This window comes from Oncorhynchus masou, chromosome 22 (assembly GCF_036934945.1).
Source record: "Oncorhynchus masou masou isolate Uvic2021 chromosome 22, UVic_Omas_1.1, whole genome shotgun sequence".
NCBI lineage: Eukaryota > Metazoa > Chordata > Actinopteri > Salmoniformes > Salmonidae > Oncorhynchus > Oncorhynchus masou.
Window position 1 is genome coordinate 43,517,657 of NC_088233.1, and position 60,948 is coordinate 43,578,604.

Here is a 60,948-nt window from a genome sequence, read left to right on the forward strand (position 1 = left end):
TTGTAAGTAACAGCCAACTTTCCAGGACATGTTTTATATGTGCAGAAAGTGAAAATTCTTGTTAATCTGCTGTAACTGCACTGTCCAATTTACAGTTGCTATTACAGTGAAAAAATGCCATGGTATTGTTTGAGTGCACAACAACAAAAAACTTTTATCACGGCAACTGGTTTGATACATTCACCTCTAAAGGTAAATCATTTACTTACATTCAGTAATCTTGCTCTGATTTGTCATCATGAGGGTCCCAGAGATAAAATGTAGCATGGTTTTGTTTGATAAAATCCATCTTCATATTCAAATGTAGGAACTGGGTTCTACAGTTTGAACCCCTGATGTTTCTGGCCCCACACCCATGCTGCCCGGACATCTAGATGTGTGAAGGTCCGTGTCTTTTCTGTCCGAAAGCTAATTATCCATCTTGTATGACCTTCCTGGGAGTGTGTAAATATTTTTTTTTATTACCATATTATTTGGTATGTTCTCTACAGTTATGTACTTAAATGTATCAATTGACAAATTTGGCACATTTGTGCAGACTTAATTCAAAATGTGTAGTAATGAAATGCTTCACTGGGTCAGTCTGAAACTTTGCATACACTGTTGCCATCTGGTGGCCAAAATCGAAATTACACCTATGTCATTTTATGGCCTTTCTCTCCATTTCAAAGATAATGGAAAAAATAAATACATGTTTTTGTTTGTATTATCTTTTACCAGATGTAATGTGTTATATTTTCCAACATTAATTTCACATTTCCACAAACTTCAAAGTGTTTCCTTTCAAATGGTATCAAGAATATGCATATCCTTGCTTCAGGTCCTGAGTTACAGACAGTTAGATTTGGGTATGTCATTTTAGGTGAAAATTGAAAAAAATATCAGATCCTCTAATTCCCTGCAATTCTAGACATTTTTCCATGACTTACATACAAACAGTTAACTTATTAATCATAACCTCGTATCATATCATCACTCTGAACAGTCGTAACTTCCTTGCATCTGCAAACACCCGAGCCTTACTTGTGATTCAAGACTACACAAATTGATGTAATTATTTATTTACTAGCTAATTAAATGGGAACACAGGATAAACATACACACTGAACCGGTTATTGACTGGAGACTTAATACGCTGAAAACAGGTCCCTCGCGGAATGACAACAACATGGATGCTTGTTAAAGAAGAGAGGGAGAGAGGGGGATGGAGGCATTTAACATTTCCACATTCAGAAACTACTCTCACCTACAGTAACTATATACTTTGCACACGAACCGCTGCCTGCTTTGAGAAAGAAATCATGAATGTATTTACGTGAAATGCCGGGGCATCGTCGGACGCATCGATGGTTTCCCAGTGGTGTGATGAGAGTAGCGTAATATGATGGTTTGAGCAGAGTAACAGGATGGTCTTACTTAAATTTGCTTTCGAAGATACTTTACAGCTAATCAGCCGTACCAGTGATTGACCGGGATTTATCGCCTCCACCTCGTGTTAAGATTCAAAGTTCAAACCATTTTCAACGTGCAGCTTCACGTTTTCTGGTCTAATGTGTTAACTTCTTCACCAATCCTTCATACCTTTGGCTCGAAAGGGGCGGTTCTGGCAGGCTGGCATGCTCCCTGACCTCACTCCGGAGTGGTGACTACTCACTGTGAAAAGTTCTGGAAAAAAATTATCTCTTATAACTTCTCAAATCACACCCGTCTCTTAACAAAAACACTTTTATAATTTTTCATATATGTAATATATATTACATATAGTATGGACAACGCATAGTATGGAAACTTCATACAGTATATGTAGTGGGTATACTTTCCAAGTTACTGTATTTCCTTTATAACATTTTGAATGACATCACAAAATAACAAATAAAATGACATTAGTGTCCTATAGATCACCTCTGTGTCAAGCCCTGACCTTAGAGAGCCTTTTAATGTCTCTATTTGGTTTGGTCAGGGTGTGATTTGGGGTGGGCATTCTATGTTTTGTTATCTGTGATTTTGTATTTCTATGTTTTGGCCGGGTATGGTTCTCAATTAGGGACAGCTGTCTATCGTTGTCTCTGATTGAGAACCATACTTAGGTAGCCCTTTCCCACCTGTCTTTGTGTGAAGTTGAGTTTGTTTAGGGCACATAGCCTTTAGCTTCACGGTTTGTTTTTTGTAGTGTTTATTGTTTTGTTCGGCGTCATTTTTATTAATAAAAGAAAATGTACGCTCACCACGCTGTACCATGGTCCTCTTCCTTTAATGGCCATGATACTCTGACCATTCCCCACATTCTACGTTGGAAATATTGCTCCAGTATTTGCGTTTGAATGTATTAGAGTTTCAGTGGGAAAAAGTCTGTTGAGACTAAGCACATTCCTTTGGTGAATCTTGAGAGCACAGGCCTGGATCTTCTCCCTTCATTTACAACAGGATGTGAGTTGTTAAACCCCACTAGTTCTTTCCTTCACCCTCTACGGGTTTGAGGGTCTGATAGAAATTATTCATAGTAAACCTGATCTGACTTATTTGGATTCTCGTGGACAGTCATGACAGTCCCCCTCTGGTGCGTTAAATTTTGGAAGGATTCTGCAAGTTTCAACCCCCAACAAGAATGACCACGGGATGTCTTGGTTGTGGATTGTCGTGACAGTTCCCCTCTGGTGGTTTAACCTGGTAGGATTTCTGCAAGCTGCAGACCACCACAAGAATGGCCATGGGATGTCCTGGTTGTGGATCTTCGTTCCGGACCCGTCGCCTGGTTGATCTAGGCAGTAACTTAGGCAGATGTTAATAACGCACCACACTCACGCAATACATCCTTACATTTCTTCCCCAAATGAGCGGAGTTGTGGCATTAACTGGTGGTTGAACGGGGAACTTGTTAAGGGCCGTATTACTTTCTAAATTACCCAATTTAAATAAAATAAACAATATACATGATATAGTTACAACACCTTAATAATCTAATTGGACTCTATTCTACATACGTCCACGGTCTTGGTAAATTACTCTATCATGACATTTTGTCTAATGTCATACTACTTAGTGGTGTGTTGCTCTGGTGAGAAACTGGGGATTCATGTAGCTGTAGAGTCAAAGGGGCTTCAGGGTCTATTTACAACTTTACCAAGACTGGTATTTTGCTTAGACCCTAAAGTGATCCTAGTATAAATTGCCATTAAATGTCCAGTTGTGCATGTCAATATCCGCTTGAGTCTGATTCTGCACCAAGAGGTATCGAAGCGTCTTTTTCCTCTGACCTTTGTTTCAAGAGACTTTTCCCGCTGAAACTCTAATAAGTTCAAAGCAAATACTGGAACAATATTTCTAACATAGAACATGGGGAATGGTCAGAGACGATCTATAGAACACAAATGTAATCTTGTTTGTTATCTTGTGATGTCATTAAAAATGTTATGAAGAAAATACTGTAACTTGGAAAGTCACCAAGCGTTGGATTGTTCACCCACTAATAGGGAATAGTAATTACTATTGCAACAACACATCATCAGTAGGGTAAAACTAACCTGTCTCACGACGGTCTAAACCCAGCTCACGTTCCCTATTAGTGGGTGAACAATCCAACGCTTGGTGAATTCTGCTTCACAATGATAGGAAGAGCCGACATCGAAGGATCAAAAAGCGACGTCGCTATACACACTACATGTACAAAGTTTCTCCTGTGTATATCTGACAAAAGGTCAGAGTGTGTATGGTGAATTATTCATTTCCAGAGCTAGGACATAAGGGTCAGCTGATTTAAGGAAATTTGAGAAGTTATATTAGTTTGGCCGAAGCAAAGTATTATCTCTCTGTCTCTCTTTGTTTCTTTATGTTACCGTGTATTCCGGTAACATTGCTAGCAAGAAACGCTGATTGTGTTGAATGTGAGACGTTGTTTGTAAACCCCGGTCCCAAATTGAAGGGGACCTTTTTGTGCTTGAAGTGAACATGCTTGTACAAGAATGGCTAGCTTTGCATTAGAAGCTAAGCTAACAAACAGAGAGAAGACATTGTTCTTTGTTTATAGCAGAAATCCCGCGCTTTGGGCGATGAAAGTCCCGCCTTTGCTGGAATCCCGTGTGATTTTAGCTTTCAGGGTTAACTGACCCCCTGTGGTGAAGAATTGCCAACAATGTTTTTGTGAAGACAAAAGAAAATCTAATGTGAGAGCAAAACATCTTCTCACATCTCTAACAACTGGTTCCACTTTATAATATCCAACCAATATCAACTGATTGGATATCGTTGTCTCATTTGTTTTAACAAGGAAGTGAAATTGCCTTTTTACCAGGTTGATCATTCGGCTAAGGACCAAATTAATTTGTTCCAACCAATTAGACATTTTAAACGTATCAATCTTAACCTAGATACAGCGACACTTTCAGGTTAATTCAAGTTTAATTCCCAGATAGCCTATACATTTAAGGTTAATCATTAACATTGCTAAATCAATTAAATTTGCTTTTGCAAGTTCATAGATGTCCAACTCCCACATTATGTTTCCAGTATTGATGATTCATGAATGTCTATAAATTGATTAAAATCGTTTTTGCAGCTTCCAACGAGTCAAAACCCAAACTTATTTTATTTGTATAGTAATGACCAAGCTATCAGAGGGGGTGGCCCCCATTCCCCTGCTAATTAATGAACCCTTACCCAAAGAAAGATTGATCGATGACCTCAGCAGCGATATAAACCCAAACTATGCCATAAGCGAAAGAACAGCAGAAATAACAACAAACACCCTCAAAAATAAACCATCAAGCGCAGGCCTTGTAAAGGTTCTCTCCAGTCTAGCCGTGAAGTATGGCTGCCAGCAGATTGACATCAGGTCCAGTACCGCAGTGCACAGCAAAATCTCGAGCAGGAAACAGTTGACATGAAAGGACAGGTGGAGAGAACCAGGAAACTAATAACAAAAGCAGAAAAGGAAAAGATACTGCTAGCCGAGGAACTGTTTTTGAAAACGGAACAATTAAAAGAAATGGCAAAAGTTATGATGACGAACGAGCACAAACTCTTGAACAAAAATCGTCTTCTACAGGAACAAAATCATCTTCTACAGGAACAACTTGATGTAGCCAAAAATAAACAAGACAAAGTCCAATCCAAACTAGATAAATCTGACGAGTTAGCTACAAACACACGACTTAATAACATGCACGCAGTTTTGATGTAATGATGTATTTGGTATTTTATTAGGATCCCCATTTGCTGTTGCAAAAGCAGCAGCTACTCTTCCTGGGGTCCACACAAAACATGAAACATAATACAGAATGACTTAATACAGAACATCATTGGACAAGAACAGCTCAAGGATAGAACTACATACATTCTTTTTAAAGGCACACGTAGCCTACATGTCAATGCATACACACAAACTATCTTGGTCAAATAGGGGAGAGGCGTTGTGCCGTGAGGTGTTGCTTTATCTGTTTTTTGAAACCAAGTTTGCTGTTTATTTGAGCAATATGAGATGGAAGTTCCATGCATTAAGGGCTCTATATAATACTGTACGTTTTCTTGAAAGAATAAAAAATAAAACGGATAGGATGCATGTTTTGGAATATTTTTTTATTCTTCCTTCTTTTCACTCTGTCATTTAGGTTAGTATTGTTGAGTAACTACAATGCTATTGATCATTCCTCAGTTTTCTCCTTTCACAGCGATTAAACTCTAACTGTTTTTTTTTCTGGCTGGATTGGGGACGGTGTCAGCTGGGATGCTACCTGACGGCGTTCAGGTGAGGTACTGATAAATTGCATGGTGTGTTTATTTGTTGATCTGTTATTGCATTGTGTATCGGTGTGTACTGTATTGTGTTTTAGTGTAGTGCATGGTATGTTTATGTATTGTATTGTGTGTCTGAATATTGATCTATTGCATTGTCTACTGGTCTATCTAGTAGTGTATTGTGTGTTGGTGTGTACACTGCATTGTGTGTCAGTTTATTACAGGGCTCTCCAACCCTGCTCCTTGAGAGCTACCATCCTGTAGGTTTTCATTCCAACCCTAATCCCTAACCCTAATCTAGTGCACCTATTTATAATAATTAGTTGGTTTAAAATATGAATCAGGTTCGTTACATCTGGAGTTGGAGTGACAGGAGGGTAGCTCTCCAGGAACAGGTTTGAAGAACCCTGGCCTAATGCATGTTATGTTGGTGTGTTCAACTGTGGATAGACGTTGGTGTGTTCAACCGAGGATAGACGTTTTTTATGCACTACGCGCTTCACGCGCGGTCGCGTTCTATGAACTTGTGTGGCCTACCACTTAAATGGCTGACCTGTTGTTGCTCCTAGAGGTTTCCACTTTACAGTGACAGCACTTACAGTTGACCGGGGCAACTCTAGCAGGGCAGAACTTTTACGAACTGACTTGTTGGAATCCTATAACGGTGCGACATCCTATGACGGTGCGACATTGAAGCTCTTCAGTAAGGTCATTCTAATGCCAATGTTCGTCTATGGAGATTGCATGGAGATTGCATGGCTCTGTGCTCGGTTTTATACACCTGTCAGCAATGGGTGTGGCTGAAATAGCCAAATCCACTAATTTGAAGGGGTGTCCATATACTTTTGTGCATATGTAGTGTACCATTCTGACCTTGGGAGGCCCAGGTTGTAAATTACAGCTCTAACAGCTAGCTAGATATTTACAGCAACAGACGAACACCAACACTAGTTTAAAAACACCATTTATCCCTATCCTCACATCACCTCATTGTCCGACATAGGTTCATGCATGCCAATTCCTCCCTGTAATAAGGCCCTCTTCACTAGCATCTTAGTGTGAGACTGCAGTTGCTATAGGGAAGGTGCGTCTTTCTACATACCATGTCCTCTCTATCACGGGGGCACGTGTGTATCCATGAATCATTATTACTAATGACTATTTACCATAGTCAAAAGCTTGCATGCTCTTTCTGTCTATGGGACACAGAATATTCAGCAAAGAGACCACAGGATACAACTAAAACTGTAGGTTTCTTCCATATTAGAGACCTTTTGGTTGCTAAATAATTTGATGACTCAAATAAAACCAATGCTTAAAATCTGAGAGACCAACCACTCTGTAGAGCTTGTGATCAAGGACAGTCAAATCAATTATTCATGTGGTTTTACATTTTGAATGCTGGTTAGGGAAAGTTGTATAACTGATTGCCTTCAACCGAGATGTGTTTTCCACATTTAACCCAACCCATCTGAATCAGAGGGGTGGGTTAACTGCCTTGCTCAGCAGCAGAACAACAGATTTTTACCTTGTCAGCTCAGGGATTCGATCCAGCAACCTTTCAGTTACTGGCCAAATTCTCTAACCACTAGGCTACCTGTCACCCCTAGGTTACTTCTTGATTGGTCCAGATACCAGACACATATAAACTCTATTTCAACAATTTCAATGTCACCATCTGTGTTTACGGGTTCTTAATTTTAATTTACCACTGGATATAAGGGGAAGTGAATAATGCCACTGAAGGCTATTTCGTCCCCTGTGCCTTGCCCCAGTCTGCTGCTTCTCCCAGCTGTAACCACATTGCTTTCATTTGTGCACCTCTTTGCTCCTCAATTAATGCACCTTGGTTGGAGAGCCATGCAACTCTGAATAGTTGACTGAACCACACTCGACTGTGTCCTCCCAGGGATGATCATCGGCTCCAAGAGGATAGGTATCAACCCAGACAATGTGGCCATTCCCACCGCTGCCAGCTTCGGTGACCTCATCACCCTGGCCTGCCTCAGCCAGGGGCTCTATGAATGCATAGGTGAGGGGAGAGAGCAGCAGGCATTGAGAAGAGGAAGGAAGGGGGGGGGGGGGGGTTGAGAGGGGCAGTGAGAAAGAGAGAGAGTTTTAGGTCACTAGGGGGCAGTCTGGCCCATTTACTGGAGAGTCATAGCTACATTTATGGCTCTGACACTAGTCTGTCTGGCTATCAACTGTGTTTGTTTAGCAAGTATGTCTGTTCCTCTCTGTCTCCACAGAGTATTATCCCTATATGGCGTACCTGGTGTGTCTGATCTGCTTCTGCCTTACCCATCTGTGGGTGGTCGTCTCCTTCAGAAACCCAGACAGTTGCATCCTACTCTACACAGGCTGGGAACCAATCATCACTGCCAAGGTCATCAGCAGGTCTGCTACCCTGTTCCGTGCCCCTGAAGTCCAGTCACAGCAGTCGAATCTTGTGAACTTCATGGAAATACCATGCTTCAATTTTTTTTCTTCTCTAGTATCAGAGGATACTAGATCGGAACATCGGAGCATCCTGAACACAACTGTATAAGACCCGAACATGGCGGGAATGATAGTCTACAGGCCAGTTATGAATAGTAAGACAGGGAGCTGGGTTTTTAGGAGCACACATTCAGGATCCTTCAAGAAAATGGTAAGTCATAATGCATATGATCAGTGTCTCTCCTCCTCATCTCAATCTAGGTTGTTGGGGGGAACTTGGTTGCCAACTAGTCCAGTCGTTTCACCACTGATCTGCAGGCAGGTGCCTGAGGATCGAAGAATCGGCTACAACCCCTGCAGGACCTTTTGTGGCTCAGGTGGCTCATGACACACACATGACCAATCCCTTTAACATACATGTGAACACAAAATTAATTAAATCTTCTGTTGTCAGTGTATTTTACCTGTCAGTTTAACTATCTATACCTCTCTGACAAGAGCCAATCTTCGCTCTGCCCAGGTGCTGCTCCTGTCTATCACCTTCTTAGCTGCAGCTTTTCTACAGGTAAACCATGAAGCAAGAGAGATCAGTTAGGCCAATTCATATGTCTCAGTAGTCATAAGTGGGTTATTTCTCCTCTGCTCCTTTATTAACACTGATACGGAGTATACCAAACATTAAGAACACCTGCTCTTTCCATGACATAGACTGACCAGGTGAAAGCTACTGTATGAGCCCTTATGGATGTCACTTGTTAAATCCACTCCAAATTAGTGTAGTTGAAGGGGCAAATTATTTTTAAGCCTTTTGAGACATGGAATGTGTATGTGTGCCGTTCAGAGGGTGAATGGGGAAGACAAAAGATTGAAGTGCCTTTGAACAGGGTATGGTAGTAGGTGCCAGGTACACCGGTTTGAGTGTGTCAAGAACTGCAATGATGCTGGGTTTTTCACAGTCAACGGTTTCCCGTGTGTGTCAAGAATGGTCCACCAGCCAATGGACATCTAGCCAACTTGACACAACTGTGGGAAGCATTGGAGTTAACATGGACCAGCATCCCTGTGAAACGCTTTTGACACCTTGTAGAGTCCATACCCCGACGAATTGACGCTGTTCTGAGGGCAAAAGGGGGGTGATCTTAATGTTTGGTATAATCAGTGTATACAATAATAAAGGGCTGACTCACTCTTTTTCCCCCTTCCGTATATCTTCCTCTGTGTTCTCTTCTCTCAGGTCTTCACTCTGCTGTGTCTTGCTGACCGGATGGTCCATTGCCTGTGGTGGACGGACAAGGACCCAGACAGTTACTCCATCCCCTACCTCACCGCTCTGGGGATCTATTGGACACGGCCCTCCTCGCTCTAGCCTTCTTCATGCTCTGACTCATAGGGGAGCAGGTTCCCACTGGAGACTGACACCCTGGGTGCTTCATCTTATACTATTCTCCTTTGATTCTGCCTGGGTAAAAGTAGGCATGAAACGTAGCAATGCCTTCAAATTATGTAGGCAACTCCACACACAGTTGAGAAATTTTAAACATTCAAGTCAAATGTTTAATACATTTATTTGCATTTATTCAGATGATTGCTTTGTGGTGTTGGTCCTTCAGTTGGTTGAAATTTGAGAAAATATCCACAGGATTGTTATTAATCCGACTTCATAATGCGGTTCTCTGCCATTAACAATCAAGATTTGTTTGCTCGTGCACATGACAAAAGTAACCGAAGTCTGCAGGTGTTTACATGGTTTTTCGCATGTGCCAGGTTATATAAATTTAAACGGCAGTACAGGCTCTCTAAAAAGTCAGATAAACAATACTTTTTTTGTGGAGATTTTGTCTCTTTGTTTCGACTGGCTGAAGGACCAACTGCACAGACAACTGGTAAAGTTCAAATACTGAACAAAAATATAAACGCAACATACAATGCAAATTTAAAAGATTTTACTGAGTTAGTTCATATAAGGAAATAAGACAATTTAAATAAAATCATTAGGTCCTAATCTATGGATTTCACAACTGGGAATACAGATGTGCTTCTGGTCACAAGTATCTGTATCTGGAGTGATCACCATTTGCCTCATGCAGTGTGACATCTCCTTTGTATAGAGTTGATCAGGCTGTTGATTGGCTCCTGGGTGGCTTCTTGCCATCCAGGACCTCTATACCAGGCGGTGTCAGAGGAAGGCCCTAAAAATGGTCTAAGACTCCAGCTACCCTAGTCATAGACTGCTCTCTCTGCTACCGCACGGCAAGCAGTACTGGGGCACCAAGTCTAGATCCAAGAGGCTTTTAAACAGCTTCTACCCCCAAGCCATAAGACTCCTGAGCATCTAATCAAATGGCTACCCAGACTATTTGCATTGCCCCCCGTTCTACGCTGCTGCTACTCTCTGTTATTATCTATACATAGTCACTTTAATAACTCTACCTACATGTACATATTACATCAAATACATCAACTAACCAGTAACCCCTGTATATAGCCTCGCTATTGTTATCTTAAGGAATCATTGCTTTCACCTGGTCAGTCTACGTCATGGAAAAAACAGGCATTCCTAATGTTTTGTACACATGTATATTTGTATTATTTTATAAAATGGCATCTAGTGGTATTTTTGGGTACTGCAGATTATCACAGGTCTGTAATTATTTCTGGCCCTGTGGCCTTCTCACATGTAAAATATATAAAATAATGAAAGAAAATGATTTTAAAATAAAACATTTACTGACCAAGCTGTAAAACATTATCCTAAATAAAAACCATCAATTTAGCCTAGTGGTTCGAGCGTTGGACTAGTAACCGAAAGGTTGCAAATTCATATCCCCGAGCAGACAAGGTACAAATCTGTTGTTCTGCCCCTGAACAGGCAGTTAACTCACTGTTCCTAGGCCGTCATTAAAAATAAGAATTTGTTCTTAACTGACTTGCCTAGTTAAATAAATAAAAAATAACATTGGTGTTTAATATGAGGCCTCAAGTTTCAGCATGAAATATCCATCTTTTTTCACACACTTATTTATTTTACTATGTCAAATGTCTTTGTTGTAAATGTTTTGGCACCAAACTGGTGGCAGTTGTGAAAAAAGTGAATAGTCGGAAGAGTTGCAGTTAACTGAAAAGAATGCCATTAGATGCTATTTTCTCTTGAACCATATGTTCTATCCCCTATAAACTCATTGACACAGATATATATATATATATAAAAATACCATATATGTATACATTTTTTACAAGTGAAAAGTCTAAATTACCTAAATTAACATACCCTAGTTCTGACAATGTGAGACAATAATATTGCTGTTACTTCCTTCCCTTATGAAAAGATTGCAGAGTACAACATACAATGCGGCATAACTGTGGTTATAGTGAAGTATAACTGCTGTCATTCTACATGTACTGTGTCCAAAATATTAGTCAATCTTTTTTTGTTAAGGGTTATATGTGTGACTTGTTTTGCATTGTTTTGTGAGTTGAGAATGAGTCCAACAAACCGTCTCGTGAATAAAAATCAATAAATTAAAAAACTTGTTCTGCCTCTGCATCTATATGACGAGTAGCCTAATTACCAGGTACCAGTAGTAGAAGACAGGTCTATTGGACAGTGAAAACATTGCTCCCCTAGCGGCAGAGTGAGATAGAGATTTTGGGACGCAGAGCTTCGCGCTGGGACTGGTTCTCTCGCAGCCATTTTCTGTCCAACCACACGGCCGTTTAGAGAAGCTAACCAACCAGGGCTGTATTGGAGGTTTGTGGCTGGCTCCGGCCAATGATTGCTATCCGATTTCGCTTTACCTCGAATCGAAATCTCCGCATTTGACTGTTTCTTTTTATTTGATGGTAGTGTGAATGGGAATTAGCAGCGGGAAAGTAGAAATTAAGACTGAGAGTTGTTAAATTACAGGACTCGCTAGTAAATGGTTTCTCACGCACAGGCCCTCCAACAAAGACAAGCTCAGACAATTCCTAAAATCATCTGTCAAATGTAGCTATGGTAATTGGCTATGTTAGGCATGGTGGTCGAACAGGTGAAGTCGAAGGGACATCTTGAATATTGTTTAAACATGAAGAATTTTTCCAAATCGTGAGTTGCTAATCGTTTTAACAATGGCCATTAAATGGTGCGCTTTTTGATTTCGTATGAATGTGAGTTGGCTAGTACGAGCTAACATTAACGTTAGCTCTCCTTCCCATCTAGCTAGCGCATCTTGTTATCATAGCTAGCTAACGTTATCTTAAGTAGAAATGCTAACGGTTCTGTCTCCGCGTATTTACCTCGACCTCAATGCCGTCTCTGGGTTTTTGGCAAGTTCGCTTCGTCGACATAAGCCAGTTAACGTTATACTCGCTACTACTAGCCAACCAGTTAGCCATTGTATGTCCCCTCTGGCTAGTTGTCAGTCAACGCGGGAACAAAGATAATGTTGCAGGGCTCTGGAAAAACTAGTGTTAGCTAGACTCTCGAGGTGGGTAGTAAAAGCGGCTTATAGATTCATGACAATCCATGCCTGAACTAGTAACAAATCGTCGTTTTATGCAACTGTATGTTAGATTCTCCATTCCATGCTAATGTGAATGTACTCTGTTTTAGCCGCGACTAGACAGCGGTGCTTACAGATAGAATGAGACATATGTCACCGGATGTATAAATGTGAAGCATCCGCTTGGCGTTTCCACTCCAGTAGCGGGGGGATGGCCGGTGTTGTGCCGAAAATCACCACCCTACCAGAACCCCCCCCCCTTTCTAATTTTCTTAATTTTGTGGTTAGAGTCAAATACTTTATATATAGAACTAACTTCACGTCAGGAAAGGCAACCGAAATGAATAATGAATGTACGTGTGTTATATTAAACAGAGGAGGGAGTGAAATGTTGGCAAGCAATAAATGGCTGAATTAATTATCCTTACACTTTCAAAAATACTAGTCGAGTAAGACATGGGAGAAATGACACATGTTGGCAAAGAGATTTAATTATAGACTAATACAAATCAGTAGCAGATTTAGGTTGGAGCGACATGGGCAGCTGCCCAGGGTGGCAATTTACCTTGCCCCACCCGCACATGGGTGTGGGTGCGCGCTGAAGGGAAGGGAAGGGGGGGGGGGTTCGCCCAGGGCGCCATACAAGCTAGAACCACCACATAAACTTGAAACAAATAGCCAAACTAAAAACTGCAGGCAAAAAATTCTTTCTGCTACTAAGATCAGTGAAATGTGGGATAAACTGACAACTGAGTGAAGAGCAGAAATCTCAACTTGCAATCAAGTCGCAGCATTGAAGAACGTGAAGGGGGGGGATTCTGGAAGGGGGGAGGTTTTCGGCACAACACTGGCAATGGGAGATTCTGCTAATGTTCTAATCGATTAAACATTCGATCTCAATACAGTTTTCTTAACGCAGAACTAAAATATGTTACTTACAGAGTGAACTACGTTTTTTAGAGTTCATCCCTTTTCAAATATTTAAAAAGTTGCGTTGTTTGGAATGCAAATTGAGTTATTTCACATGCATTCCCTAAGGGAAATATGCAAATGTTTGCTAGAATGCGCCAATAGGATCTTGCTAGCTCGTGCTTGACTCTGCCCACCTTGCTTGTTCTGTCCACTGACTGTCCATTTCAAACGACAGGCTGTGGTCTATCTTGGTATAATTATACCAATCTTTGGCTTCAACAACCTATGCTTTCTTCTTTGGTATCATTGCGTTCGCACATCTTGTTTGTGCATGCAGCCACCTACTGTGCTGTAGTGTGTGTTCAATCACGTTACATTTGTGATATAAAAAGGAAGGGGGATTAAAAATCCAATACCCCATTCCAGCACTATGCAAACAGCCTGGGAGGAGGAGACACCACCACCCAAGGCACCCTGTAACTCTTCTGAAGTCAAATCTCATAAACAGTACCAGTCAAAAGTTTGGACACACCTACTCATTTTCATTGTAGAATAATAGTGAAGACATCAAAGCTATGAAATAACACATGGAATCATGTAGTAACCAAAATAGTGTTAAACAAATCAAAATATATTTTATATTTGACATTTTTCAAAGTAGCCACCATTTTCCTTGATGACAGCTTTGCACACTCTTGGCATTCTCTCAACCAGCTTCATGAGGAATGCTTTTCCAACAGTCTTGAAGGAGTTCTGACATATGCTGAGCACTTGTTGACTGCTTTTCCTTCACTTTGTGGTCTAACACATCCCAAACCATCTCATTTGGGTTGAGGTTGGGAGATTATGGAGGCCAAGTCATCTGAAGCAGCGCTCCATCATTCCTTGGTCAAATAGCCTTTACGCAGCCGGAAGGTTTGTTGGGTCATTGTCCTGTTGAAAAACAAATTATAGTCCCAGTAAGCGCAAACCAGCTGGGATGGTGTATCACTGGAGAATGCTGTGATAGTCATGCTGGTTAAGTGTGCCTTGAATTCTAAATAAATGACTGACCGTGTCACCAGCAAAGCACCATCACACCACCTCCTCCATGCTTCATGGTGGGAACCACACATGCAGAGATCATCTGTTCATCTACTCTACTTCTCACAAAGACATGGCAGTTGGAACCAAAAATCTCAAATCTGGACTCATCAGACCAAAGGACAGATTTCCACCGGTCTAAGGTCCATTGATCGTGTTCGTTGGCCCAAGCAAGTGGTGTCCTTTTTAATAGTGGTTTCTTTGCACCAATTTGACCATGAAGGCCTGATTCACACAGTCTCTTCTGAACAGTTGATGTTGAGATGTGACTGTTACTTGAACACTGAAGCATTTATTTGGGCTGTGATTTCTGAGGCTGGTAACTGGAATGAACTTGTCCTCTGCAGCAGAGGTAACTCTGGGTCTTCCTTTCCTGTGGCAGTACTCATGAGCCAGTTTCATCATAGCAACTTCGTTTTAATGTAATTATGGACTGTCATTTTTCTTTTCTTATTTGAGCTGTTCTTGCCATAATATGGACTTGGTCTTTTACCAAATAGGGCCATGTTCTATATACCACCCCTATCTTGTTACAACAGAACTGATTGGCTCAAACGCATTAAGAAGGAAAGAAATTCCACTAACTTTTAACAAGGCACACCTGGTAATTGAAATGCATTCCAAGTGACTACCTCATGAAGCTGGTTGAGAGAATGCCACGAGTGTGCAAAGCTTTCAAGGCAAAGGGTGGCTACTTTGAAGAATCTCAAATATAAAATACATTTTTATTTAACACTTTTTTTGGTTACTACATGATGTACTACTATATGTGTTATTTCATAGTTTGGATGTCTTCACCATTATTCTACAATGTTGAAAATAGTAAAAAATAAAGAACAACCCATGATGTGGTGTTTAGTTGGTGTTTCCTAACTTTTGACTGGTACTGTACTTATCTGCAGCTGCCACCACCTCTATTTTCTGTGATTTAAGTTCCATTGCTGCGGTACAATTGATAAGCCATTGCTATGAACGATAAGAAGCCAAACTTACTGAAGAATAAATCACTCGTTGGCATATCCCTTTGTGCTGGCACAAATCAACTTGCACCATCCTTTAATTTCTTCACTGCCTCAGCATACGACACCTTCTACACTACGCTGACTCGAGCCACCTCAACCTGTCTGTCTCGCACCGGACACTTCCGATCCCCAGCAACATGGGCAACCCCTACAGTTGACACACACAACTTCATCCACCGAAACTACACAATCCTCTATCCCATGCCTTCCTGCACACTTCCCACATTTTGGAAACTCCCTCCTACAAACTGCTGTGACATGACCATAAACGTTGCACCTGAAACAGCTCAGTAGATTCGGCACAAAAGCTCTAACAGGATACAGATATCCTAACATTACTTTGTCAGGTAGAGACTCTTGACACCTCATAAGGACTGCCAGTGGCTCCTCTGTTTCACCACCCTTGCGTCGCACCAAACAGCACGGGCATCGCACCAAACAGTGGGCAAATTCCAAGGATCTTGTACTTCAATTGCTCCACCTTCACACTTAACACTACCCCAGTAATCCCTGCTTTCAATACCCTGTTCCTAAGATCAAAGTAAGAAACAGATCTTGACCCAAGTTGTGTGACGCGGAGCGCCTGCTCCCTCTGATTAGAAGAAACAAACCAATATCACAAGTCCACTACAGTTTACGTTCACTGATTCAACTGCACAAAACTAGTTTCTCACACACCCTGAATCCACATGGATCAGCCCAAGGGAAAGGTCCACTTTCTCCAAAAACCTCACTCCTGCTGGACCAGATTGAGGCTGTTATCTAGCTAGGACACTTGCACACACTGTCCTTTGCCACAGTTATTTTAACATTACGATGAGGGTAATCACAACCCGGTAGTGCCACGCGGGAGTTGAGTTGTCAACATTAGCTATTTACTTCCCCCATCGTAACATTAACAGAACTGCGGGAAAGCAGTGCTTAGCAGGTGGGGGCGAAAGACACTGTACCGGTGTCCCCTAGCCTCGCTAGCTAGAAGCTTGCTTTGGTGTTTTTTTTTTGGTTGGTTGGCATTGGTGCATTACTGCAAGCTACTGTGCTGGAGTGTGGCGTAGAGACAGAGCTAGCAGCCTCAATGGCAGTGGACACGGCATGTGTCGTGGAAATATTCAGTCAATAATATTTCTCAAATACCAGAGCCAGTGAGTTCAAATAGACTTTATTACAAAGTAACACAAGCCGAGCTGGTTCATGAAGCAACTGCCTTTCCAGCCTTGGCACACACTTTTTATACAGTTTTCATCCTTACGTCACACACATAGTAACTCCTCTTCAAGTTAATGATTCATCCCCTCTGGCATTTAGCCACCATTGTCTTCTTGCCTTGCACTAATTTTAGCTTGGTTTCACATTAGGTCATAGATTCCATTGGTGGCGTAACCACAACGACCGTAAACATTAGGCCATAGCAATGGTTTTAAAATAAACAGACATGCAGACTCCCAAGACAGGTGCATGTCTAATGGTGCCTAATGACCTAGACACACACACACACAGAGTGCACTTATTCTTACTACTCTTAAGATGTCACACATGTACTGAAAAGTTTCCAATACTTGTAGTTAGTGACATATATATATATATAGTGGGCACTACAAATAACTGAGTTATAACTTCTGTCTGTTTACAGATGGACGGCGACAGTTCAACCACCGATGCCTCTCAGTTGGGAATGTCAGGGGAGTACATGGCAGGAAGCCACTACGTTCTTCAATCACAGGACGGTAGGTGATGGAACTCACCTCACAGACTAAGCACCCCCTAATCAGCAACACCCTCTTTTCTGACATCCACAATCCCTTGGTCATAATAACTTGGGTGCCCAATGATGCTGGACACAATCAGAGCACCCCTATATAAACATAAAGATACTGACATGGCACTACCACCTTTCACAAGCCCAAAGATGCTTTACAAATAACCAGGCTTACATACTGTAGTAATCATAAATTATCAGGCTTGACATGAACCAAGTCACATGTAGATTTTATTGAGATACAAGTAGAGAAGATTTGTATAGGCACAATGTGGTGTTGAATAGGGATCTAACATGCCCCTCTCCCTGACAGATGATGGGGATGAGAGCCTGCATGACCATGAGGAAGGCAACGGCAGCAAGGAAAACTTCCGTGAGCAGGACATCTACCTCCCCATAGCTAACGTGGCTCGCATCATGAAGAACGCCGTCCCACAGACAGGAAAGGTATGGATTCAAATCAAATGTTATTTATCACGTGGCGAATACAGCTGGTGTAGACTTTACAGTGAAATGCTTGCTTACGAACCTTTCCCAACGATGCAGAGGTTACAAAATAAAATGGTAACTAACACGAGGAATATAATACAGAGGAATGGAGGAAGTACCAGTACCAGATCAATGTGCAGAGGTACTTGAGGTAGATATGCACATGACGGCAAGGTAGTGACTAGGCATTCAGATAGATAATAAGAGTAAAATGGAAACAGAGTAGCAGCAGCAAATTATGAGTGTAAAAGTGTGCATGTGTGTATGTATGTTTGTGTTGTGACTTAGGGTTGGGCGGTATACCGTATTTTATGATATAATGGTATTGATGCACGGCCCGGTGTGGTGGAATATTCTAATCGAGTGTGAGAGACTTTGTCATTTCTTCAAACAATCATCTTTGTTAAATATCGATTAATTATTGCAATAATGAAGCTGTCGACCCCACACTCTAAAATGTGTTGCCGAGGCTTAACCTTGACAGAAATGCCGTTGTTCTTTATATAGTAGACCTAAAAATGCTTAGTCAAGGCTGGTTCCACACCTCCCATGCAGACCAAGGGGCATCATAAGACACTAGGTTCATCCTATCATTATCTGCACTGGGGGCTATTGTCTCAACCCCACCTTGGCTTAGTTTTTCAGATGCCAGGATGATTTTGAGACAAAGAAGGATTATGTTCTACTCCCTCAGGCTCAGTCAGACCCCAGGCTCAGTCAGACCCCAGGCTCGGTCAGACCCCAGGCTCGGTCAGACCCCAGGCTCAGACCCCAGGCTCGGTCAGACCCCAGGCTCGGTCAGACCCCAGGCTCGGTCAGGCTCGGTCAGACCTCAGGCTCGGTCCGGCTCGGTCAGACCCCAGGCTCGGTCCGGCCAGGTCAGACCCCAGGCTCGGTCCGGCCAGGTCAGACCCCAGGCTCGGTCTGGCCCGGTCAGACCACAGGCTCGGTCCGGCTCGGTCAGACCCCAGGCTCGGTCCGGCTCGGTCAGACCCCAGGCTCGGTCAGGCTCGGTCAGACCACAGGCTCGGTCCGGCTCGGTCAGACCACAGGCTCGGTCAGGCTCAGTCAGACCCCAGGCTCGGTCAGGCTCAGTCAGACCCCAGGCTCGGTCAGGCTCAGTCAGACCCCAGGCTCGGTCAGGCTCAGTCAGACCCCAGGCTCGGTCAGGCTCAGTCAGACCCCAGGCTCGGTCAGGCTCAGTCAGACCCCAGGCTCGGTCAGGCTCAGTCAGACCCCAGGCTCGGTCAGGCTCAGTCAGACCCCAGGCTCGGTCAGGCTCAGTCAGACCCCAGGCTCGGTCAGGCTCAGTCAGACCCCAGGCTCGGTCAGGCTCAGTCAGACCCCAGGCTCGGTCAGGCTCAGTCAGACCCCGGGCTCAGTCAGACCCCAGGCTCAGTCAGGCCCCAGGCTCAGTCAGACCACACAGACACTGATGAGAAAGTTCTAAAAACCCTAAATTATTGCATAAAACAACATTGCATAAACATTATTACTGCATAAACAGTATTATAACATTATCTTGTAATTTTTCTCACACTAGTTTGGGTTTTTACCTTACCTTCTGTAACAGTATTTGAATGTTTTGTATGTTAAAGGTGATACGCCATTCGAAACATCAGTTTTTAGTTTTTAGTTTACTTGGCTACTGAGTCATTTCTCTCTGCTCTCTTTCTCTCCATGCTGCTTTCCACACAGACCTGGCCCCATCCCCTGTCACTCAATGAGCGCATTTGTTGTTCTTCTTGTGTTCAGTCTGCATGGTGAATGCAGCACATGCAACAATGTTGATAACAACTGTTCATTTTTACTCTGTTTATTTAGAACCTAACAGACAACTAGGAAAAGCTCAAACCAAGTTTTCACCCAATGGATCAGACAGCTGAACAGTGTGGTGGCAATTCTACCTTTAACTAATCATGAGGAGAGGCAAAAACAATAATCAATAAAGGTATTACTTTTATTAAAAACGTATTATAATAGGGAGGCTGGTCGCACCACCCACGCAGGTGAAATTGAGTGAGAGAGTACAGGAGCATTTATATAATCAAGATACCCCATGCAAGCATTTGCAAAACACGTGACCCTATGCACGTGTGTGTGTGTGAGGGGAGACAACTGGGTGAAAAGGTTACCTCAGCCTGTCGCAACTGAGTGAGGATAATAGGGGCCAAAATGACAGGAAGTCACTCCAGACATAGTTCCTCTAATGGTAGCTCAATGGTTCCCCCAAGTTGGGCAAGCAAGCACCTTTGACTGTCGGCCCAGATGATGTATGGTCGTACTGGTCACACACACACACAACATGAATCTTTCGCCCAGAAACAGGCTCCAAACAGAACAATAGCTCTATCGCTGACCTGACTTCAGCCCAAATTCCTCACTTCTCCCCAACTCACAGCTGTCATGTTGACTTGTATCAGACTGTACCCTTCTCCTTTCCATAGGATACCTGATGTCTAAGAATAACATGTTCTGATAGAATGTAAACGTTCCCCTCTCCCCAGTACCATGAACAAGGATATTTCATATTTTAAGTTTAGTAGTCAGAACACATTACAACAATGCTGTTTTTATTTTTGCTTCTTAATATAAACCCACTAGCGTTCTATAATGACACTATTAGTTTGTTTCTTACATCAGCAAACAGCTAGTTTGTCTTAGCAAATTGCCCTAAATATTTTGAGACGCTAATAACTAGCTAGCTAATAAATGTACTGCGAGCAAACGTAGCTTGCTAATACAGCCTGAAAATGCCAGTGATGGTGTAGACCTAAATCAGCATGTTGTTTGTGCAACAGTATCTTCTAAATCAAATCGGAATACATGAAGCATGAATATATTAGCTACGAGAAAACATTCAATGTAGGAGAAGATTATAGGGTCCCCTTGGAAACACTTATCAACAATTTGGTTCCTACCCTGTCACAATAACTCTTCCCTGGCATTTTCATTCATTGTCATGTCAAACAACACTGTATTCAAAGTGCCTACTATTATATTCTAACTATAGAATTAGAATAATCATTATATTTCCATGATTCCAACAGTTCACCCAAGTTTTTTGCTCCAAATCTCAATTGCAACATTTGGTTAAAAATATTGGTGTGATAGTATAAAACAATCAGAATGGAGAAAGACCCATTGAAATCATTTAGAATGTATGTGTTGTGTGGGAGCAAATAGAACACATAGACAAACACATAGATGTATAGGATAGCTGAACACGCTAAAAACAGAGGAGACACATAGTCTGCTGACCCTAGATAACACACAAACAGAAGAACGCATTAAGCTGAGTGCAGGGATAAAGCAAGCCTATAAAATAGAGGAATGTATAGTATTTTTAGTATAGCTGAACACGCTAAAAACAGAGGAGACACATAGTCTGCTGACCCTAGATAACACACAAACAGAAGAACACATTAAGCTGAGTGCAGGGATAAAGCAAGGGTCTTGTCACCATTATAATCTGACGGAAAGCAGGTATGGGCGGTATTGGGCTGAACAAGCAGGATGCACAGATTGGGATGTAACTTCATTTGCATGTGGGATGGACTCCTATGTTGTATGTGTATAAATCAGAGCGAGTGCTCTGAAAAAGGTGTGTGTTCCGCGGACCACTCCGGCTTGCAATATGTTGTATTAAAAGTCTATTATTGAATTCACAAAGTTCTTGTAAGCGTTATATTTGAACCGATTTTCCACGACAGTTGCAACTGTTGCAACGCGTACATTCTAGGTGATTTCAATGGGTCTTTCCCCATTCTGATTGTTTCATACTAAAGAACAAAACAATATTTTTATTTTCATCAATTTCTGCACTCATTTGAGTCCATTTCCACGCTACGCACCATATGGGCAAACAATGTAGGGCTTATTTTTAATTAAATGTTGCAGTTGGGATTCGACTTCCGATTTAGAGCAAAAACTTGGGTGAACTGTCTGAATCATGGAAATAGAAGGATTATTCTGTAAAACTCAAATGGATGACTTGGAAAATCGAGGTCAAACAGCTGAGAAGATTTATACCCTCCTGTTAGGCAGTTTCGTCCTTGCACATCGAGACAGCCAATACATCTCTGTTGCTAGGCAGGAACTCAGGTGGTGTGTCAATCAATCAAATTTATTTATAAAGCCCTTTTACATCAGCCGATGTCACAAAGTGCTGTACAGAAACCCAGCCTAAAACCCCAAACAGCAAGCAATGCAGCTGTAGAAGCACAGTGGCTAGGAAAAACTCCCTAGAAAGGCCGTAGCCTAGGAAGAAATCTCAAGAGGAACCAGGCTATGAGGGGTGGCCTGTCCTCTTCTGGCTGTGCCGGGTGGAGATTATAACAGAACATGTTCATAGATGACCAGCAGGGCCAGAAAATAATAATCACAGTGGTTGTAGAGGGTGCAACAGGTCAGCACCTCAGGAGTAAATTGGCTTTTGGCTTTTCGTATTCGATCATTCAGAGTTAGAGACTGCAGGTGCGGTAGAGAGAGAGTCCAAAACAGCAGGTCCGGGATAAGGTCGCACGTCCAGTGAACAGGTCAGGGTTCCATAGCTGAACATAGGCATAACAGTTGAAACTGGCGTAGCAGCATGACCAGGTGGACTGGGGATGGGATGGAAGAGCACCAGTAAGCCAGTGACTCAGACCCCATAATAGGGTTAGAGGCAGAGCATCCCAGTGGAGAGAGGGGAACCGGCCAGGGAGAGACGGCAAGGGCGGTTCGTTGCTCCAGTGCCTTTCCGTAAACCTTCACACCCCTGGGCCAGACTACACTCAATCATCGGACCTACTGAAGAGATGAGTCTTCAATAAAGACTTAAAGGTTGAGATCGAGTCTGCGTCTCTCACATGGGTAGGCAGACCATTCCATAAAAATGGAGCTCTATAGGAGAAAGACCCTGCCTCCAGCTGTTTGCTTAGAAAATCTAGGGACTGTAAGGAGGCCTGCGTCTTGTGACCGTAGCGTACGTGTAGGTATGTACGGCAGGACCAAATCGTTAAGATAGGTAGGAGCAAGCCCATGTAATGCTTTGTAGGTTAGCAGTAAAACCTTGAAATCAGCCCAAGCCTTAACAGGAAGCCAGTGTAGAGCGGCTAGCACTGGAGTAATATGATCACATTTCTGGGTTATAATCAAGATTCTAGCTGCCGTGTTTAACACTAACTGAAGTTTATTTAGTGCTTTATCCGGGTAGCAGGAAAGTAGAGCATTGCAGTAGTCTAATCTAGAAGTGACAAAAGCATGGCTAAGTTTTTCTGCATCATTTTGGACATAAAGTTTCTGATTTTTGCAATGTTACAAAGATGTAAACGCTGTCCTTGAAACATTCTTGATATGTTTGTCAAAAGAGAGATCAGGGTCCAGAGTAACGCTGAGGTCCTTCACAGTTCTATTTGAGATGACTGTACAACCATCAATTAATTGTCAGATCCAACAGAAGATCTCTTTGTTTCTTGGGACCTAGAACTAGCATCTCTGTTTTGTCAGAGTTTAAAAGTAAAACATTTGCCGCCATCCACTCCCTTATGTCTGGAACACAGTCTTCCAGGGATGGCAATTTTGGGGCTTCACCATGTTTCATTGAAATGTAAAGCTGTGTATCGTGTGCATAACAGTGAATGTTAACATTATGTTTCCGAATGACATCACCAAGAGGTAAAATATATAGTGAAAACAATAGTGGTCCTAAAACGGAGCCTTGAGGAAAACCAACATTTACAGTTGATTTGTCAGAGGACAAACCATCCACAGAGACAAACTGATATCTTTCCGACAGATAGGATCTAAACAATGCCAGAACTTGTCCGTGTGGATCAATATGTGTTTCCAATCCCTCAAAAATAATGTATTTATCGATGGTATCAAACACAGCACTAAAGTCTAGGAGCACTAGGACAAATGCTGAGTCTTGGTCTGACGCCATTACAAGGTAATTTACCACCTTCACGAGTGCAGTCACAGTGCTATGATGGGGTCTAAAACCAGACTGAAGCATTTCGTTTCCATTGTTTGTCTTCGGTAAGGTAGTGAGTTGCTGAACAACAGCTTTTTCTAAAAAAAAAAGAGAGGAATGGGAGACCCGATATAGGCCGATAGTTTTTTATATTTTCCGGGTCAAGGTTTTGCTTTTCATGAGAGGCTTTATTACTGCCACTTTTAGTAAGTTTGGTACACATCCGGTGGATAATGTTTGATTCGGGGTAAACTTTGAACATTGACATACTGGAGACATGGTAGATCAGAAGCATAGTATATTACGGAGTGTAAGACGAAGTTAATGAAGTTAATGGTTGTCTGTACATTTACATTACATTTAAGTCATTTAGCAGACGCTCTTATCCAGAGCGACTTACAAATTGGTGAATTCACCTTCTGACATCCAGTGGAACAGCCACTTTACAATAGTGCATCTAAATCATTTAAGGGGGGGGGTGAGAAGGGTTACTTATCCTATCCTAGGTATTCCTTGAAGAGGTGGGGTTTCAGGTGTCTCCGGAAGGTGGTGATTGACTCCGCTGTCCTGGCGTCGTGAGGGAGTTTGTTCCACCATTGGGGGGCGGAGCAGCGAACAGTTTTGACTGGGCTGAGCGGGAACTGTACTTCCTCAGTGGTAGGGAGGCGAGCAGGCCAGAGGTGGATGAACGCAGTGCCCTTGTTTGGGTGTAGGGCCTGATCAGAGCCTGGAGGTACTGCAGTGCCGTTCCCCTCACAGCTCCGTAGGCAAGCACCATGGTCTTGTAGCGGATGCGAGCTTCAACTGGAAGCCAGTGGAGAGAGCGGAGGAGCGGGGTGACGTGAGAGAACTTGGGAAGGTTGAACACCAGACGGGCTGCGGCGTTCTGGATGAGTTGTAGGGGTTTAATGGCACAGGCAGGGAGCCCAGCCAACAGCGAGTTGCAGTAATCCAGACGGGAGATGACAAGTGCCTGGATTAGGACCTGCGCCGCTTCCTGTGTGAGGCAGGGTCGTACTCTGCGGATGTTGTAGAGCATGAACCTACAGGAACGGGCCACCGCCATGATGTTGGTTGAGAACGACAGGGTGTTGTCCAGGATCACGCCAAGGTTCTTAGCGCTCTGGGAGGAGGACACAATGGAGTTGTCAACCGTGATGGCGAGATCATGGAACGGGCAGTCCTTCCCCGGGAGGAAGAGCAGCTCCGTCTTGCCGAGGTTCAGCTTGAGGTGGTGATCCGTCATCCACACTGATATGTCTGCCAGAGGGGAACCTGGTCATCAGAAGGGGAAAGGAGAAGATTAATTGTGTGTCGTCTGCATAGCAATGATAGGAGAGACCATGTGAGGTTATGACAGAGCCAAGTGACTTGGTGTATAGCGAGAATAGGAGAGGGCCTAGAACAGAGCCCTGGGGGACACCAGTGGTGAGAGCGCGTGGCGAGGAGACAGATTCTCGCCACGCCACCTGGTAGGAGCGACCTGTCAGGTAGGACGCAATCCAAGCGTGGGCCGCACCGGAGATGCCCAACTCGGAGAGGGTGGAGAGGAGGATCTGATGGTTCACAGTATCGAAGGCAGCCGATAGGTCTAGAAGGATGAGAGCAGAGGAGAGAGAGTTAGCTTTAGCAGTGCGGAGCGCCTCCGTGATACAGAGAAGAGCAGTCTCAGTTGAATGACTAGTCTTGAAACCTGACTGATTTGGATCAAGAAGGTCATTCTGAGAGAGATAGCGGGAGAGCTGGCCAAGGACGGCACGTTCAAGAGTTTTGGAGAGAAAAGAAAGAAGGGATACTGGTCTGTAGTTGTTGACATCGGAGGGATCGAGTGTAGGTTTTTTCAGAAGGGGTGCAACTCTCGCTCTCTTGAAGACGGAAGGGACGTAGCCAGCGGTCAGGGATGAGTTGATGAGCGAGGTGAGGTAAGGGAGAAGGTCTCCGGAAATGGTCTGGAGAAGAGAGGAGGGGATAGGGTCAAGCGGGCAGGTTGTTGGGCGGCCGGCCGTCACAAGAAGCGAGATTTCATCTGGAGAGAGAGGGGAGAAAGAGGTCAGAGCACAGGGTAGGGCAGTGTGAGCAGTACCAGCGGTGTCGTTTGACTTAGCAAACGAGGATCGGATGTCGTCGACCTTCTTTTCAAAATGGTTGACGAAGTCATCTGCAGGGGGAGGAGGGGGGGGGGGGGGGGGGATTCAGGAGGGAGGAGAAGGTGGCAAAGAGCTTCCTAGGGTTAGAGGCAGATGCTTGGAATTTAGAGTGGTAGAAAGTGGCTTTAGCAGCAGAGACAGAGGAGGAAAATGTAGAGAGGAGGGAGTGAAAGGATGCCAGGTCCGCAGGGAGGCAAGTTTTCCTCCATTTCCGCTCGGCTGCCCGGAGCACTGTTCTGTGAGCTCGCAATGAGTCGTCGAGCCACGGAGCGGGAGGGGAGGACCGAGCCGGCCTGGAGGATAGGGGACATAGAGAGTCAAAGGATGCAGAAAGGGAAGAGAGGAGGGTTGAGGAGGCAGAATCAGGAGATAGGTTGGAGAAGGTATGAGCAGAGGGAAGAGATGATAGGATGGAAGAGGAGAGAGTAGCGGGGGAGAGAGAGCGAAGGTTGGGACGGCGCGATACCATCCGAGTAGGGGCAGTGTGGGAAGTGTTGGATGAGAGCGAGAGGGAAAAGGATACAAGGTAGTGGTCGGAGACTTGGAGGGGAGTTGCAATGAGGTTAGTGGAAGAACAGCATCTAGTAAAGATGAGGTTGAGCGTATTGCCTGCCTTGTGAGTAGGGGGGAAGGTGAGAGGGTGAGGTCAAAAGAGGAGAGGAGTGGAAAGAAGGAGGCAGAGAGGAATGAGTCAAAGGTAGACGTGGGGAGGTTAAAGTCGCCCAGGACTGTGAGAGGTGAGCCGTCCTCAGGAAAGGAGCTTATCAAGGCATCAAGCTCATTGATGAACTCTCCGAGGGAACCTGGAGGGCGATAAATGATAAGGATGTTAAGCTTGAAAGGGCTGGTAACTGTGACAGCATGGAATTCAAAGGAGGCGATAGACAGATGGGTAAGGGGAGAAAGAGAGAATGACCACTTGGGAGAGATGAGGATCCCGGTGCCACCACCCCGCTGACCAGAAGCTCTCGGGGTGTGCGAGAACACGTGGGCGGACGAAGAGAGGGCAGTAGGAGTAGCAGTGTTATCTGTGGTGATCCATGTTTCCGTCAGTGCCAAGAAGTCGAGGGACTGGAGGGAGGCATAGGCTGAGATGAACTCTGCCTTGTTTGCCGCTGATCGGCAGTTCCAGAGGCTACCGGAGACCTGGAACTCCACGTGGGTCGTGCGCGCTGGGACCACCAGATTAGGGTGGCCGCGGCCACGCGGTGTGGATCGTTTGTATGGTCTGTGCAGAGAGGAGAGAACAGGGATAGATAGACACATAGTTGACAGGCTACAGAAGAGGCTACGCTAATGCAAAGGAGATTGGAATGACAAGTGGACTACACGTCTCTAATGTTCAGAAAGTTAAGCTTACGTAGCAAGAATCTTATTGACTAAAATGATTGAAATGATACAGTACTGCTGGAGTAGGCTAGCTGGGAGTGGCTGCGTTGTTGACACTACACTAATCAAGTCGTTCCGTCGAGTGTAATAGTTTCTACAGTGCTGCTATTCGGGGGCTAGCTGGCTAGCTAGCAGTGTTGATTACGTAACGTTACGTTAAAAGAACGACAATAGCTGGCTAGCTAACCTAGAAAATCGCTCTAGACTACACAATTGTCTTAGATACAAAGACGGCTATGTAGCTAGCTAGCTACGATCAAACAAATCAAACAGTTGTACTGTAATGAAGTGAAATGAAAATGTGATACTACCTGTGGAGCGAAGCGGAATGTTGGCCGGGTTGCTAGGTTCAATTCGGTAGACGTTGGCTAGCTGTTGGCTAGCTAGCTCGCAGTATCTCCTACGTTAAGGACGACAAATAGCTGGCTAGCTAACCTCGGTAAATTAAGATAATCACTCTAAGTCTACACACTCTAACTACACAATTATCTTGGATACGAAGACAGCAAGGACAACTATGTAGCTAGCTAACACTACACTAATCGAGTCGTTCAGTTGAGTGTAATAGTTTCTACAGTGCTAGTGGACGTTAGCTAGCTGCTGGGCAGATAGCAGTGTAGACTACGTTAGGACGACGAAATACGATAATTACGCAATTATCTTTGATGCAAAGACGGCTATGTAGCTAGCTAAGAAGAAATTGCTAAGATTAGACAAATCAAACCGTTGTACTATAATGAAATGTAATGAAAATGTAATGAAAAGTTATACTACCTGCGGACCGAAGTGTAGATGCGACCGCGACCGCTCGCTCCAACCCGGAACCGTAGAAAGACCGATGGCTTTGGAATGTGTTGGGTGGACTGGAGGAAGTCAGGATTGCTATAGGGCAAGTGGATGGACATCTGTGGATTAGGTTGAGGTCAGGAGGTCAGGTCAGATCCCCTGAAGGGAGAAATTATGGTTCATTACCCTATTACCCTCTTCCCGTTGAACCATAAATTGTAAGGATTGGAGAGAGGGAGGAGTTCCTAAATTGGAGTATATTTATATTTGTGATGGTGGAAACATGCTTTTGTCTGAATACAGCTGTGTCGACCAATTGGGAATTATTAAACTTGGTTAAAACCTCTCTGGGATATGTGGGACACGAGTGTCCCACCTTGCCAACAGCCAGTGAAATTGCAGGGTGCTGAATTCAAACAGAATTCTCATAATTAACATTCCTCAAACATACAAGTATTATACACCATTTTAAAGATAAACTTCTTGTTAATCCAGCCAGTGTCTGATTTTCAAAAAGGCTTTACGACAAAAGCACACCATGCAATTATGTTAGGTCAGCGCCTAGCCACAGAAAACCATACAGCCATTTTCCAAAGAAGGAGAAGTGTCACAAAAGACAGAAATAGCGTTAAAATTAACCTTTGATGATCTTCACCGGATGGCACTCCCAGGACACCATGTAAGACAATAAATGTGTGTTTTGTTCGATAAAGTTCATCTCTATGTCAAAATACGTCCTTTTTGTTTGCGTGTTTAGTTAGGTAATCCAAATGCACCAAGTCCAGACGAAAAGTTAAAGTTCCATTATAGTTCGTAGAAACATGTCAAACGATGTATATGTATATGTATACGATGTAACCTTTAGGATGTTTTTATCATAAATCTTCAATAATATTCCAACCTTACAATTCCTTTGTCTTTAGAAAAGAAAGGCAACGGAGCTCGCACTCGATAAACAATTCGAGGCTTTCAGCCAGACCACTGGTTGAAACAGCTCTTATTCGCTCCCCTTTCACAGTAGAAGCCTGAAACAACGTTCTGTTGACATCTAGTGGAAACCTTAGGAATTGCAATCTGACCCCATAGCCATAGTATATTGGATAGGCAATCACTTAAACTACAAACCTCAGATTTCCCACTTCCTGGTTGGAATTTTCTCCTGTTTTTGCCTGCCATATGAGTTCTGTTTACTCAGACATTATTTTAACAGTTTTGGAAACTTTTAGAGTGTTTTCTATCCAAATCTACTAATTATATACATATTCTAGCTTCTGGGACTGAGTAGCAGACAGTTTACTCTGTGCACCTTATTCATCCAAGCTACTCAATACTGCCCTCCGTTCCCAAAGAAGTTAAGCTTCTCTAGTGTCTGTGAGTTATTTACTCTGAAAAATTAGAATCTAACAATAGGGAGACGTTTATTATATTCATCATAGACGGGCCAAGCACAGGAAGCAGCTCTTTCAGTAGTTTAGTTGGAATAGGGTCCAGTATGCAGCTTGAAGGTTTAGAGGCCAAGACTATTTTCATCAATGTGTCAAGAGATAATAGTTTAAAAACTTGAGTGTCTCCCTCGGTCCTCGGTCCTGGCAGTGTTGTGCAGACTCAGGACAACTGAGCTTTGGAGAAATACGCAGATTTAAAGAGGAGTCCGTAATTTGCTTTCTAATGATCATGATCTTTTCGTCAAAGAAGTTTATGAATTTATCACTGCTGAAGTGAAAGCCATTCTCTCTTGGGAAATGGTGCTTAATAGTTAGTTTTGCGACAGTATCAAAAATACATTTTGGTTTGTTCTTATTCCTCTCAATTAATTTGAAGAAACAATAGGATGATCGAAAAGCAGTGAGGGCTCTTCGATACTGCACGTGTCTTTCCAAGCTCGTCGGAAGACTTCCAGTTTGGTGGAGCACCATTTCAGTTCCAATTTTCTGGAACCTTGCTTGCGTCAGGGCTCGGGTATTTTCTGTATACCAGGGAGCTTGTGTCTTATGACAAATGTTTTTTTTTTTAGGGGTGTGACTGCGTCTAGTGTATTATGCAAGGTTAAATTGAGTTCCTCTGTTTTTTTATACTCTGACGTCCTTGGGTAGGTGTAGGGAGTCTGGAAGGGCATCTAGGAATCTTTGGGTTGTTCGAGAATAGCGTGGCTTTTGATGATCCTTGGTTGGGGTCTGAGCAAATTATTTGTTTCGATTGCAAACGTAATAAAATGGTGGTCTGATAGTCCAGGATTATGAGGAAAAACATTCAGATCCACAACATTTATTCCACAGGACAAAACTTGGTCCAGAGTATGATTGTGGCAGTGAGTAGGTCCCGGAGACATGTTGGACAAAACCCACTAAGTCGATGATGGCTCCGAAAGCCTTATGGAGTGGGCCTGTGGAATTTTCCATGTGAATATTAAAGCCACCAAAAATGTGAAAATTATCTGCCATGACTACAAGGTCCGATAGGAATTCATGGAACTAAGTGAGGAACACTGTAAATGGCCCAGGAGGCCTGTAAACAGTAGCTATGAAAAGTGATTTAGTAGGAGGCTGCATAGATTTTATGACTAAAAGCTCAAAAGAAGAAAACACAGTAATTTTTTTTGTTTTAAATTGAAATTTGCTATCGTAAATGTTAGCAACACCTCCGCCTATGCGGGACATATGGTCACTGGTGTTAACAGGAGGAGAGGCCTCATTTAATACAGTAAATTGAGGGATCTAACATTAAGTAGCCCTATTTTGAGATGTGAGATATCACAATCGCTTTCAATAATGGAATGGAGGAATGGAGGAGGTCTTTTTTCCATTGAGATTGCTAAGGCGAACACCGCCATGTTTTGCCCAGCCTAGATCAAGGCACAGACACGGTCTCAATGGGGATAGCTGAGCTGACTACACTGACTATGCTAGTGGCAGACTCCACTAAGCTGGCAGGGTGGCTAACAGCCTGCTGCCTAAACAGCCTGCTGCCTGGCCTGCACCCTATCTCATTGTGGAGCTAGAGGAGTTAGAGCCCTGTCTATGTTCATAGATAAGATGAGAGCACCCCTCCAGGTAGGATGGAGTCCGTCACTCCTCATCAGGCCAGGCTTGGTCCTGTTTGTGGGAAAGTCCCAGAAAAAGGGCCAATTATCTACAAGTTGTAGATAATGTCTAATGTCTACAAGTTGTCTGTAAATGCCGATAACGTATTGGAAGGAACAATAGTGTATGTGTGTAATAGAATGTGTGCAATAGAACCTGACCTCCACCCACATTCCTCCTTCCTCCCTAATCCATGGCTATCCAACCTTATCAGTGACTGAAACCAGACTGTTACCCTTTGGCCCTCTCCATAGGATCCATGAGATTTAACAATTACATTATAGATGTAAAGTAGTTAAAGTAACATGAATAAGTATATATTTCAAGCTAGAAACTTTTATTATTCAAAAACATAAAATACCACCATACCAGCCCAAGTTTTTTTTTTTTGTGAAATTATATTTTGGCCATATCGCCCAGCCCTATTGTCTGTATGCATGTGTGTGTTACAGTGCCTTTGAGAAAATATTCAGACCTTTTGACTTTTTCCACATTTTGTTACGTTACAGCTTTATTCTAAAATGTATTAAAATAATGTTTTTCCTCATCAATCTACACACAATACCTCATAATGATAAAGCGAAAATTTTCTTTTTGTGTGTGTGTGTGTTAATTTTTGTTTTGTTATTTGAAATATCTTATTTACATAAGTATTCAGTCCCTTTGCTATGAGACTTGAAATTAAGATCAGGTGCATCCTGTTTCCATTGATCATCATTGAGATGTTTCTACAACTTGATTGGAGACCACCTGTGGTAGATTCAATTGATTGGACATGATTTGGAAAAGAGCACACCTGTTTATATAAGGTCTCACAGTTGACAGTGCATGTCAGAGCAAAAACCAAGCCATGAGGTCGAAGAAATAGTCTGTTGTGCTCCGAGACAGGATTGTGTTGAAGCACAGATCTGGGGAAGGGTACCTAAACATTTCTGCAGCATTGAAAGTGTCGTGGAAATTCAGTACTGAGAGAGATTTGGTCTTTTCTTCAAAAAAATGTATTTATTTAATGTCGATGAATTGTTGATAATGAGGCTGGTCGACCCCCCCCCCCCTTGAATGTTGGACCAAGTAACCTAACCTCAACCCTCCTTATGCAGACCAAGGAGCATCATAAACCACTCTGGCTTCATCTTGTTGTTATCTGCAAGTGGGTTGTTGTCTTAACCCCACCCTGGCTTAGTTTCCCAGATACAATGATGGTTTTGAGACGATGAGTGATTGTTCTACTCCTAAGCTATCCCTTAGTAAAACACAATGTTGTCTATGTAATGCAGTCTTTAACCCATTTGTCAGCCCAAGCCATCTCCAGTGACCATATGCCCAGATTAGCTGCAGGGAAAAAGAGTGGAGCCCATGAAAACACAGACACTAATGGGACAGAAATGTCTTATTATTAGTGAAATATTAATTGTTAACCATTAATATCAAATAAACCAGGTACATATGTACTTTTTCTATCACAGATGTCCATAAGAACACAGAGCTGACAGAGCTTGAGAAGATCTGCAGAGAAGAATGGGAGAATCTCCTCAAATATAGGTGTGTGAAGCTTTGTAGCATCATACCCAAGAAGACTCAAGGTTGTAATAGCTGCCAAAGTTCTTCAACAAAGTACTGTGTAAAAGTGTCTGAATAGATATGTAAAATTTCTAAAAAGCTGTTTTTCATTATGGGGTATTGTGTGTTGCTTGACGAGGGGGAAACTATTTAATGAGGTTTTAGAATAAGGCTTTAAAGTAACAAAATGCAGAAAAAGTCCAGAGGTCTGAATACTTTCCGTGTGTGTGCGGAAGTAGTGTTTGAATGTGTGAGGGATTTGTGTGGAAGTGACAGTAGTGTATAGTGTGTGTGTATATACAGTGCCTTGTGAAAGTATTCAGCCCCCTTGAACTTTGCGACCTTTTGCCACATTTCAGGCTTCAAACATAAATATATAAAACTGTATTTTTTGTGAAGAATCAACAACAAGTGGAACACAATCATGAAGTGGAACGACATTTATTGGATATTTCAAACTTTTTTAACAAATCAAAAACTGAAAAATTGGACATGCAAAATTATTCAGCCCCCTTAAGTTAATACTTTGTAGCGCCACCTTTTGCTGCGATTACAGCTGTAAGTCGCTTGGGGTATGTCTCTATCAGTTTTGCACATTGAGAGACTGAAATTTTTTCCCATTCCTCCTTGCAAAACAGCTCGAGCTCAGTGAGGTTGGATGGAGAGCATTTGTGAACAGCAGTTTTCAGTTCTTTCCACAGATTCTCGATTGGATTCAGGTCTGGGCTTTGACTTGGCCATTCTAACACCTGGATATGTTTATTTTTGAACCATTCCATTGTAGATTTAGCTTTTTATGTTTTGGATCATTGTCTTGTTGGAAGACAAATCTCCGTCCCAGTCTCAGGTCTTTTGCAGACTCCATCAGGTTTTCTTCCAGAATGGTCCTGTATTTGGCTCCATCCATCTTCCCATCAATTTTAACCATCTTCCCTGTTCCTGCTGAAGAAAAGCAGGCCCAAACCATGATGCTGCCACCACCATGTTTGACAGTGGGGATGGTGTGTTCAGGATGATGAGCTGTGTTGCTTTTACGCAACACAGCTCAAAACATAACGTTTTGCATTGTTGCCAAAAAGTTCAATTTTGGTTTCATCTGACCAGAGCACCTTCTTCCACATGTTTGGTGTGTCTCCCAGGTGGCTTGTGGCAAACTTTAAACAACACTTTTTATGGATATCTTTAACAAATGGCTTTCTTCTTGCCACCCTTCCATAAAGGCCAGATTTGTGCAATATACGACTGATTGTTGTCTCCCACATCAGCTGTAGATCTCTGCAGTTCATCCAGAGTGATCATGGGTCTCTTGGCTGCATCTCTAATCAGTCTTCTCCTTGTATGAGCTGAAAATTTAGAGGGACGGCCAGGTCTTGGTAGATTTGCAGTGGTCTGATACTCCTTCCATTTCAATATTATCGCTTGCACAGTGCTCCTTGGGATGTTCAAAGCTTGGGAAATCTTTTTGTATCCAAATCCGGCTTTAAACTTCTTCACAACAGTATCTCGGACCTGCCTGGTGTGTTCCTTGTTCTTCATGATGCTCTCTGCGCTTTTAACGGACCTCTGAGACTATCACAGTGCAGGTGCATTTATACGGAGACTTGATTACACACAGGTGGATTGTATTTATCATCATTAGTCATTTAGGTCAACATTAGATCATTCAGAGATCCTCACTGAACTTCTGGAGAGAGTTTGCTGCACTGAAGGTCCCAACCCTCCTTTATCTGGGCTTGGGACCTGCAAAAGTGACCCAAAATAGACACTGGCAGAGTTACTTTGTTTTTAATTTTATTTTTGTTTTATTTTTCTTAATTTGGTTTGGTTTTTAACCTTATGGTCCACTTAGGAGCCTACAACAAGTCACAGTAAAACATCAACATTTTTAACCATAACATTTTTTGCATTTTTTTTCTATACAATCTACAATAACAATCTAAATTAACCAAAAAGAGACAATAGAAAAAATTGTCAATGGCAATGTGAGAAAATTATAGTAACTAGTCTGGCCCTAATTCAGGCAAATTAAAAACATATATTTTTTTTAATGTTAAGCCAGGGCGGCGCGCGATTCATTTGCACTCTGACGCAGAGGGGTGAACATCTCCTGCTCTGACTGCAGCTGGGAGGGACTGCTGCATGAGGACAGGGCTGCCTGTGAGTGCTCTGGGACGGGGGTGGGGCCACGGCAGCACCCGCTGCTCGTTAAGAAGAGTTAGAACAATACGTGCTTTCACGTCAGAGGCTCCAAAAGTCTCCAATAACACCAGAAAAAGTAGCTATATTTGTCGCTAGTCACTTTTTTGAAAATGTGTCGCCAGAGGGGTCACTAAATATAGCAACAAAGTCGCTAAGTTGGCAACACTGCACACTGCAAACATTGTTTGGGCTAGGTTAGGAATGCTGTGTTGCACATGTAGCGAAAATGTTTACGTGGCGTTATTACGTCATGTACCTATGTTATTTAGGAATGCACGGTAGCTTTGGCATCGGTAGACATTGGCCGATACCGATGTTGGCATTTTTAGCTAATATTGGCTGATTCCTATATGTTGTTGATGATTAGCTACCGGAGAGAGAGACCAAATCAAGACGCTGGGCAGAGTGGAATCAAGTATAGCAAAAGGGCAGTTTATTATGTAAAAGATATCTTGTCCTCTAATTAAGCGTGCACGGACCTAGTCATATGGCTCAGAAGGAGCCTTTCCCTATTTATTCTCAATGATAAATATGACTTTTTCTCTGTTACAATACCAAATCATTAATAGCCCATTCAAAAACTTCACAGCTAATGCTGTAAAACAGAATCCTGAACCACTTTCTCATTTGCGGTTCAAACAATAATTCTAACCCCCCCAACCAAAACTCCATTATAATGAATTTACCTTAAAACTAGTAACTCAATATGACCACATTCATTATACAAATGACTCTCCCCTGAGGCTGATCAGACCTCAGAAGACAGTCACGATAAGATCAATAGGTCATAAAATAAAATAAAAATTAACTTGTATAATTAAAACTCATAAACTAAAAACTCATAAAGTTCCATATTGTGAGCGTGCCTCTCTAAAATACCTTTGCACTAAAACAAATAGTCCTAACAATGGTTTTAGGTGTATATACTTGCAGACCTGTTTTAATTTGGTCGTTTATGGCCTCATTCTCCCCAAGATTATAATCCCAGGAAACATCTAAAATTGAGACACCTAAACATCAATATTCCCAGAAGAACACAACACTCCTAACTAGCATTCACTATGCTAATTCCGATTCATAAACTCAAAAGTGAACTATAAACTAAACCTAATGATGATTCCCCTTTAACTCAAATCATTAATCATAAGTTTTAAACAACGTCAATGTATATAATTACTTAAATGAACATGCTATCCTTAGATACAATTAACCAATAACGTTATTGTATTACTTCTTCCCCTCTGCCGCAAATGTCGTACATTTCTCAGTGTAAGAAATCCTAATCCCAGATATTTAATAAAAATATAAACGCGTTTTTTCCTTGGCTCCTTCAACTCACATACTTTAGATAACTTACATCCGTCCCGGTATGAAGAATCCTACTTAAACACACCAGAACTAATGCTTAATTAAGTTGAATCAACTCCTAGAATAACCAGTCTCATAGGAATCAAACAAGTAGGTATATGGACTTTTTTATCACCTTCTGAAAAGTGACTCAAAACAATAATGCACACATTTTCCTTCTAAAAGACACAAACAATTTTCTCCGTTACCCCCAGTCCGTGGCGACAACAGTGCCTCGCGAGTGATGTCATCAACAAGCGCTCAACCTTGGCTCCATCCGTAACAACTTTCAATGAATTGTAAATAATTGTTGTTCGATAAACCAAACCTAATTTATCACATCTGTTCAAATCCGGAATTATAATTTACCACCCCAACCAATATCTCTTAATTCGCTAATTTTATAAAAACATTTCGATGGGCATAAATCGTAATTGTCTCTTTGTTTTTATTTATAATTCATTTTGATCTGAGTAACTGTCTCATCTTTGACTTAGCATTTTAATTACGACTCTATTCCCAATACGTTATTTACTTGTTTTAATTAAAACTCATACCAGCATATGTGAGTGTACACCTTTAAAATACCTTGTCACTGGGAACAGGGAAATCCCCTTAACACAAACTTGTACTAATACAACGACACCCAATAATTCTGATAATCCCTTCACATCGTTTGTTTTAAATGTCTTGATGTTTCATGTTTTTATTCTCGTGTTTCTCCAAATTTTCTCCCCAAAATACTCCTTAAATACCCAGCCATTAGACACACACACACCTGTGATAAATGTATACTGTCCCTTTAATATAAAAACTCAGCCTGCAGTCCATTCTGCGGGCCTTTCATTGTTCCCCATAATGAAAACAGATTCTAATGTTAGTATACCTTAACCTCCTGTTTAATTTCAATGGTGTTATCTGAACAATCAAACCAAAATCAATATCCGGGAAGTACTTGTGTAAATTAATTAAAAGAACAAAATAAATCTACCTTATTTCTCAGCACTTGGTTAGAACACCACTCCCTTCTTTCATCGACCACATTTAGTTTTTTTTAGCTATGATTTAGGTTTTTCCGCTATGGCGGAGACTACTGGGTAGACTGCGTCCCACTGTAAGCAATTTGCAGGGTCACAAACAAGGGCCCAGATAGTCCTAGCCTCGCCCAAGGAGAGAGAGATGTCCCTTTAACTGGGCGAGGTTCCTTTTTCAGGGGAGGTGGAGTTTGATGCTCCATCACCTGAGTCAGGAGTGTCTCCATTTGGTACCAAATTTAGGCTGTTCAAATCAGCTCTGACTTCAGTCAGTGTTCTGGAAGGAGTTGGGGCTGGGGTGCAATGTGTAAGGTGGTGCCAAGGTGCGCCTGATTTACCTTTGACCTGGACTGAGTGTGAAGTAACCTCCTTCACTTCGTACGGTCCAGTCCACCTGGGTTCCAGCCACCTTCTCTTGTGGAAATTAACCCTTACCCAGTCACCAACTTTTACCTTCAGTGGTGGCGTGTCTCCTGGCAGCTCCCCCTCCTGGACCTTGTGAACCTGGGTAGAGAGTGCTGCAGAGAGAATCGTCAGTTTTTTCACATAATCAGACATTAGAATTTGTTGAACATCAAGAGCGGGCATATGACCTCCCTCCCTTGGTGGACCAGGCATGACTCTTCCAGTCATTATCTCATGAGGAGAGAGATGGGTGCCTGCTCCTGGTGAGGCTCTCATGGCCATCAACGCCAGAGGCAGGGCTTCAACCCATGTCAACTTCGAACCTGCACATGCTTTAGCTATCTTAGCTTTCAACGTTTGGTTTGGCGTTCTACCAGACCTTGAGACTGGGGCCTGTACACAGATCCAAATCTGTGGGTTATGCCAAATCTTTCTTCTTCCTGTCTCAGGTGTTTGTTACTGTCAGATCTGATTACACCGTTTATGTATTCAGTGTTATTCCCCAACAAACGTTCTCTCTGACTTAAGCCAAATAACCACGATATGCCACTGAACCTAATGTTATATTTTAATGTCCAATGGTCACATCCTCCCCGATCACTGTCTCGTGGAACGCCAAACTTACATTTACTACATCTACTTGACCTCAACTCTTACACAATTTAAGTCCTCTACAAGACCTATTCGATAGTACACAACGTATCAATAGGACATTTTACATGCAGTAATCTAACCACTCATCTACAAGACCTATTCGATAGTACACAACGTATCAATAGGACATTTTACATGCAGCAATCTAACCACTCCTCTACAAGACCTATTCGATAGTACACAACGTATCAATAGGACATTTTACATGCAGATTCAATCAATCTAACCGCACCTCTACAAGACCTATTCGATAGTACACAACGTATCAATAGGACATTTTATATGCAGATTCGGTTCATCTATTAATGCAAGATATCTTTTAACCATGCCTTAATTTTTAAAAGTAATTTAACAGCAATTCATACTCACGCCCAGTACTACTGATCAAAATTTGGCAATTGACTAAAATACAATATGCAGATTTTTGATTTAACAGGCTCTGCTTATCTTTTATGTCGAGCTCTGTGATCAGTTTCCTGAGGCAAGTTGAATGGCCGATGTCTCCTGGCGACAGGTCACTCTTCCGTCTGGTTTGCACCCAATGATTTGTCTCCCCTCACATCAACTTGTCATAGATCGAATTTAGATGTTTAAACCATCCTCTGCTACCAAGTTTTGTTGATGATTAGCTACCGGAGAGAGAGACCAAATCAAGACGCTGGACAGAGTGGAATCAAGTATAGCAAAAAGGCAGTTTATTATGTAAAAGATATCTTGTCCTCTAATTAAGCGTGCACGGACCTAGTCATATGGCTCAGAAGGAGGCAGCTGACAAGGATCCCTAAACAGAGTGTGCAACAGATTTTGTACATAGAATGACGTAGGTTGATTCTTGTAGTTCTGTCTTCTGACTGGTTGGTGAAGGTTGGAGGCGGGTCCTGACCGAGCCTGTGCAGGAGCCTTATTGGTGTCCCGTGAAGTCGTCCCATCCTGGCTCCTGCCCAGTAGAAAGGGGAGTGGAGTGTGTGTGTGTGTGTTTATGCAAGAAGATGTTTGTGTATCCCGTTATGGCTAGGTGTCTGTGTTCGTGCGATGGAATGTCCGTGTGTGTCCCGGAGTCATGAGATAAGGGAGCAAATGGGGTCGTGAAACAACAGAGAGCTGAGGGGGGTAGTTTATTGCTGGGTATGTGTGTGTCTGGGGACAGGGAGACCGGAGATCAGAGGGGTCTTGAAACAACAGAGAGCTGAGGGGGGTAGTTTATTGCTGGGTATGTGTGTGTCAGGGGACAGGGAGACCGGAGATCAGAGGGGTCTTGAAACAACAGAGCTGAGGGGGGTAGTTTATTGCTGGGTATGTGTGTGTCAGGGGACAGTGAGACCGGAGATCAGAGGGGTCGTGAAACAACAGAGAGCTGAGGGGGGTAGTTTATTGCTGGGTATGTGTGTGTCAGGGGACAGGAGACCGGAGATCAGAGGGGTCTTGAAACAACAGAGCTGAGGGGGGTAGTTTATTGCTGGGTATGTGTGTGTCAGGGGACAGTGAGACCGGAGATCAGAGGGGTCTTGAAACAACAGAGCTGAGGGGGGTAGTTTATTGCTGGGTATGTGTGTGTCAGGGGACAGGGAGACCGGAGATCAGAGGGGTCTTGAAACAACAGAGCTGAGGGGGGTAGTTTATTGCTGGGTATGTGTGTGTCAGGGGACAGGGAGACCGGAGATCAGAGGGGTCTTGAAACAACAGAGAGCTGAGGGGGGTAGTTTATTGCTGGGTATGTGTGTGTCAGGGGACAGTGAGACCGGAGATCAGAGGGGTCCTGAAACAACAGAGCTGAGACAACAGAGCTGAGGGGGTAGTTTATTGCTGGGTATGTGTCCTGGTTCCTGTTTTAGCAGTGGTACAAGAAATGACTTGAGTCAGGCAGATTAGCTTAGCGCTGTATAATATATGAGCTATGTGTATGGATAATTATATAACAATGTTCACCGATATATCGTGCATTCCTACATTTTTTGATTTGCTGTTTTTTTGCTTCTCTTTATTTGTTTTCTGTGAGATTCATACATCTACACAAATCAATATTGAAACAGTGGCAAAGCCAGATACATAGACCTAGGGCTGGTTGATTTGTCCCAAATATTATGTCATGGCATTTTTTTTAAAATGATGGTATTTTTTTGAAAAATAGAAGTTATACATTTGTTTTATGAGTAGTGTGTGATCCTAGGGTGGCAACACATACATTCTTAGTGATTTCAACGGGTCTTTCTCCATTCTGATTGTTTTATACTGTTCAATTCAACTTCAACCAAAACCAATTTCAGCATTTGATAATTTCTGCTTTTCCTGCACTCAATTACAGTGGTGGAAAAAGTACCCAACGGTCATACTTGAGTGAAAGTAAAGAAAATTAGTTTAAATTAGTTTAAATTACTTTAATTACGTTAACAGAAAATTCCGCAAGTAAAAGTGAAAATCACCCAGTAAAACATTACATGAGTAAAAGTCTAAAAGGTTTTTGATTTTAAATATACTTAAGTATCAAAAGCAGATGTAATTGATAAAATGTACTTAACCTCTTGATGCTATGGGGGCGCTATTTCATTTTTGGATAAAAAGACGTGCCCGTTTTAAGCGCAATATTTTGTCACAAAAAGATGCTTGACTATGCATATAATTGATAGCTTTGGAAAGAAAACACTCTGACGTTTCCAGAACTGCAAAGATATTCTCTGTGGGTGCCCTAGAACGGGAGCTACAGACAAAACCAAGATGAAACGGCATCCAGGAAACCAGCAGGATTTTTGAGGCTCCGTTTTCCATTGTCTCCTTATATGGCTGTGAATGCGAGAGGAATGAGCCTGCCCTTTCTGTCGTTTCCCCAAGGTGTCTGCAGCATTGTGACGTATTTGTAGGCATATCATTGGAAGATTGACCATAAGAGACTACATTTTCCAGGTGTCCGCCCGGTGTCCTCCGTCGAAATTGGTGCGTCTTTTTCAGCTGCTGGTATTTTTCCATGCGATTCTGAGGGGAAAGCAGGCTTCCACGAACTGCATATCAATGAAGAGATATGTGAAAAAACACCTTGAGGATTGATTCTAAACAACGTTTGCCATGTTTCGGTCGATATTATGGAGTTAATTCGGAAAAAGTATGACGTTTTGGAGACTGAATTTTCGGTTCGTTTCGGTAGCCAAATGTGATGTACAAAACGGAGAGATTTCTCCTACACGAAGATTCTTTCAAGAAAAACTGAACATTTGCTATGTAACTGAGAGTCTCCTCATTGAAAACATCCAAAGCTCTTCAAAGGTAAATGATTTTATTTATTTGGTTATCTGGTTTTTGTGAAAATGTTGCGTGCTAAATGCTACTCAAAATGCTAAGCTAGCTTAGCATACTCTTACACAAATTAGTGATTTGCTATGGTTCAAAAGCATATTTTGAAAATCTGAGATGACAGTGTTGTTAAGAAAAGGCTAAGCTTGAGATCAGGCACATTATTTTCATTTTATTTGCGATTTTCAGAAATCGTTAACGTTGCGTTATGCTAATGAGCCTGAGGCTTTATTCACGATCCCGGATCCTGTGATGGGGAGTATCAAGAGGCTAGCTAGCTATTAGCATTAGCGGCTAACAATTAGTCTCTCAAAATGTTTAGGCAACTTGCTAAGAAAATACAAACTAGCTGTTTGCTGATGTACAAAACACAAACTAATAGTGTCATCATAGAACGCTAGTGGATTTATATTAAGAAGCAATGTGAAAACAGCATTGTTGTCATCAACATTCTAGCATGTGTTGTATTGACTATGCAGACTGAATGCAAGTCTCTTGTGGTTGAGGAACATCAAATGCGCTCCTTGAGTGACAGGGGGCGTGGCTAGGTCTGTGTGGAATGTGGCACAGAGAGAAAGAGCGGAGAGAGATGACTCATGTAGGGAATAAACTATGAAACATGGCATATCACATTTAAGAAAAACAATACATTCAAATACCGGTATAGAAGGTAAAGTATAAACCCAAACCGGTCTCTGCATCAATACCGGTATGTCATAAAATACGGTATACCGCCCAGCCCTACATAGACCATATAATCATCATATAGGGTTTCCAACAACACCTAAATTATTGTCATAACCAATTTGAGGCCATGTATTTTAAAGAAAGCTGGACTCATGCAGTGTTAGAGGAAACACTGAGACTGAGTACCCAGAAGCGCCTTTCAGGTCACCCAAGGACACACTGTACATTTAAAAAATATATATATATCATTTGGCAAGACTAAATTTTTACAAGTGTTGGTGTGTTTCTCTGCCATGGCCCAAACATACAGTAGGCTACATGTCCTGTGGGGAAATTATTGTAATCAAAAGGAGGGACTTTTAAGATTTCTTCAAAACAATCCAACTTTATTATTTAATTACTGCAGTAATGGAGCTGGTCGGTAATCACCACTGGAGGTAATCACTGAGAACTCAACCTGCTGGTTTGAGCCACAGCATTTTATAGCCAAGTCCATCCTCCTTCAGTCTACACAACACACAAAAGATGTATGGAATGGGTCACAAGGTTAAGATTTGTATGAAAGATACTTATAATTCACAGCACACAGTATCTGCTGTGAAAACATGAGAACCCATTGTGTGGATACCAGTGTCTGGCCCCCCAACTCCATACTAGAGCCATCTCTTCTTGGTACCGTATAGAACAGATACAATAACTCTTGCCCTGGAATGCAGAATCCACAAAGACATCGTAAATCTTTCAGAGGCCCATCCTCAGTAGAACACACACAGATGAGAATTCTAACAACCTTTTATTATGTTGCATAAAACAACCATCTAATGCAATAACAGCATTATAACATAATCTTGTAATTTCCACCATAGTTCTTGAGCCTCCTGGTACTCCCTCGTTCCAGCTACAGGTGGTAAAGCTCTCAAAGGCTGCTTGTTTGCTGCCTGACTGACTTTTGTTCCTTGTTTTCCAACCCAGCATGGCTTCCATGACTGATTAACAACAGATGTGACATTCCACATAAGTCGCACATGTTAGGTTGACCTGGCCATGTGTATTTTTCACCAGATCCATTAACTTCTTTGGGATACCCCCCCTTCTCTCAATTTCCGACCTGAAGACATACCCTAATTTAACTGTAGCTCATGCCGAGAAGCAAGGATATGCATATTCTTGGTATCATTTGAAAGGAAACACTCTGAAGTTTGTGGAAATGTGAATTGAAAGTAGGAGAATATAACACCATAGATATGGTAGAAGACAATACAAGGAAATAAACATACATTTTCTGTTTTTTATTGTTGCATCTTTCAACTGAACAGGAACAGCCAAACATTCAGATATGATGCTGGGGATAATTTCAATGAAGAACATACGAGGGCAACAGTATTTGAAAAAAGTTTCAGAAAGATATCTTCAGGAATGAGTGAGCTACATGACATTGAGCATGTAGTCACCCAGGTGTTCCACACAAGTTGCCCAAATGTCCCCAAGTGGCCGAATTGGTACAGTGATACATTTTGAAGTAAATAACTATATACAAAGTACTAAAATGCTATTCTAGCACACCCCCACACAAAAAAAATACATTTAAAAAATGTAAAATAACAGGGGTAACTATTTACACACATTCAATGTATAATGTACAATATTGTGAAGACCCTCAGTCCTCTACACAATATTGTGCTACTGATGCCATGCCCAATAGCAGTCTCTTTCTGCTGTGAAGCAGAGGATTACTGAACATGTGGTGCAGGTGATGGGGCATTTCCTGTGACAAAGCGCACAACAACGCCTCCCCACTGTGCCCTTTTTGCCCCAAGGCACACTCATGCCTGCAGAGATTAATCTGGGCAGGTGAACACCACTGGTTGGAGCAGAAGGGACAGAAGCTGCTGCAGTGGACTTGCTGTAGCAAGCAAGCTCCTGGATGAGCAGCTCTCTGAAGGCTAGCTGTGAGATGGGTGGCTGTCCACAGCTCTTAGCCATTTCCTTCTGGAGGATGAAGGAATTCACCACAGCAATGTCGATGAAATTATAGAAAAATGTCTTGTACCATTTCATTGTCTTGTGGAGAACATTTTAGTAGCCTATTGGCGCATCTGACAGGTCCACACCTCCCATGCTCTTGTTGTAGTCCTTGATAGCTGCAGGAATGGGGACATTTTTGGTGGTCCATGCCCCAGTAGCACCTTTCACACGCCTGACGATGTGATCTCCACTGAAGGACTTGTGGATACTGGAGCACATGACCACCTCTCTGGTATCCATCCACTTCACAAAGAGCAGGCCATCTTGGCGAATCCATCTTATGGTACCCCGCTCAGCCATGTCATTCACCTTGGTTTTCGGAAAGCCCACTCTGTTGGTCCGAATGGTGCCACAAGCTCACACATCCAGCTTCCTCAGGTCTGCGAACAGGATAGAGCTTGTGTAGAAGTTGTCCGCAAAAAGTTTAGCCCTTCTCCAGCAGTTGGAAATTGAATAACTCCGTAACGGAATCATAATTAGGCCCTTACCGGTCGCATCAAATCAGTTCCTTTCGGTCGATACATCCCGCAAAAAGAACCATCATGTATGGTTGTGTTACTAACAAAAAGAGGATTGCAATGAAACCAAACATACTAGATAAACTTAAATTTAGTGTGAGTAATACGTACAATGTTTTGTTGAAAGTTGAAGGAGACGGAATTCATGACACAAGTTGTTTACAAAATGTGTCATGTATGCTATAAAAATGGATTTATCGAACAAAACAACCATTTAATTGTAAAGATTGGACATTTTGTATTGCCAAAAGAAGATTATCTTCAAATGTAAATGGTTATTTTATTGCTATTTCTGACTTTCATGATGCTAATATTTCGTTGGAAAATGCTAGTAATACTTGTGTGTGCGGGTGCTGTCCTCAGATTATCGCATGGTATGCTTTCGCCGTAAAGCCTTTTTGAAATTTGACACGGCGTTTGGATTAACAAGAAATTACTCTTTTAAATGATGTAAGATGCATGTATTTACAAGAATGTTTAATATTACGAATGGTGTATTTAGAATTGTTGCGCTCTGCAATTACACCGAATGTTAGCCAGGAGGGACGCTAATGTCTAGAGAGCCTAGAGAGGATAACAACACATCAAATTTGAACACTGATGGGTGGTTTCCCGGACACACTTTCCAGAGATCCTCCAATAACCATGCATTTTATTAAGGCTGGGAATTGCCAGGGACCCCACGATACGATATCACAATACTTGGGTGCCGATACAATATATATTGCGATTTTCTAGATTCTAAACTCAGCATAAAAAAAGGAAAGCACAATCCCTCCATCAGTGCTCAGACTGTCTGCAATAGGCTGAGAGAGGCTGGACTGAGGACTTGTAGGCCTGTTGTACGGCAGGTCCTCACCAGACATCACCGGCAACAACGTCGCCTATGGGCACAAACCCACCGTCGCTGGACCAGACAGGACCGGCAAAAAGTGCTCTTCACTGACGAGTCGCGGTTTTGTCTCACCAGGGGTGATGGTTGGATTCGCGTTACACCGAGGCCTGTACTCTGGAGCGGGATTGATTTGGAGATGGGGGGTCGGTCGTGGTCTTGGGCGGTGTGTCACAGCATCATCGGATTGAGCTTGTGGTCATTGGAGGCAATCTCAACTCTGTGTGTTAGAGGGAAGACATCCTCCCCAGACGTGCTCAATGGGATTGAGATACTCCTCCCTCACCCTTCCTGCAGGCTCATCCTGACATGACCCTCCAGCATGACAATGCCACCAACCGCACTGCTCGTTCTGTGCGTGATTTCCTGCAAGACAGGAATGTCAGTGTTCTAACATGGCCAGCGAAAAGCCCAGATAAATCCCATTGAGCACGTCTGGGACCTGTTTAATCAGAGGCAGAGGGCTAGGGCTATTCCCCCCAGAAATGTCCGGGAACTTGCAGGTGCCTTGATTGAAGACTGGGATCTGGTGCAGTCCATGAGGAGGAGATGCACTGCAGTACTTTTGATTTTGACCCCCCCCTAATATACTCACTTGACAGTGAGAGGTTTCTTTTTTTTGCTGAGTTGATATTTATTGCAATTTCATACTGCATTTTTATTGCGATTTGATGTTACACACATATTGGTCATTATACAGTGCCTTGCGAAAGTATTCGGCCCCCTTGAACTTTGCTACCTTTTGCCACATTTCAGGCTACATAAAGATATCAAACTTTATTTTTTTGTGAAGAATCAACAACAAGTGGGACACAATCATGAAGTGGAATGACATTTATTGGATATTTCAAACTTTTTTAACAATACAAAAACTGAAAAATTGGGCGTGCAAAATTATTCAGCCCCTTTACTTTCAGTGCAGCAAACTCTCTCCAGAAGTTCAGTGAGGATCTCTGAATGATCCAATGTTGACCTAAATGACTAATGATGATAAATACAATCCACCTGTGTGTAATCAAGTCTCTGTATAAATGCACCTGCACTGTGATAGTCTCAGAGGTCCGTTAAAAGCGCAGAGAGCATCATGAAGAACAAGGAACACACCAGGCAGGTCCGAGATACTGTTGTGGAGAAGTTTAAAGCCGGATTTGGATACAAAATGATTTCCCAAGCTTTAAACATCCCAAGGAGCACTGTGCAAGCGATAATATTGAAATGGAAGGAGTATCAGACCACTGCAAATCTACCAAGACCTGGCCGTCCCTCTAAACTTTCAGCTCATACAAGGAGAAGACTGATCAGAGATGCAGCCAAGAGGCCCATGATCACTCTGGATGAACTGCAGAGATCTACAGCTGAGGTGGGAGACTCTGTCCATAGGACAACAATCAGTCGTATATTGCACAAATCTGGCCTTTATGGAAGGGTGGCAAGAAGAAAGCCATTTCTTAAAGATATCCATAAAAAGTGTTGTTTAAAGTTTGCCACAAGCCACCTGGGAGACACACCAAACATGTGGAAGAAGGTGCTCTGGTCAGATGAAACCAAAATTAAACTTTTTGGCAACAATGCAAAACGTTATGTTTGGCGTAAAAGCAACACAGCTCATCACCCTGACCACACCATCCCCACTGTCAAACATGGTGGTGGCAGCATCATGGTTTGGGCCTGCTTTTCTTCAGCGGGGACAGGGAAGATGGTTAAAATTGATGGGAAGATGGATGGAGCCAAATACAGGACCATTCTGGAAGAAAACCTGATGGAGTCTGCAGAAGACCTGAGACTGGGACGGAGATTTGTCTTCCAACAAGACAATGATCCAAAACATAAAGCAAAATCTACAATGGAATGGTTCAAAAATAAACATATCCAGGTGTTAGAATGGCCAAGTCAAAGTCCAGACCTGAATCCAATCGAGAATCTGTGGAAAGAACTGAAAACTGCTGTTCACAAATGCTCTCCATCCAACCTCACTGAACTCGAGCTGTTTTGCAAGGAGGAATGGGAAACAATGTCATTCTCTCGATGTGCAAAACTGATAGAGACATACCCCAAGCGACTTACAGCTGTAATCGCAGCAAAAGGTGGCGCTACAAAGTATTAACTTAAGGGGGCTGAATAATTTTGCACGCCCAATTTTTCAGTTTTTGGATTGTTAAAAAAGTTTGAAATATCCAATAAATGTTGTTCCACTTCATGATTGTGTCCCACTTGTTGTTGATTCTTCACAAAAAAATTAATTTGATATCTTTATGTTTGAAGCCTGAAATGTGGCAAAAGGTCGCAAAGTTCAAGGGGGCCGAATACTTTCGCAAGGCACTGTATGTCAGCTGCAGAGACGAGAGATGGTGAGAAAACGAGTTTTGATAATACAAGTGCTGAAAACATGTTGGCTCACTTAAAAGAGAAGCTATAGGATGAAAAATATCATAATGTTGGTGCTGACTAGCGCAAGCTAGTGCTAGAAAATAAGAAATATATGTTCAAATATCGAAATATCATCCCAAAATATTGAGGAAACCGGCCCTGAATGTAGTTTCCACATGATCAACCTTTTTAGGCAGCATTTTGACACATCCATCTTTTCCTATTCATTCTGTCCAGATAGCAAAAGATGCCAAGGAGTGTGTGCAGGAGTGTGTCAGCGAGTTCATCAGCTTCATCACGTCGGAGGCCAGTGAGCGCTGCCACCAGGAGAAGAGGAAGACCATCAACGGCGAGGACATCCTGTTTGCCATGTCCACCCTGGGCTTCGATATGTACGTGGAGCCCCTGAAACTCTACCTTCAGAAGTTCAGAGAGGTGAGAGGGAGAAGGGAGAGAGAGCTCGGGTGTGCGTGCGTTCAATTTCTCGACCTAAGACATTTGCCTTTGGACTGGTGCGTTCTCTGTATGGCCTTGACTCAAACACAAAGGGCTTGATGTTGCTGTGTCCTTCCCTTACCTGGCCATTAAAGGGGAATGGAAACACTTCAGGAGTAGATCGAAGCAAAGATATATATTCAATCCACTAATACTAAACATGTGCATTTAACATAAAAACATCTCTATATTTAGTGTTTTGATTGTTGACCAGGTTTATTTGAGCAATGATCAGCGCCATTTTAAATTGCCATAGAAACGACTGACGCCAGTGCATCACTGGCAGGAATCAGCAAATTGTCTGTGGTATTGAATTTGCGCTCAGAGAGTGAATCGAAGAGAGTGAGGATAGGCGCGGACAATGAAGATGGCGACAAGTGGCTCCAAAAAAATCCCTCTGTAAACTTCCATCGGCTGCCCAAGGACCTACAACTTTTGAAGAAGTGGCTCCATGTCCTGAAGAGGAAGGACGTGCCAGCTTGAGCTTGCAGGATCTGCAGACAGCACTTCGTGGAGGGAGACTTCGCGATGAAGGGCCAGGCTAGCTTTTGACATGAGATGAAGGTAACAAGCTAATTGCATCTGAAGTGTTTTGTGTAACATCCCCCCCAGCAAATAACGTGAGCAAGCAACTCAACTGCAACTAAAATTGCAACACAGTTTATCTGTGTACCCCTGATATTAGGTAATGTTAGTTACTGTAGCTAGCTTCCATCTCAGATAGTCAAGTACTGTAATGCATTTTGTTGACAGATTTATTTTTGTAATCTTTTGTTAGCTCCACCTCATTTAGCTAGACTGAAGTTGACATAGATAATGTTTGCTGAAAAATAAATGTCCCTCTATTGTGTGTGTGTGTTGAAAAGGCACACAGGTACAGGTAGCTTGTTAATGCCAACTGATATATTTGGGTTCAGTTGTCTTGTTTGTTTTCAGGATGACATATTCATCCCTGAAATGTTTTCATCCTGGAGGAGCCTGTGCAGGAGGCAGAGGTGGTACTTGCAAATCTATGTTATTTCTAAGGCTATTGTTTATTTCAAGTATATGCAGTAATTATATTTAACTAGCCTAATAGATGCCTTAATTGTTTTCTACCAACAGGAAAGAACGGTTAGTGCAGCATGCCAAACTGACCACCTGGTGCCAGTGTTCCTGCGCTGTGGTGGAGAAGAGGTCCAGTGGGACAATCACCAAAGAGCTCTGGGCCCAGCTAGATTGCGCTCAGAACCATCAGTATACAATCGAGTCCTGCCCCTATACGCCACAGATGGAGCTGATGGAGAGTGAGATCAGTGAAGACCATAACTCGCTGTATGGACCTGAGAGCTCAGACTCACAATCATCTCAGTGTGAGCCAAGATATACTATCAATCACTTTGGGGAAGCGAGATGGTGTTCCGAAAATGGAGAAGGAGCAGGCCATTCAACAGCAAATTCAAAGATACACCCATCCATAAAGGGAATCCGAGTGGAATAGTTTTCCCGCATATGTTTTTTTTTTTTTTTTACCCTTTTCAATGGATGTGCTACCTTCCTTGTCCCGGTTCTGCTGTTTTGACTCTCTCAATCTATGAATGCTCAGCTATGAAAAGTCAAGTGACATTTGCTTCTGAAGTGTTGAACTGTTGCACCCTCTAACCACTGTGGTTATTATTTTGATGTAAAAGGGGCTTTTGTAAAAATACATTTGTTTGCTGTGCTGGATGCTGTGTATTCACTGTCTGAGTGATGGGACATTTTTATAGTATCTGTAGCATATTTTGGTGTGTATTTAATCTGCATTTTAACTTCTTAAAATGGCAATCAGTAATAGAAACAATAACAAAGAGGCTCCCTGCTCTTCTTTTGGTAAAAAGCTGAGGGATAGGGCCGGAGAAATGTATACAAACTCAAATTCATAGACAGAGTTATAGATGCAAGGACTGACCATCCATTATATCAAAATTGTAATCCTCTTTCCATGATCTGTTTCCACTACCATGTACCCAGTTTGCTTTGGATAAAGGTGTCTGCTAAATGGCATATATTACTACTTTGACTCTGCCAACTAGTTGCAAGTGTAGGTACCATTCCTTTCCAATAGAAGGCAGCCAAAGCTAGTTGAAGTCACTACACTAGCGACAGGGACACAGGGTTAGTGCGCATTGAAAGTAGTTTTATCTTCAAAGCAAGTTTATCTGGTTACACTTGAACCTGTTGTTATAGTGGACAAGCTAACTCTTACTATTTTTTAAATAAGACCCAGGCATTAGGTATATGTCTTAGGCTAGATTTACTAAATTAATTTTAATCAATGCCTTTGCTTCTGGCTATTCTCCCTTGTGTTCCTCCATAGGGTGAACTGGCGATAAGCTGCCAGCCTGTACGCTCTGCAAACAAAATCATAAGAAAAGTTAGTCTGATACCTAAACTAAATCACAATGTATTTATAATGAGCACGCCCCATTATTGGTTAGAATGAGATTTCATGAATCATGATGTCTGCGAATCGAACTCTGGTCGTCGAATCTAAAGGTAAATGTGTTACCTACGCGCCAAACAGTGCTGATGATAAACAGCGTTATAGTATACTATAACAAATACTACATATATTGGACACCTACCCACTACTGATATTAACCTTGAACAATTGATAATCAAGCAAAATTTCACAAATTATTTAATTGGCATATCGACCTGACTGTAACCTCTTCAGCCAGGAAGTCCTTCGTAAGGATTAGTGACTCGTTCAACAAACTACATCGTCATCCAGACAGACTGACAGGAACCCAGCCACCATCCGCTGGGATTTTGTGCTGTATCGCCACCATCTCTCTACAACACACACACTCATACTCGAGCCATTACCTGGCAGCATCCCCACTCACACCAGTTTGTGTTTGCCTACTCCAACCCTCTATCTGAGGTGTTTCAGGCGGCATATCTGTGTTGTTATTGCTACGAGAATAGACTCTTTGATCTGGGGCAACGATTGGCTCAAACATGAACGGCTTCAGTAGGTTTATTGGCTCCCTAACTAACAATTATTTAATTCTCTGTAATAAACTCATTCGCAGACTTGGAGCTACTCTGTAAATCCAGCCATTTTGGGGAATTCCAAAATGCTCTCCTGCCATTGACGCAACAATGCCAATATGACGGTTTACAGCTGGCGTTGTAAATCATAGTGTTTCCATTCCCCTTTAACATATCACACGGTTGATGCTGTGGAAATACAGCTCAATGTTAAATACTAACACGTTCTTAATGTGTATCTATAGGCGATGAAAGGGGAGAAGGGAATCGGAGGCGTATCTGTAACGGAGGGACTCGGAGAAGAACTCACGGACGACAGCTTCGGTAAGTGGGGCCTCAATCCTCATAGAAAGTATCAACTGTCGTTATCTTCCTCCAGCACTCTGTTAAAAGCTCAAGGATTAGGCCTAGATGAAAGGATGAGAATTGCTGTATGTATAAATGTACTCCTTTGTTATTTATGTGACAGGGTCATCAGCTAGTTTATGGTCCAGTTGACTTTCATGGCCTTATTTACTGCAGTTCTTCCCCCCTGGACCCAGTTATAATCCTCCCCTGAAGATCAACAGATAAGAGATAGGCCTTTCATCCTGGTCTCCCTAGGAAAATAGATTATTAGGCAGTAGCCTAGAGATTAGTGGCCCGGGGCCTAAACCAGAAACCTATTGTGTTTTAGGTTATGGTCCTGCTGAAAGGTGCATTTGTCTTCCAGTGTCTGTTGGAAAGCAGATTAAACCAGCTTTTCCTCTTGGATTTTGCCTGTGTGTAGCTCTGCGATTCTTTTTATGAAAGAATGATAAAACATAAGCATGGTGGTGGCTGCATCATGTTGAAAATATGAAGTGTGGTACTCGGTGATGTTTTGTTGGATTTGCCCCTAACATAGTGCTTTGTATTCAAGACATGAAGTTAATTTCTTTGACAGATTATTTTCAGTTTTACTTTAGTGCTTTATTGCAAGCAGGATGTATGTTTTGGAATATTTGTGTTCTGTACAGGCTTCCTTCTTTTCCATCTGTCATTTAGGTTAGTATTGTGGATTAACTACAATGTTGTTGATCCATCCTTAGTTTAATGACACTGATAAGAGAGAATTAACTGTTTTAAAGTCATCATTGGCCTCATGGTGAAATCCCTGAGAAGTTTCCTTCCTCTTCATCAACTAAGTTAGGAAGGACGCCTGTGTCTTTGTAGTGACTGGGTGTATTGATACACCTTCCAAATTTCAATGCTCAAAGTGATATGCAATGTCTGCTTTTTTATTTGTACCCATCTACCAATAGGTGCCCTTTGCGAGGCATTGGAAAACCTCCCTGGTCTGTGGTTGAATCTGTGTTTGAAATTCACTGCTCGACTGAGGGACAGATACTTGTATGTGCAGGGTACAGAGATGAGGAAGTCCATGCAACTTATTATGAGACTTGTTAAATTTAAGGAAATGTCTACTTCTGAACTTTTTTAGGCTTGCCATAACAAAGGGGAAGAATACTTATTGACTCAAGACATTTCAGCTTTTCAATTTTGTAAACATAAAAACAGAATTCCACTTTGACATTATGCAGTATTGTGTGTAGGCCAATGACACAACTTGATTCTCCTTTTTTCTATTATATGTTTAGTAAGTCCTCTAATTTTTAAGGAGACAGACAGAAGGCGGGCTCTAATGGCCGGACAGTGTGACATTAGGAACGACCCGTTGATTCAGAGAACTCAACCTGTTTAATGTTCATATGAGATAAAGCTGAGATTTCCTCATAAGAGTTCAGGTTTTTTTTAAGGAAATAGGCTATTCATAATTCTAAACATGACTTGAATAAGTTGCATACATTATATGTTTATAGTAAAATGCATATTATACTTTTAATAACATGGGAAAAATATCAATTTATAATTGGGTTCATAACAAAACGTGAGTTTTTCTGTTTAATACATTGATAAGAAACGCTTATGTTCTGGCGTTAGCACCCTTTTTTGCTCTTTGTTCACAAAGATATATTTTTGACTGCAGGTGGCACTCGGGGTCAGAAAGAAATGGGGGGAAACAGATAAGATTTGGTATTTTATTAGGATCCCTGTTAGCTGTTGTAAAAGCAGCAGCTACTCTTCCTGGGGTCCACACAATACATGAAACATAATACAGAACATCATTAGACAAGAAAAGAACTACATACATACATTTTTAAAAAGGCACGCGTTGCCTACATATCAATGCATACACACAAACTATCTAAGTCCAATAGGGGAGAGGTGTTGTGTCACAAGGTGTTGCTTTCTGATTTTTGAAACCAGGTTTACTGTTTATTTGAGCAATATGAGATGGAAGGAAGTTCCATGCAATAAGGGCTCTATATAATACTGTATGTTTTCTTGAATTTGTTCTGGATTTGGGGACTATGAAAAGACCCTTGGAGGCATGTCTGGTGGGATAAGTGTGTGTGTCAGAGCTGTGTGAAAGTTGACTATGCAAAGAATTTGGGATTTTCAACACATTGACTGCATCACTTCTTTTTATAAGAAACAGTCTCCCCTCAACTCTTAGCTAAGAGAGACTGGCATGCAAAGTGCAAATGCCGCTCCATTCTAGGCCAGCTGCAGCTTAACTAGGTCGTTCTTTGCAGCATAGGACCACATGACTGGACAATAATTAAGATAAGGCAAAACTAGAGCCTGCAGACCTTGCTTTTTGGAGTGTGGTGTCAAAAAAGCAGAGCATCTCTTTATTACGGCTAGACCTCTCCCCATCTCTGCAACCGTTGAATCTATATTTTAACCATGACAATTTACAATCTAAGGTAATGCCAAGTAATTTAGTCTCCTCACCTTGTTCAACCGCCACACCATTCATTACCAGATTCAGCTGAGGTTTAGCACTTAAGGAATGGTCCCTGATGTCCTTTATGGCCCGTCATATAATGAAGCACATTCCGGTGACTCTGGTAACCCACTCAAGGGCAGGAAGGGTGACCCTGGTTCATGTGTTAATGTTTCATTGTAAATCGCCCCCGTCGCGCATATTCTCCTCGTGGGCCCTCGTCGCAACACATGAAAATCTTCTGAAGAACTGTCAAAAAAAGTACACACCATATAAAGCACTTAAATGTTGCTAAAAGTAATTAGTTAATTGAAAATCTTCTGAAACCGACACTCTCTTTACTGCCCAAATACAGATAGTAAGAACATGGACCAGCAAGCTATTTGATTCTCTATTTTAGGAAATCAATGTGTACAAATGATTTAAAGGTGCAATATACAGAAATCGCTCCGCCTTTTTCCTGGTTGCATGTGGCATTGTGTTGTTGGTTCCACTTTTCTGGGCTCCGTTATTTACTTGACAAATAAGGAACACTCAATGTGTACTTATAAATCATAAATGTTTTAATCAAAATACAGCTGTAGACAGAAGTCAAAGATCAAACATCAGACATACAACTTTCTCTCCTGAGTTCTGCCCCGAACAAAAGAAAGACGGGATCTTATCTACACCTTATGGTGTGATCTCCTATGTCAAACCCTGCATGCGCAGCTCAAAGAACAAGTTATTCTTAACACAAGGGTTCTGATAACCTGTCTCAGCGGTATGCAAATCTGCCCTTGTTTCAGAGAAAAACAGAAGCTGTAACTCTGTCTCGCTATCACCCTCAGTCCCTTTTCTCACCTTTTCTCGTAGACACGGGGCTGCGGGATTTGGCAGAGAGCTAGATACAGACAAGAGGCCTCAAAATTCAGCTATACAGTGAGCATAAGTACATTGGCATGTAAGCAAATTAATAACAACAATGGTGGGGGTCATTAGAAGAACCTCAGAATCAACTTTAACCCTACAGTGTTGTGACAAAACTGCACATTTTTAGAAAGGCTTTTTATTGTCCCCCAGCACAAGGTGTACCTGTGTAATGATCATGCTGTTTAATCAGCTTCTTGATATGCCACACCTGTCAGGTGGATGGGTTATCTTGGCAAAGAAGAAATGATCACTTAACAGGGAACTAATTAAATTTGTGTACCAAATTTGGAAAAAGTAAGCTTTTTGTGCATGTGGACAATTTCTGGGATCTTTTATTTTTCAGCTTCTGAAACATGGGACCAGCACGTTGCATTTATATTTTTGTTTGGTAGACTTTATGGTGTAGTTGCTCTAACTGTCATGATGGCCTTATTTACTGCTGTTCTTCCTCCTGAGCCCCAGGCCTATTCCTCCCCTGAACATCAACAGATAAGTTATGGTCCTTTCATCCTGGTCTCCCTGGGGAAATAGATTCTTAGGACCCTAAGGAGCTAGGAACAAAAATATGTTTAAAATGTTTTCTGTCCTTTATTCATTTTGAACAATGGGTAACAATGAGTGGCACAGACCATTGCTTCAGGGAAACCGTGAGTCTGAATAATGTTACCCTTTACACTCGTTCCTGCATGCGGGTTGAAGATGGCAGATTTGGGGACTGATAAGGGCCTAAATTGGAACACAGTGGCTGTACAGTAACATGCTATAAATGACATCAGAGTTCAAGCACTGCGCTGTATGGGTTGTGACTGACAACCGTTCTGAACTTGAGCACTGCACGTAACAAGAAGTTGCCCCCATCCCTCCCGCTAATTGGGCAACTTCTGCAAATGTTTCGTTGTTTTCTGAGTGACAAATGCTGTAAATGAAGAGGGCTCGATGTATGTTGAAAGATAAGACATTGAGGATTCTAATAAATACCCCTTTGATGTCAAATAAATACCCCTTTGATGTCATAGAACCAAGCCAAGTCCAAATTTGCCCATCACATTTCCATATCATAAATCTCATGTCATATACAGTGTCAACGTTTATGATCACGATGCTTGATGTACAGTTACAAGATGACATGGTGTTATACCCTGGGTTGTTCTGAACAGAATGAGCCTATGTTTGTCTATTGTGAAGAAAATTTGCTGCAGAACACGCACCTCTATGCACTCATGACTCCTTGCTATGCGATTTATAATCGGACGTTTTTGGATTGTGTAAACAACAGTAATTGTGTGATGGCGGAGATTTAGGGTTATGTTCTATATGCATATGTTGGAGAGGTGTGTGGCCACATGAAGACACCAGTTAGTCCTCTCACTCAAACCCTTGCCATTCTTTTGTCAAATGTTACACCTACCGCACATTTTCCAGGAATATTCTCATCATGTTACTGAATTTATCCAGAGTATTTTCTGATTTTGTTATCAATAAATGCGGCAAAGTACAGTAAATGGTAAATATCAAATCAACAGTAATGTTTTGGATTCCGTTGTCAGGTTAACTGTCGTCCTCATCTTTGGTCTAATAATTTCCCCCTAATCTCCAAACTCTTCCCTTTCAGTTGCTACCATACTTTTGCATATGCTATCCATATTTCAATTGATCTGTTTCCTCTTGCAGCGAACCAGTTGCCTGCTGGAATAATAACTGCTGATGGACAACAACAGAATGTCATGGTTTACACCACCTCGTACCAACAGGTAAGGTTGCTCCTGAGTCTCCATGCACGCTGCTAGTACTCATTAAAGACCAAACACGTGAGAGTGATGAGTTGCACCATCAGTCGGGGCGCTGGTTGCAGTGGCACAGGCGTCCCGTCCCGCACCTCTCTGGGGACACACCCATGTAAACAGGGGCCATCTGACTCACCACCACCACAAAAGTATACACCCATGCACAATTTGTGCACCCCGGAAAATGTTAAATCAGGATTAATGAATATGTAATAGAAGAAACATCTGGGTAACCCATGGCTTGCAGCTAACCATAAAGAAGTGAGAAACACAGATCTCTACATGTAAGTTCTGCTCTCGTTCCTCCAGATTCCTGGAGTGCAGCAGATCCAGTTCTCTTGATGAGGTTCCGGATTTCCTCATTCTGAATCAGAACACGTCGTTTGGAATGGGGAGGATATTACTGCAATACTGAACACTCAGGTCAAAAGATGGTGGTGGGAAGATGGGAACACCCATGGGCGAGTGAGAGGGGAGCGTATGCAGAACTTGCAGATTTGGGTTTGAATCAGATTCATGTTTTGGTCATGATTAAGAACCAGACTGGAGCTGATCTGGAGCCATTTTTTTGTGGCTGTTTTTCGTTTGTTTATTGGAGATTGTTTTCAGAACACTTTATTTTTTGTTTTCCTCCATGTTGTGTATCATTTTTTGAGTTTTATCCGCGTTTGGGGGTGGGAATTAATTGGAGGTGGGGGGGGCCTGAACACCAGAAGCAAAGTTGAAATGTATGTCTAGGAATTTGGTGACCTCTTTGAAGCAATAAAAACAAAAGTTGTTGAATGTTGACTTCTGCACTCTAAACTCCATTGTGAACAATTGTGAGTGGAATTACGTTATTTAAGATTAGATTCATGTAACTCTTCTATAATTTCTGTAAAGTTATTTTATGTCAGTCCTTTTAATAAAAATGTTAGCGTGATGCCAGTCTCCGTTTTATTTATTTTTCGCAAGTTTTTCTCCTAATCTCTCCACTCTGTCAAGATCCTGTAAAACTACAGCACCACCTAAAGTAGTAACCTAGTCAGGTGGGACCTATGGTTGCCGGTGTCGTGGAAAATCGGATCAAATACAACGCATTACAGAACTTGTGAAATCAATTCGGCTTCAATACAAAAGTATAGCAAGCCGGGATGGTCCGCGGAACACACTCCACTTTCCAGAGCCCCGGCTCCAGTATTTATCCACATATTGCATATGAGCCCATCCCACATGCAAATGAAGTTACATTCCAATCCGTGCATCCCGCTTGTTCAGCTCAATAAAGCCCATACCTGCTTTCCGTCAGATTATAATGATGACAAGACCCTTGCTTTGTTCCTGCACTTAGCTAAAAGCATTCTTTTGTTTGTGTGTTATCTAAAATCAGCAGACTATGTGTCTCCTCAGTTTCTAGCGTCTCTACGTCCTAAAAATATGCAAACTATGTCTATTGGTCATCAGTTAGTCATTTGACTGACCCCCTCCTTTGTATATCCCTCTGGCCTTGGTATGTCCAGCTATTCTGTCACCTATGTGTCCTTCTCTTCATGTGGTCTGTTTTTAATGTTCAGCTATTCTGTACATCTTATGCATTTGTCTATGTGTTATATTTGCTCCCACACCGGCTGCCCAGAGAATGAGAAGTGTATGGAGAGAGCGAGCAACGTGCATGAGCGAGTGACCGACAGAGAGGAGCAGCTAATGGATTTACTAACTGAAGTTATTTAGAGCAGGGCCGAGCCTTATATTTGGCAGAAGCAATTGGGCTGGGGTAGGTAAGGGCCTGAACGTCTCGGTCATGGCTAGAGCTCGGACTTAAAATTAATGCCTGTGCAGGGCTCTAGTGTACAGCTTCCTGTTGAAGCGAGCTCCACTGCTGCGTGAGTCTTACTCTCTCGATGCTGAACTTTGGTAAGAGACCGAACCAAAAGTGAACTTTGACCTACATTTACAGGTGTCTTGCCAGTCACCGATAGTTATCAGATCATTGAATATTTTGTCTGTTGCATGTTTGAGCTTCTGCTGATCGCTTTGGTAAGTTCATAAAAAATACAACTTATCGCTTTGCAAACTTTTGAGCTTGCATTTTTGTGTTACTTTAACCACAGCCAATCGCTTCAGGGTAAGGAGACATGATTTGAGTGCGGTTGAGAAGTAATCACACTTGAAAGCTTCCAAATTAAGCAATTTGCGCAGTTATTGCAGTAGGGGGTTTCCATAGAATACAGCTCAATTTGATTATAAAAGGGAGGAGGAGAATGATAGAAAATTTGTTTAATTTGTTGTCTTTGATGCTGGAGATCTACGAGACTTGTGAGCTTTCTGAAGCAGATTTGCTTGCAAGCTGGTAAACTACAGTTGAAGTCGACAGATTACATACACTTAGGTTGGAGTCATTAACTTATTTTTCAACCACTCCACAAATCTCTTGTTAACAAACTATAGTTTTGTCAAGTCGGTTAGGACATCTACATTGTGCATCACACAAGTAATTTTTCCAACCACCTCAGATCTACGAGACTTGTGAGCTTTCTGAAGCAGATTTGCTTGCAAGCTGGTAAACTACAGTTGAAGTCGACAGATTACATACACTTAGGTTGGAGTCATTAAAACTCATTTTTCAACCACTCCACATCTCTTGTTAACAAACTATAGTTTTGTCAAGTCGGTTAGGACATCTACATTGTGCATCACACAAGTAATTTTTCCAACCATGTTTTTCAGATTATTTCACTTATAATTCACTGTATCACAGTTCCAGTGGGTCAGGAGATTACATACACTAAGTTGACTGTACCTTTTAAACAACTTGGAAAATTCCAGAAAATTATGTCATGGCTTTAGAAGCTTCTGATAGGCTAAGTGACATCATTTGAGTCAATTGGAGGTGTACCTGTGGATGTATTTTAAGGCCTACCTTCAAACTCAGTGCCTCTTTCCTTGACATCATGTAAATATCAAAAGAAATCAGCCAAGACCTCCACAGGTCTGGTTCAAACTGGTTCAACCAGGCAGAGATAGCAAGGGCGGTTCGTCGCTTCAGTGCCTTTCCGTTCACCTTCACACCCCTGGGCCAGACTACACTCAATCATTGGACCTACTGAAGAGATGAGTCTTCAATAAAGACTTAAAGGTTGAGACCGAGTCTGCGTCTCTCACATGGATAGGCAGACCGTTCCATAAAAACTTAGCTCTATAGGAGAAAGCCCTGCCTCCAGCTGTTTGCTTAGAGATTCTAGGGACTGTAAGGAGGTCTGCGTCTTGTGACCGTAGCGTAATTGGAAAGATAGGTAGGAGCAAGCCCATTAAATACTTTGTAGGTTAGCAATAAAACATTGAAATCAGTCCTAACCTTAACAGGAAGCCAGTGTAGAGAGGCTAGCACTGGAGTAATATGATCAAATTTTGGGGTTCTAGTCAAGATTCTAGCAGCCGTGTTTAGCACTAACTGAAGTTTATTTAGTGCTTTATCTGGATAGCCGGAATGTAGAGCAATCTAGAAGTGACCAAAGAATGTATGAACTTTTCTGCATCATTTTTGGACAGAATGTTTCAGATTTTTTGCAATGTTACATAGATGGAAAAAAGCTGTCCTTTTAAACTTTCTTGATATGTTCATCAAAAGAGAGATCAGGGTCCAGAGTAACGCCGAGGTCCTTCACAATTTAATTTGAGACAGATCCAACAGAAGATCTCTTTGTTTCT

General features: G+C 42.2%; 1 protein-coding gene, 1 non-coding gene and 1 pseudogene across 4 annotated transcripts; all 3 read left to right on the forward strand.

Moving 5' to 3' along the window:
• Positions 1–7,617: 7,617 nt before the first annotated feature.
• Positions 7,618–9,585, forward strand: LOC135508845 (solute carrier family 41 member 2-like; annotated as a pseudogene).
• A 2,224-nt stretch (positions 9,586–11,809) lies between these two features.
• LOC135509547 (nuclear transcription factor Y subunit beta) lies at positions 11,810–58,183 on the forward strand. 3 transcript variants are annotated; one of them, XM_064930288.1, is made up of 7 exons: positions 11,810–11,917; positions 17,298–17,391; positions 17,737–17,870; positions 48,478–48,675; positions 51,999–52,077; positions 57,149–57,228; positions 57,571–58,183. In XM_064930288.1, exons 2-7 carry the CDS (start codon positions 17,298–17,300, stop codon positions 57,601–57,603), a joined length of 618 nt encoding a protein of 205 aa, XP_064786360.1. In that variant the 5' UTR covers positions 11,810–11,917; the 3' UTR covers positions 57,604–58,183. The 3 variants fall into 3 exon arrangements, with proteins under 3 accessions (XP_064786360.1, XP_064786362.1, XP_064786361.1); XM_064930289.1 differs by lacking the exon at positions 11,810–11,917 and adding an exon at positions 11,944–12,253; XM_064930290.1 differs by lacking the exon at positions 48,478–48,675.
• Positions 57,285–57,398, forward strand: LOC135509824 (small nucleolar RNA SNORD67). Its single transcript, XR_010450991.1, has one exon. It is a non-coding gene; the product is annotated as a small nucleolar RNA SNORD67 (small nucleolar RNA).
• Positions 58,184–60,948: the final 2,765 nt, after the last annotated feature.

What these genes read in the sequence shown, in the direction of transcription:
- LOC135509547 (XM_064930288.1), top strand. Translation starts at nt 17,298, where the DNA reads ATGGACGGCGACAGTTCAACCACCGATGCCTCTCAGTTGGGAATGTCA. An exon ending in CGTTCTTCAATCACAGGACG is followed by an intron (nt 17,392 to 17,736) that starts GTAGGTGATGGA and finishes TCTCCCTGACAG; the next exon opens with ATGATGGGGATGAGAGCCTG. An exon ending in ACTCACGGACGACAGCTTCG is followed by an intron (nt 52,078 to 57,148) that starts GTAAGTGGGGCC and finishes TTCCTCTTGCAG; the next exon opens with CGAACCAGTTGCCTGCTGGA.